Consider the following 72,089-nt stretch of genomic DNA (forward strand, 5'->3'; position numbering starts at 1 on the left):
TTTAACTATAGCAAAGGGTAAATAGTTCCTAAGACTGGGAGAAGGAATATTTGTACGAGAGCTGTTCACAAAGTAAGTTCCGATCGGTCTCGAAATTGATACCACTGCGAAAATAAAAAATGTTTAATTTCCAACCGTTAGCTACATTTTCCAACTTCTTCTGTACACAGTTGCCGCTCCGACTCAGACATTTGTCGTAGCACTATACCAGCTTCCAAATAGCCTCGTCAGAGAAGGCAACGGCCTGTGCTTTCAGCCAATACCTTGTTCTGGTATGCAGCACGTTGTCTGTGCCAACGTGACAGTGGATGAAAGTCAGATTGAACGACGCAAGGACTCTATGATGGATGGTCGAAGATTTCCCACCGAAAACGATGGTGCAGGGGCATCCTCACTCCAGCAGTGTGCTGCATAGAATTGCCATGAAGAAAAAATGCATGACAGGGAAGTTACGTGGAGTTGCAGGAAATCAGGAGAAACTTCGCAGCGGGAAACTATTGTTCTAGGCGTCTTTACGTGCTCACCGTGTACTCAGGTCTGAGAAGAGCGACATACCGCGATCGACAGGCTTACTGGAGACACTGTCCAAAGCATGAGTGCAAAACGTCATTGGATTTTCACAGTGGTTATTATTCTGCGCTCGATCGGACCTTACTATCGGAGTGGCCCTCATATTTAACGTCCCATTGGCAACGAGGTCATTACAGACGGAACACAAACTTGGTTTAGGGAAGAATGGGGAAGGAAAACGGCCTTGGATGTCTGAAAGGATCCATTAGGGCTCTTGCCTTTCCCGATTTAGGAAAATCACGTAAATATTGAATCTGGATGGCTTGAAAGTAATTCTGTCCATTGTCCAGTGTACTAGCCACTGTGCAACCTCGATCGGTCCTAAGGTTGGTACGAACACCATAGTGTTTACAAGGTAGGAGATGAGGTGGTGAAGGATGTAAAACTGTGAGGTAGGATTGTTAGTATGGCACGTAACAACAGAGTGGTAGTGCTGGGCTTTACAGGCATACATAATTACATTTCAATGAACAATGTTTCACGCTTTTATTGCACACAGTTATTTAAACCACCAATTAGCCTTCCAAGAGAATAGATAAAACAATTGTATCACCCGTGGTCTAGGGGTAACGTCTTTGATTCATAATCAAAACGTCTCCGGTCCCGGGTAAGATCCACGCTACTGTCTAAATTTTGACAAATAATCAGCTTTGGTGGCCGAAGACTTCCGGCATAAGAAGTCAGCCTCATTCTGCCAACGGCCTTGTCAAAGAGGGTGGAGGAGCGGATAGAGGTTCAGGGCGCTCTCTTGTCCTAGGGGTGGGAAATTGCCCCTAAAGGCGGAAGAATCAGCAATGATCAAGGACATGAGGATGCAGAAGGCAATGGAAACCACTGCATTAAAGACACGTAACCTGTATCCACAGGACATGCGGCCTGTAATTGAAGAAGTGTCGTGATGATCTCTCCATTGGAAAAAGATTCCGGAATAGTCCCCCATTCGGATCTCCGGGAGAGGACTGCCAAGGGGGAGGTTACCATGAGAAAACGATTGAATAATCTACGAAAGGATAACGTTCTACGAGTCAGGGCGTGGAATGTCAGAAGCTTGAACGTGGTAGGGAAACTAGAAAATCTGAAAAGGGAAACGCAAAAGCTCAACCTAGATATAGTAGGGGTCAGTGAAGTGAAGTGGAAGGAAGACAAGGATTTCTTGTGAGATGAGTATCGGGTAATATCAACAGCAGCAGAAAATGGTATAACAGGTGCAGGATTCGTTATGAATAGGAAGGTAGTGCAGAGGGTGTGTTACTGTGAACAGTTCAGTGACCGGGTTGTTCTAATTAGAATCGACAGCAGACCAACAACGACAACGATACTTCAGGTGTACATGCCGACGTCGCAAGCTGAAGATGAACAGATAGAGAAAGTGTGTGAGGATATTGAAAGGGTAATGCAGTATGTAAAGGGGGACGAAAATCTAATAGTCATGGGCGACTGGAATGCAGTTGTAGGGGAAGTAGTAGAAGAAAAGGTTACAGGAGAATATGGGCTTGGGACAAGGAATGAAAGAGGAGAAAGACTAATTGAGTTCTGTAACAAGTTTCAGCTAGTAATAGCGAATACCCTGTTCTAAAATCGCAAGAGGGGGAGGTATACTTGGAAAAGGCCGGGAGATACGGAAAGATTTCAATTAGATTACATCATGGTCAGACAGAGATTCCGAAATCAGATACTGGATTGTAAGGCGTACCCAGGAGCAAATATAGGCTCAGATCACAATATAGTAGTGATGAAGAGTAGGCTAAAGTTCAAGACATTAGTCAGGAAGAATCAATACGCATAGAAGTGGGATACGGAAGTACCAAGGAATGATGAGGTACGTTTGACGTTCTCTAACGCTATAGATACAGCAATAAGAAATAGCGCAGTAGGCAGTACAGTTAAAGAGGAATGGACATCTCTAAAAAGGGCCATCACAGAAGTTGGGAAGGAAAACATAGGTACAAAGAAGGTAGCTGCGAAGAAACCATGGGTAACAGAAGAAATACTTCAGTTGATTGATGAAAGGAGGAAGTACAAACATGTTCCCGGAAAATCAGGAATACAGAAATACATGTCGCTGAGGAATGAAACAAATAGGAAGTGCAGGGAAGCTAAGACGAAATGGCTGCAGGAAAAATGTGAAGACGCCGAAAAAGATATGATTGTCGGAAGGACGGGCTCAGCATACAGGAAAGTCAAAACAACCTTTGCTGACATCAAAAGCAACGGTGGTATCATTAAGAGTGCAACGGGAATTCCACTGTTAAATGCAGAGGAGAGAGCAGATAGGTGGAAAGAATACATTGAAGGCCTCAATGAGGGTGAAGATTTGTCTGATGTGATAGAAGAAGAAAGAGGAGTCGATTTAGAAGAGATAGGGGATCCAGTATTAGAATCGGAATTTAAAAGAGCTTTGGAGGACTTACGGTCAAATAAGGCAGAAGGGATAGATAACATTCCATCAGAATTTCTAAAATCATTGGGGGAAGTGGCAACAAAACGACTATTCATGTTGGTGTGTAGAATATATGAGTCTGGCGATATACCATCTGACTTTCGGAAAAGCATCATCCACACAATTCCGAAGACGGCAAAAGCTGACAAGTGCGAGAATTATCGCACAATCAGCTTAACAGCTCACGCATCGAAGCTGCTTACAAGAATAATATACAGAAGAATGGAAAAGAAAATTGAGAATGAGCTAGGTGACGATCAGTTTGGCTTTAGGAAAAGTAAAAGGATGAGAGAAGCAATTCTGACGTTACGGCTAATAATAGAAGCAAGGCTAAAGAAAAATCAAGACACTTTCATAGGATTTGTCGACCTGGAAAAAGCGTTCGACAATATAAATTGGTGCAAGCTGTTCGAGATTCTGAAAAAAGTAGGGGTAAGCTATAGGGAGAGACGGGTCATATACAATATGTACGAAAACCGAGAGGGAATAATAAGAGTGGACGATCAAGAACGAAGTGCTCGTATTAAGAAGGGTGTAAGACAAGGCTGTAGCCTTTCGCCCTTACTCATCAATCTGTACATCGAGGAAGCAATGATGGAAATAAAAGAAAGGTTCAGGAGTGGAATTAAAATACAAGGTGAAAGGATATCAATGATACGATTCGCTGATGACATTGCTATCCTGAGTGAAAGTGAAGAAGAATTAAATTATCTGCTGAACGGCATGAACAGTTTAATAAGTACACAGTATGGTTTGAGAGTAAATCGGAGAAAAACGAACTTAACATCAGGATTGATGGTCACGAAGTCAATGAAGTTAAGGAATTCTGCTACCTACGCAGTAAAATAACCAATGACGGACGGAGCAAGGAGGACATCAAAAGCAGACTCGCTATGGCAAAAAAGGCGTTTCTGGCCAAGAGAAGTCTACTAATATCAAATACCGGCCTTAATTTGAGGAAGAAATTTCTGAGGATGTGCGTGTGGAGTACAGCATTGTATGGTAGTGAAACATGGACTGTGGGAAAACCGGAACAGAACAGAATCGAAGCATTTGAGATGTGGTGCTACAGACGAATGTTGAAAATTAGGTGGACTGATAAGGTAAGGACATGGAGGTTCTACGCAGAATCGGAGAGGAAAGGAATATGTGGAAAACACTGATAAGGAGAAGAGACAGGATGATAGAACATCTGCTAAGACATGAGGGAATGACTTCCATGGTACTAGAGTGAGCTGAAGAGGGCAAAAACTGTAGAGGAAGACAGAGATTGGAATACGTCAATCAAATAATTGAGGACGTAGGTTGCAAGTGCTACTCTGAGATGAAGAGGTTAGCACAGGAAAGGAATTCGTGGCGGTCCACATCAAACCAGTCAGTAGACTGATGACCAAAAAAAAAAATAAATTTCCATTTTAGCTTTAGGAAACAACTAATATTAGTAAATAAGTTCTTGTGAAGACACGCACGAGCGTCCAAAATCATGTGGGCACAATAGAATAACCACGATCCGCCAACATCGCCTTTTTATTATGTAGCTCTTTAACGTCGTTCAGAGACCCCAGTTTGGAAAATGGCAATATGCAGTAGTTCTAGCTGATCCTTTGTGCAACTCTTCATGCCCACTCGATTCAACAACGGCTTGGGGCCTCCAATTGACACGAAGTGTAAACACAAAGAAGTTTCACCTACTGAATCCTTTCAGTGGACAGGCACAAAGAAATTTCAGTACATCTCTCTCTCTCTGTCTTTGTGTGTGAGTGTGAGTGTGTGTGTGTGTGTGTGTGTCTGACAGAGAGAGAGAGAGAGAGAAAGAGAGAGAGAGAGAGAGAGGGGGGTGGAGAGAGGGTGGAGAGGGGGGTGAAGAGGAAGAGAGAGAGAGAGTAGTTCCGTATCCAACGCCTTGGGTGCCGATTCTTCCTGACGACTCTCTTAAACTTCAGCCTGTTCTCCCTCATTACCAAATTGTGATCTGTGTCTATATCTGCTCTTGGGTACGTTTTAAAATCCAATATCTGATTTCGGAATCTCTGCCTGACTATAATGTAATCCAACCGAAATCTTCCTGTATCTCCCGGCCATTTCTAAGTATAGCTCCTCCGTTTGTGATTCTTGAACAGAGTATTCGCTATTACCATCTGATATTTTTTGAATAGCTCAGAGTCGTTTCTCTCATTCATACTACCAGTCCCACATTCTCCCGTAACGCTTTCTTCTACTCCATCCTACACTCCATTCCCGCAAGTCTATTGGATTTTCATCTAGTTTACATACTGAATCCTAATATTCGCTATTTCTTCATTTGCTGTTTGCGACGTCGGCATGTATACCTAAACTATTGTAGATGGAGTTGATTTGTGTTCGATTCTGATACGTAGCAACAGGGAAGTAGCCGGTCTTATTACGTTTTACGAATTCCTAAACAGGAGAGAATTATATAGGTTCATCTTTGTGCTTTGGAGGTTTTTCCATTTTTACATGTTAGTTTAATATTTACTAGACAAACTTCTCGCGTTTTCGTTTGTGTCGCAAAGTAACCGGTTTTGTGTCATTTTACATGTTCATAAGCAGGAACGCGGCCAAGAGAAGTCTACTACATCAAACATAGGCCTTAATTTGAGGAAACAATTTCTCAGAATGTTCGTTTGGAGCACGACATTAAATGGTAATTAAACATGGGAACAGAAGTGGATAAAAGCATATGAGGTGTGGTGCTACAGACGAGTGTTGAAAATTAGGTGGACTGGTGAGTTTCTGAGAAGAATGTGGAGGTTTTAAGCAGGCGACATCAGGGAATGACTCCTGTGATACTAGAGGGAGCTTTGGAGTGTAATAACTGTAGAGGAGGACAGACTCGAATATATCAAGTAAATAATTGAGGACATAGTACGTAAGTGCTACTCTGAGACGAAAAGGTTGACACAGGAGAGGATTTTGTGGCGGCTCGCATCAAACCAGTCATACTGATGACACAACAGAAAAAAAGGGAGCGAGTTATTTGGTCTCACCTGAGTGCTTTAATGGTTCAGCTTATGAATATCTGCGTATCTCAATCCTTGGGCTTCCTCCGTGTCTATGCTAGAGTTCCGTAGTACGTGTCGCTTGTCCTTTGTTTGTCTGTGTAGTTTTCCACCGTCTTTAGTATGAATAGGGACTCTGATGGCCGTATGCAGATGCGAAATGAGTTACTGACACTTCGCTATCGGCTCCAGGCGGGCAGGCTTCCGTTATGCACCTCGGGGCTGTAGTGGATGGGGATCATTGTTGTGGACCGGCTGTGGCGATCGTAGGACTTCCAGCACGACCCACGATTCCGCCAATCGGTCTGCACCAATGAACATCCCAGTTTCTGTTCGCACTGATGTTGACACCACACCTGTAGTCTAGTGGAAGGGCGCCTCGAGGCGAGCCAGGCTGCAAGAAAACTTACTGGCGGCCCAAATGTAAGGCCTCTCCAGTTAGTCTGACAAAAAGGTCGTGGTGCTATCTGTGGCTGACGTTATCTTTCAGATATTGCAGTTGCTTGTCCTGTTCAGCGGAAACCTCTCAGCCTGCAAGATTGGGCAATCGCAGAAGGTGGGATCATTGGCAGTTGTGAGCTCCATTGTTAGGCGTGTTATGGGGCCCCTTTGGGACATGGCTGCAGAGGAGGAGAAGAAAGCTCAATGTGCACTCAGGTTGGAGTCATTCCAGACGTGGAATGGGTTCTTCCAGATGCCAGTATATCACATGTTGCAGCCAACTGGAGGTGGTGGTTCATAAAACGTGAATGATTAGAGTCGCTTTATATCCGAAGAGATTATGTCTGGTTTCGAGTGTCTATCATAAGTGGTATCAGAAGTAGTAAAGGCTGCCAGTATTGCTTGCGTGATGAAAACAGCAGCATAGGCGACAGGACCGTTTACGGACATCTGGTACAGAGTCGAGTTGATGGACTCAATCAGAGGCTCAGATGGTTTTGTTACTGCATAGGTTGCAGATTCACTGACTTGCGCCATAAATTGCTGGGATTCCGGTTTCCGCTAATTTGTCAGGTGTCTGTAACACACGTAAGATGGCTACAAGAGTAGCAGGGGTGGTGTGGCGTAGACTGGGCTCTTTATTATTATTATTTTTTTAGTTATAGAGCCTCGGGGAAACACATGAAGTGCTTCAGTGTCCAAGGATTCAGGTCGAATACAGGAGGAACGTAGATCTGGGGACCAACGGTATAACAGTGGGAAACCGTCATAGCTGCGTTGGGAAAGTAACAGAGCTAAAAGATCTAATAGAAAGCACTCACCCTCAAATCGTAATAGCTGGTTAAAGCCAAATAAGTTCAATAGAAATTTTTTCAAAGAACCTTATTGTGTTCGGAAATGCAGTTGGTATGTGGCCTATTTGTTGCTGTTAGAAGTAGTTCATCTTGTAGCGAAAGTGAAGCAGCTAGTTCCTGTGAGCTAGTACGGGTAGAGGTCATTCTCGGCAGTCGTAATAAAGCAATTAATCGATCCATTTATCGAAATCTCAACTCCAGTGATAAAACTGATGCAAGTTTCATGGAAATCGTGAGCCTTATTTCAAACAAATACCCGACTCATTCAATCATGGTGCTCACTTCAATTTACTCTCGATATGTTGGCAAAAATACCTGTTTAAGGGGCTCCGGAAAGGCTCAAAATCATGAAAAGTTCAATTTTTACATTTTTGAGTTTTCTGAATCCGGAGACTATTACCTTTTAATAGATACATAATTTATTGAATTCCGAAGACTACAACTATTTTTAAATTTTTTTTTGAAATGTGTTCTACATGGGCGTGACCCACTGTGGCGCTGTTAAACTGCTGTCAAATGGTGTTATTATTAACGTCCGTGTTCATCAGGTACATTTTAGTGATGTGAGATAAAGTATGTGTTGTGGCTAACCTGTGATGGTTCAATATATATCGCTGGTGTGATTGTCGATTGTTTCGTGTTTATTTACTCTGTCGTTATCTCGAAAATATTCGTAATTAATTATGTTTCTTGAGTCTCTGTTTTGTTGAAGTATAATGATGTAAAAGTAAAGTTATTAGAAATCCTCTGAAGGCTTTTAAGAAAAGGAGAAATGTTGGAAAGCCAAAGGTATGTGTTATTACTGTAAACAATAAAGACGATAACCAAGTGAGTGAACCTAACCTCTCAAGTACACCTGCCCATAGCAGTCAAAGTGGGAAAGAAAATACTTCACAGAAGAAGCTTGGTTCAATCAGTGAAAACTATGAATGTTTTATGGGCGAATCGGATGTGAATGCAATATTTGATATGTCGGTTCTCAAAGGAATTTTTTCAAACTGTGTAAGATGTATTCATTGTAGTGAAGTTGGTCTGGAACTCTCCATAATAAAGCACGTAGGACTTGCTAGTGAAATACAACTGAAATGTGATAAGTGTTCATACATGACCACCTTTTGGAACAGTGTTGCAGTAACTGCAACTGAAGAAAATGGTAGCAAAATCTACGAACACAACAACGAGCGATGCTTGCTTTAGACAAGGAGCGCCTTCGGGCTGCAGACAGGGCTGTAAAGAGTCTAGAAATACAAGCAAGAGTAAACAGGAGGAGGAACAAGAGGAAGCTGGAGGAGGAGTTCGCAGAGGATGAAGATAATCCATCCTATGGACCTGGTATGCACTAAAAAGTTAATCAAATCTTTGTCGCTCAATTCCCAAAACTTTTATTTTCTCATACTAATTACATGTTTTCTAAGGATCTTCCAAACATATTTGTTTCAAACTTTCAGTAAATGTTACACAGTACCTTCTGCATAATTTAACACAGCCTTTTTCCAAAAAACTGTATATTTTTGAATATATAAATAAAAAATTGCAAAAAAATGTTGTGAATTTTCATTACAATTGAAAAAAAATCATCTTTAGTAACTGAACTAAAATTTTGTAAAATCCCTGTGTTAAGTTGTAGCCCATATTGCAATAAATAATCTGTAAAAAGTTCAACTTCCTACCTCAAATACTTTGTGAGGAAAGATGTAATTTATAAGCGTTATTTTAACATTGCAAGTATAGGGCGTTCCGGAGCCCCTTAAATCCGGAAGTATGCATCAAACATCATCCGAAATATGTGCTGAACGTCTTCTCTGAAATTTGTTTCGAGCCATGACTTCGTGAGCACACTGGAATAGTAAACGATTGTGAAAACACAATTGACCTCTTAGCAACACACAGTCCTGAGCCAACAACATCTACGGCAACTCACAAATCAACCAAAAATAATTTAAAGAATTTGTATATTTAAAAAAGCAGATAAAATCTCGCTTGACAGCTTCCTGAGAGACAATCTCCACTCCTTCGAAATTAACAACGTAGGTGTGGACGAGATGTGACTTTCATTCAAAGAAATATTTTCGACAGCAACGGAGAGACTTATAACCAATGAAATAATAAACGACGGAGCTGATCCCGTGGTACACAAAACAGGTCAGAACACTGACAAGCTGGTATATTGGGGCCTCATAAAATGCCCATCAAGGACTAAGTGGAAGGACTGGACCTTGGGAGAGGGAGAACTTCATTCACCTTTTATTGCACACCAAGTTTTATTCATGTAAACAGTTAATTCAAATAAAAATTATAATGAAAAATTTTGCCAAATGAGTGGTTACCATATATCTACACGATCACAAGTTTACCCTTGAGACAATAATTCTGATACAGACACAATCAGTAAAAGCAACAAACTAGGATTAAATAACAATCCCCTGAACAGCTTGTCGTTACTATGATTACTAGTTACACAGCAGACGGCAGCAGCCGGTTTGCGCTAATGCGACCTTCATGTGATTACTGTACCATGAATAACAGTAGAATGATAGAGATCAATTGTTACAGATCAAACGACAGAAGCCAATTTACGTTATTGCAAATTTCATGGTATTATAGTAATGCAATCACAATGAAATGCTTTCGATGTTAAGTATCTCGAGGACTAGACTGAAGACAAATAGAACAGTGACAAAATTGAGTTACGAACAATAAATGATACTCTTCGCAAATTCATTCATAACTGAATAAATGGAATAAGAAACTTTAAACATGCAAATCCATCATCTGAAGCACAACTGAACCTAACGGCCGAAAAGGGCAGGCAATAATTACGTGTAAAGAAATCCTTTTCAAATTTGTGAACCATGGACTGATCACGACATTTATTTTATGAATATACCTGAGCTCCAGGCGCCAACCGGGTATAGACATGAACGTCGTACACAACAGGCAGCGCTCGATCACCACTTGTCGGCGTGACCAATAGTGCAAATATACAAGTCTCAGGCCAACTTTGTCTTACACATATTCCCTGAAACAGTATTAACTTCAGAACGGGCAACTGTTACAGAGTGTACCTCGAACATGAACAGAACGTTAGAATCTACTAAATAAGAAAGACACGCAAGGGCGTAGGTCAAATCCACAATCCAGGCTTGGAGATACAACAAATCTTAAGAAATTATGATCCGATCAATCGCACGTCCCAATACGATAAGGAAAACGCTACAACTTAAAAGCCTTCAATAAATAATCATACCATAATGAACCCGAGGCAGTACACTTAAAACAACATTGGAATAAACATCAGATTTACACCAAAACACGTTAAACAAATTGGCACTGCCTCCCAGCACTAACCAAATCACACTCAAATCTCAGGTATTTAAAACAAGTAGTTCAAGTCACACTGACATAAGATTACCTCAAGGAAATGCATAAAACAACAAATTAACCTTACAAGGATTACACGTCCTTGATGGACGCAAACACTGAAGACTCTGCAGAAATACCTGGTGGAATGACCATACATTGGTGCATCAGTGTGTTCAATGTACACAGTGCTTTCTGAAACAGACTAAACACTAAGATTAAGACATAATACATAGTAATCTCGAACGTTTAAATGATAAATCACAATATCAACGCAATCGGACGCCATCACGAATTATTACCGTCAGAATGGCACAGCGCGAAACCACAAGATAAATTGTAGACAGAGTTTCGTGACTGGGAATCAACCCCGTAATTTGTCTCACCTTCGACACACTTGCAACACTGAGGCCTGAAAATGTGTCTTCAACGAATTACGAACATAGAGTAGCACCTTATTACGTCAAAAGTCTGAGTCCATCAGCATCGGAAAGATATATCACGAGTCAGCATCCCCAACATGTATCGGCTAACGATCACCAAACTTCTTTGCTACGCAGTCCATCCCAAAGAGCGCCCAATACCGCCGGCGCCCACCCGCATGGACATTTTCACTGCGACATTATTCGCCGCTAGGGTTGCCTTTCGTGCCCACTACGAACCACACGCTGTTACTAATTGCCCCTTACTCCGTATGTTCGCTCGATCGATCACCTCTCTCGTGCGCTCCACCTCGTGACCGCATCACGAGTGCTGAAAGGGTACGGTCTCTGGAAAAGAATCGATAGGACGCAGGCCGGCACGGCTCAAACTGTTGCAGAAGCAACGAAAAGAAGTATGTCAAATTGACAGAACACGAAACCTACAGAGCTGGTGACATTTTACAGAAGCTGGAAATTCAACGCGGACTTCAATGCGTGGTGCTTATGATAGATCCCACACCGAAACTTTATCTCGAAATTTGGTAGAACATACAAAGAGATTCTGGTCGTATGTAAAGTCTTCTTGCTGCAAAGCAAAATCAACGCCTTCACTTTGTGACAGTTATGGAAATACTATGGATGACAGAGCTGCTAAAGCAGAGTTACTAAACATAGCCTTCCGAAATTTCTTCACCAAAGAACAGAATTCGAGAATTCGAATCAAGAAATATCTGGCAACATAAGTAACTTAGAAGTAGACGTCCCCGGAGTAGTGAAGCACCTTAAATCACTTAATAAAAGCAAGTCCATATTGTTTATTTTATTTATTTATTTATTTATTGTTCCGTGGGACCACATTAAGGAGAAGTCTCCATGGTCATGGAACGAGTCAATACATGAAATTATAACACGATTGTAGAAACAGATAAAATGAAATATAAGAAACATATTCAGTTGTAGATTGTAGAAACAGATAAAATGAAATACAAGAAACATATTCAGGTGACACGTCGTTAGTTTAAATAAAGAAAATCAAGAATGTAGCACTGGAATTTGCTTAATTTTTTAGCTCTTCCAGGAGCTCCTCGACAGAATAGAAGGAGTGAGCCGTGGGAAAAGTCTTCAGATTAGACTTAAAAGCGTTTGGTCTACTGCTAAGATTTTTGAGTTCTTGTGGTAACTTATTGAAAATGGATGCAGCAGAATACTGCACTCCTTTCTGCACAAGAGTCAAGGAAGTGCATTCCACATACAGATTTGATTTCTGCCTAGTATTAACTGAGTGAAAGCTGCTAACTCTTGGGAATTAGCTAATATTGTTAACAACAAACGATATTAAAGAAAATATATACTGTGAGGGCAATGTCAAAATTCCCAGACTATTGAATAGGGGTCGACAAGAGGTTTTCGAACTTACACCACACATAGCTCGAACAGCCCGTTTTTGAGCCAAAAATACCCTCTTTGAATCAGAAGAATTACCCCAAAAACCAATACCATATGACATAAGCGTATGAAAATATGCGAAGTAGACTAATTTTCGTGTTGAAATGTCACTTATTTCAGATACTGTTCTGATGGTAAATAAAGCGGCATTTAGTTTCTGAACAAGATCCTGAACATGGGTTTTCCACAACAGCTTACTATCTATCCGTACGCCTAGGAACTTGAAATGTTCCGTCTCGCTTATAACATGCCCATTCTGTCTGATTAAAATATCAGTTCTTGTTGAATTGTGAGTTAGAAACTGTAAAAACTGAGTCTTACTGTGATTTAGCATCAAATTGTTTTCCACAAGTCACGAACTTATTTCATGAACTACATTATTTGATAATGTATCAATATTACACAGAAGATCCTTCACTACCAAGCTTGTATACCAGTTAATCTCCTTTCAGAGCATTCTGAAGCGGTAGCTCCATACTTAACAATCATTTGCAACAAAGAGACTGGAAAAATGCGCAAGAATATTCAAGAAAGGTGATAGGAATTATCCACTAAATTACTGTCCCATGTTATTAACGGCGATATGCAACAGGAATTTGGAACGTGTATTGTGTTGGAACATAATGAACTACCTCGAAGAGAACAGTCTATCGATACATAGTCAATGTACATTTAGAAAACATTTCTATTGTGAAACAAATCTATCTCCTTACTCACTCGAATTGTGGAGTGCTATAGACAAAGGATTTCACATTGTTTCCGTATTTCTAGATTTCCAGAAAACTTTCATCCCCGTATCTCACAAGCGGTCTGTAATCAATTCTGTGGTTATAGAATGTCGCCTCTGTTATGCGACAGGGTTGTGATTTCCTGTCAGAGAGGTCGCAGAGCGTTGTAAGTGACGGAAAGTCAAAAGTCATCGAGAAAATAGAAGTGATCTCTGGCGTTCTCCAGGATAGTGCTCCTTGTCTATATAAACGATCTGGGAGACATTGTGGGCCGTCGTCTCAGGCTTTTTTGCAGATGATGCTGTCATTTAACGTCTAGTAAAGTCATCAGAGAACGAAGACCAGTTGCAAAACAATTTAGGTAAGATACCTTAATGGTGCAAAAATTGGCAAATGACCCTAAATAATGAGAAGTGTGATGTCATCCACATGTGTGCTAAAATGAATCCGCTACATTTCGGTTACACGATAAATCAATCAGATATAAAGGCCGTAAATTCAAGTAAATACCAGGAAATACAATTACGAACAACAGAAATTTGGAAAGAACACGTAGAAAATTTTGTATGGAAGGCGAACCAATGACTGCGTTTTACCGGCAGAACAGTTAGAAGATGCAACGATTTACTAAACAGACTGCCTACACTACGCTTGTCCGTCCTCTTCTGTAGTAGTGCTGCGCAGTACGGGATCCTTACCAGATAGAATGGAGTACATCGAGAAAGTTCAGAGAAGAGCACCAGTGTTTGTATTACTGAGAAATAGGGGAGAGACTGTCATGGATATTATACAGGATTTGGGGTAGAAATCAGACATCATTAAAACAAAGGTGTTTCTCGTTGTGAAGGTATCTTCTCATGAAATTTCAATCACAAACTCTCCTCCAAACCCGAAAATATGTTGTTGACACCAACCTGCTTAGGGATAAGCGATCATCACAATAAAATAAGGGAAATCAGAGCTCACACGGAAAGATATAGGTGTTCGTTTTCCGCTCGCTGTTCGAGAGTGGAATAAAACAGAATTATTGTGAAGGTGGTTCGATGAACCTTGTACCAGGCACTTAAATGTGATTTGCTGAGTAGCCATATTGATATAGATGTAGATTTAGAACAAACCTGTCACTCAACTATTCACAGCAACTTACTCTCTGTCCTACTTCCTTTTCATAACGAATCCTAATTCGCATACACCATTTTCTGCAGCTATTGATATTACTTTATACTCGTCCGACCAGTAACCTTGCCTTCTTTCCAGTTCACTTCAGGGACCCCAGCTATATCGAGAATGAGCCTTAGTATATCTCTTTTCAGGTATTCTAGATTTCATGTTCAAACTTCTGACATTCTACGTCACGGCTCCTTGAACACTACCCTGTCGTTCGTTGTTCAGCCATTCTCTCACGGTCACCTCCATTTTGAGGACTCGTTTCGGACATCCGGATGGGGGACTACTCCGGAATATTTAGCCTATGGAGAGATCATCAGCATACTTTTGCAGTTACAGGTCACATGTTCTGTGGATACGCGTTACGTGTCTTTAATACAACGTTTTTCATGCTTTCAAATATTCTACGTAAAAACACTTAAAATTAAAAAAAAAACTAACGTTATTAATATTGTTGATTTTATTCTTCACATCTGTGTATTTGCAATCCTCTGACGCTAGACGAATCTATACTGTTACGTGTAACATGACGTTGTGTAACGAGGAACGGTATGTAGGGAACAACGTACTGTCAGTTTCTAACCATAGAACATTTCGTCCTCCCTTGGAGTACGCTCTACTTCACACTACGGTGCTAGACCACACACGACTGCCGCGACATCTGGAGTAATACGACGCCGCGGTTTCACTGTCATCGACCATCCTCTGCATAGTCCTTAACTCCGTCCCATTCAGTTTTCACTTGTTTCCAAAACCTATGGTACGGTTTCGAGAACTTCACATTGACAATGACGAATCTCTGCAAGCATATGAAGGGCTTATTTCAATAGTGGTACAAGTCCATTACCTCCACTTTTCTGCCTATAATGCTTCTGAAATTAATGATCCAAACTAACAGAACGAAAGGTTCATCTCTAGCAAGAAGCCATATGCTTGAATATTTCTGATTTAACTTTAGGATTCTGTATCTCAAAATGAACAAAAATGGACTTGTACCATTATCGAAATAAGCCCTTCATATGTGAGGTGAGGTTGTGGCTACGTGAACAAGTCAAACATTCTACGTTGACGCTATCAGAAAACTGGCGTCTCGTTGAGAGAGATGTGTACATCACCAGGGCGACTATGTTGACAAATAAATACGCAGACGTGTAGAATAAAGATATAGAACGTTATTAGCTTTGTTTTATTCACAAAGCCTTAACAGCTTTCACATAAAGAATTCGGATGCATTACGTTTCAGCCCACCCTTTTAGTTTTTGGTCTACACACCTGATTTTCAATATTCCTCTCTAGTGGCAAATTTCAAAGTTTCTGTTTTCTTATCTGAAATTCTTATCGTCGAAATGGCACTTCAGAAATGCTTCAGTTCATACAAATACCTTCAGTAAAAACTTCCTTCACCTTAAATTGGCCGCCCCGTTACCCGTGCGGTCTAATTAACGGTTTTCCGGATTGGGATGGAGCGCATGGACCCCTCACGAATCCGCTTGGGCAGACTTGTGTCAAGGTCCGGTGAGCCAGCCTGTCTGTGGATGGTTTTTAGGTGGTTTTCCATCTGCCTCTGCGGATGCGGGCTGGTTCCCCTTATTCCGCCTCAGCTACACTATGTCGGCGATTGCTGTGCAAACAAGTTCTGCAAGTGCTCAAACACCACCATTACTCTGTCAAGCAAATATAGGGGCTACAGTTGTGTGGTGTGAGACGTTCCCTGGGGGGTGGGGGGGGTGGGGGTTGGAGGGGTGGAGGAGGCGGGGGGGGGGGGGGCACCGGGAGCCGAACCGCAGAATAACACTGAAAGAGTGGTTCGGTGTGGGGCAGCGGAGGGGTGAAGTGGACTGAGGTAGTCGTGGGGTTGTGGACCACAGCGGCTGCAGTGGGGACGGAGCTCAAATGGTTCAAACGGCTCTGAGGACTATGGGACTTAACATCTGAGGTCATCAGTCCCCTATAACTTGGAACTACTTAAACCTAACTAACCTAAGGACAGCAAACACATCCATGCCCGAGGCAGGATTCGAACTAGCAACCATTGCAGCAGCGCGGTTCCGGACTGAAGCACCTAGAACCGCACGGCCACAACGGCCGCCAGAGACAGACCCCCTCCGTCGTTTCTAGGCCCCGGTTAACATACATTGCAATACAGTAACCTTAAATTTATAACAGGAATCCCTTTGTTGGTATAGCTAGTCTGTATTGTATACCATCCCTCCTTTTGCAGACGTATGGTATTTGGCTACCCAAATAGTAAAAGTCGTCTATTACTTTAAGTGCCTCATTCTCTAATCTAATTCCCCCAGCTTCACCTCATTTAATACGACTGCAATGCATTATCCTTGGCCGGCCGGAGTGGCAGTGCGGTTCTAGCTGAGCGACCGCTACGGTCGCAGGTTCGAATCCTGCTTTGGGCATGGATGTGTGTGATGTCATTAGGTTAGTTAGGTTTAATTAGTTCAACGTTCTAGGCGACTGATGAAGTCAGCAGTTAAGTTGCATAGTGCTCAGAGCCATTTGATTCATTATCCTTGTCTTACTTTTGTTGATAGTCCATTTACAAGATGTTTACAACATCCATTCCGTTCAACCGCTTTTGCAAATCCTTTTCCGTCTCTGACAGAATTACAGTGCTGTTGGAAGACCTCAAAGTATTTAATTCCTCTCGTTGAGCCTTAATTCCCTTTCCAAATTTCCCTTGGTTTCCTGATGTTGAAGTAAATGAAATTTCAGGGGTGAGAGAAAAAAAATTATTGCAAGACTGCTCCCAGACGGTTGTGTCCATTACGTTTACTGAGGAACCGAAGAGAAATGCTTGGAGAGCGTGCGTTCAGTGGGGCCTCACGCAGACCAGCCTGATATAATGGTTTCTGTAGGTAGGAACAAAACTCGGGAGCTTTCTTTGCCGCCTTTCGTATCCACCAAACGATCCTACCTGATCCCAGGGATCGCGGGAGCGGGGTGCCGTTCTGTCTGCGGCAGGGTGGAGGAGTTTCCGGGGGTGGCGGCTGCCTGGCCCGGTGCGCGCGCTCACAGGCGTCCCTCTGCAGCGACGCCGACGCCGGCGCTGGTGCCGACGCGACGCAAACACAGCGCCGCGCCGCGCTCTGGAGGCAGCTGCCACTTTGAACTTAATTGCTGCCAATTAGCAACTCTTTCAAAGGCGGCCGTTACGGGCGCTGTGTTGCCTTTGTGATTTAAATTAATACGCGCTCGGCAAGCATTAGCCGTCTGTTTATACCGATAACCAATTACCGTTTCTTTGAACGGAGGTCGTATCGGGCCGTGCGGCCGAGATGGCGCGGCGAGCAAGCGTGGCAGGGCGAACGTTCCTCCCACCCCCTTCCCTCTCCACCCCCACCCTTATTCCGACAAGCTTTGTGAGCAGGTTTTCGCCCGCTTACATATTAATTCCTTTGATCCGCAGCTGTAGACACCGCGTGAAATGCCGGTGAACCGAGGCCGACGATTTGGTCTCGCGCACCTGCCAAAGAGAACCGCGTCAAAAATTGCTATAGTTCGTTGTAGTCAAACGCAAACTCCTTTCCAAATAAGGCTAAGCGGATGCTTTTACTAAGCGCTCGGAAAGCGTATTGTTGTCTGCCGCTGGGAGCGCCGTAATAAAGACAGAAATTTAAATTACTGGTAAGCTTTTCTAAAGTGTACTTCAAAAGAACAAGATACTGTTGTAGATGGCTGAGTTAATCGAGGGAAGGGTCCCTTCGAGACGCCGAAAAATGGGAGAAATTTAAAATTTTGTTTTTGATACAGAGATTGATTTGTGATAAAATGGTGATTTTACCACTTTATTGAACATACATTCGTGCATGAAAAAAATATACTTATCTCGTAACAAATTAAAAATTACAGCTGCAGCCTTTGTCAAAGTATGCTCCTCGTGGCGTGTGCTGCTTCGCGAAAAGCTTCGTAAAGAATAGTGAGCATGTCTGAAACCCATTACAAAATTGAAAAGCTCTAGCTAAGACCCCATAAATCTAATTATTAATCAGTCGAGGCTCTAGAGCATATTGTGCACTGAAGAATGTTCTTTTGAGAAAAACGAGTTAAAAGTTTGTAGTAACAAAAGATACCTTGTTTCTAAACTTACAGTTAATCTGCGATCCCAAGACCATTGAGGCATCGTTCCTCCTCCGCACACATGCTCTGGGAATGAATTTGACGCTGTTTTTTCCAATCCGGTTACTGTTAACAAACTTGAGACATGCCTTCTTTTGGGGCGGCCATGCGTTTCCTGTGAGACAGATCCGCGAAGCTTTTGCTGTTCGTCACCGTTAAGATTCCTAACACGGTCTTCGCAATAGATGAATAACCTTTGATGAATACGCTTGCAACTATATATGCTGGTACGCCTAGAGCTTCTGCCCTACAGTGATATGTTTCGATACCAGTTTCTAAATGCACACGTCGAAGCTCTCATTGTCATTTTACGTGCTTGCACCGGTGCGCCTACAGCTGCCTATATTTAGGTCGTCCCACATTTCCATTCAGCACGATATAGCTTGCAAAATATTTTCACTATCGAAAATCACTTTGCAGGCGTAATCTGTATACCTCTTGATTGCAAATCATGTACAAAAACTCATTTTTTCATCGGTCTCGACTAGAAACTACTATTAATATTTTGGGTGCATGTTGCTTTACTGGTGATTGTTACTTTTCCGGCATATTTTAAGAATTACTTGGTTACAACTAACTGCAGCCAAAAAGGTGGTAGCTCGTAGTAACGTTGAAAAGAGTCATTGAAGTGACAAATGAGGATGAAGAGCCTCCCTTTAGAGGGAACTCCTGAAGGTACGAGATTTTGTGAAACTGAAATGCCTTGAAAGGAAGTTAAATCATCTGTGATGCGTCAGATACGTACAGCGGTAAATTACAAATAAACGGGCTGAAGGGAATAAGTTCCATAACACTGAAATTACCTGTGTGACAATTAAACCACCTGTCAGGATTCAGGTACGCAGACTGGTCAGTTGCAACATGCTACATCTCAGACTTTACGCCCCTATCTATATTCTGCAAAAAATCTTACAATCTGTGTAGGTAACACCTAGTACTACTGTCGCATCGCCTTCCTCCCTCCTTCACATGTTCCATTTGCAATTGGAGGGCTTGTGAAGAATGACTACATACACACTTCCGCGAAGGCTATAATACTCTGATTTCCATTTCGTGGTTAATTTTGAGATGTATGTGGCAGGAAGTAATATGTTGCCCGACTTCGTATCCATGCTCTGTAAATACTGATAATAACGCTTTCTGTGAAGCTGAAGGACTTTTTTGTAGCGTCTGGCAGTGGAGTTTCTTACGCATTTTCGTAATGTAAAAAAAAAGAATACCGATGGCATTGTTGGCTTTGATGTCCCACGGGGTGGGTTCAGCCGCCTGTGTTAAAGGTTGTACTTCCTCAGCGTACATTATTCCCTTTCATAGCGGATACGCCAGCGTCATTAGTATATGTATTTACGTGATTCAGAAATCAGATACTGGATTGTAAGGCGTACCCAGGAGCAGATATAGACTCAGATCACAATATAGTAGTGATGAAGAGTAGGCTGAAGTTCAAGACATTTGTCAGGAAGAATCAATACGCAAAGAAGTGGGATACAGAAGTACTAAGGAATGACGAGATACGTTTGAAGTTCTCTAACGCTATAGATACAGCAATAAGGAATAGCGCAGTAGGCAGTACAGTTGAAGAGGAATGGACATCTCCAAAAAGGGCCATCACAGAAGTTGGGAAGGAAAACATAGGTACAAAGGAGGTAGCTGTGAAGAAACCATGGGTAACAGAAGAAATACTTCAGTTGATTGATGAAAGGAGGAAGTACAAACATGTTCCCGGAAAATCAGGAAGACAGAAATACAAGTCGCTGAGGAATGAAATAAATAGGAAGTGCAGGGAAGCTAAGACGAAATGGCTGCACGAAAAATGTGAAGACATCGAAAAAGATATGATTGTTCTTCCGACAGACTCAGCATACAGGAAAGTCAAAACAATCTTTGGTAACATTAAAAGCAACGGTGGTAACATTAAGAGTGCAACGGGAATTCCACTGTTAAATGCAGAGGAGAGAGCAGATAGGTGGAAAGAATACATTGAAAGCCTCTATGAGGGTGAAGATTTGTCTGATGTGATAGAACAAGAAACAGGAGTCGATTTAGAAGAGATAGGGGATCCAGTATTAGAATGGAATTTAAAAGAGCTTTGGAGGACTTACGGTCAAATAAGGCAGAAGGGATAGATAACATTCCATCAGAATTTCTAAAATCATTGGGGGAAGTGGCAACAAAACGACTATTCACGTTGGTCTGTAGAATATATGAGTCTGGCGACATCATCTGACTTTCGGAAAAGCATCATCCACACAATTCCGAAGACGGCAAGAGCTGACAAGTGCGAGAATTATCGCACAATCAGCTTCACAGCTCATGCATCGAAGCTGCTTACAAGAATAATATACAGAAGAATGCAAAAGAAAATTGAGAATGCGCTAGGTGACGATCAGTTTGGCTTTAGGAAAAGTAAAGGGACGAGAGAGGCAATTCTGACGTTACGGCTAATAATGGAAGCAAGGCTAAAGAAAAATCAAGACACCTTCATAGGATTTGTCGACCTGGAAAAAGCGTTCGACAATATAAAATGGCGCAAGCTGTTCGAGATTCTGAAAAAAGTAGGAGTAAGCTATAGGGAGAGACGGGTCATATACAATATGTACGAAAACCGAGAGGGAATAATAAGAGTGGACGATCAAGAACGAAGTGCTCGTATTAAGAAGGGTGTAAGACAAGGCTGTAGCCTTTCGCCCTTACTCATCAATCTGTACATCGAGGAAGCAATGATGGAAATAAAAGAAAGGTTCAGGAGTGGAATTAAAATACAAGGTGAAAGGATATCAATGATAGGATTCGCTGATGAAATTGCTATCCTGAGTGAAAGTGAAGAAGAATTAAATTATCTGCTGAACGGTATGAACAGTCTAATAAGTACACACTATGGTTTGAGAGTAAATCGGAGAAAGACGAAGGTAATGAGAAGTAGTAGAAATGAGAACAGCGAGAAACTTAACATCAGGATTGATGGTCACGAAGTCAATGAAGTTAAGGAATTCTGCTACCTAGGCAGTAAAATAACCAATGACGGACGTAGCAAGGAGGACATCAAAAGCAGACTCGCTATGGCAAAAGAAGCATTTCTGGCCAAGAAAAGTCTACCAATATCAAATACCGGCCTTAATTTGAGGAAGAAATTTCTGAGCATGTACGTCTGGAGTACAGCATTGTATGGTAGTGAAACATGGACTGTGGGAAAACCGGAACAGAAGAGAATCGAAGCATTTGAGATGTGGTGCTATAGACGAATGTTGAAAATTAGGTGGACTGATAAGGTAAGGACATGGAGGTTCTACGCAGAATCGGAGAGGAAAGGGATATGTGGAAAACAGTGATAAGGAGAAGGGACAGGATGATAGGACATCTGCAAAGACATGAAGGAATGACTTCCATGGTACTAGAGGGAGCTGTAGAGGGCAAAAACTGTAGAGGAAGACAGAGATTGGAATACGTCAAGCAAATAATTGAGGACGTAGGTTGCAAGTGATACTCTGAGATGAAGAGGTTAGCACAGGAAATGAATTCGTGGCGGGCCGCATCAAACCAGTCAGTAGACTGATGACCAAAAAAAAAAAAAAGTTTCGTGTGTGTAGGGATGAGGGAAGGGAGAGGGTAGTGGAGCCATGTGTAGTGTACTGATATGTGTGTTATATCGCGATGATGAGAACAGGGAGAGGGTGAAACCAGGTGTCGGCGTACGGCCTACTTTTCTCGAATAGCATCAATTCGGCCACAGAGCTTAGCGACTCCATGCGGCGTATTGATTACCATTATCAGTGTGACATGTCCTTACATCATGAGACACTAACGAAAGGTTTGGCACATTGGCAGCTAGGAAATTCAAGCTACGACCTCTCCCCTCCCCAACCTCCCTTGCTGGAGAAATACTGGCAGTGTAAGTTTCATCCACGAACAGGGATCGAAGCGACTTACCTCCGACTCGAGTGCCACCGATCAAGTGTGCGTTAGCGACCTCGGCTAAGTAAGCGGGTTTCGTAATGACGTCGCGCGTGGTAAATGAGCGTTTCACGAAACGGGCCGCTCTTCGCTGGATCATCTGTAGTTCGACTATTAACTGTCCCAGACAAACGAGCGATACTCAACAATCAGCCGAATGAGTTTTTGCAAGACATTTCTATCGCGGAAAAAATTTGTGAGAAAGGTAGTGAACGTACTGAACAGTCGAACGAGCAAACAAAATGGTCCACGAATAAACCGAAGAAAGACGTGAGTAATGGAAAGTAGCAGAAATGAGGATAGTGGTAGATGAGAGGTTGGCACAAGAACTCAGTAACAGGACTTACTGTGTCGTTATCACACTACATCATATGTGTCACACGTATGCAGAACTTTTTTTCAGTTTACTTGTAAGTCTACTGACTGATTTGACGTGGCCCGCCACAGATCACAGATTCCTCTCTTCATCTCAGAATAGTACTTGCTCCTCTATGTCTTCAGTTATTTGTTGAATGTATCTCAGTCTGTCTTCCCATACTGATTGTACCCTGTGCGTCCCTTCTTCTTGTTAGTTTTTTTCGAATGTTACTTTCTTTGCCTATCCTTCGGAGACCTTCTTCACCCCTTAATTTATGAGTCTACCTTGTTTTCAACGTCTCAGAATTGCACCACATCTTAAACTCTTCAATTTTCTTTTCACGTATTCCCACAGTCATGTTTCACATCTACACAAGACTGTGCTCCAAACGTACATTCTCAGCAACATCTTTCCAAAATAAGGCCTATGTTTGATAATAGTAGGATTCTCTTGGACAAGAATGCCCTCTTTGAATGTCATAATCAGCTTCTTACGTCCTAGGCTTCGTCAGCCTTGTGCTACCACCATAATGCCTTAATTACACCTTCTTCGAAGTCGTCACTTTTGATGTTAATTTTGTCGCTAGCCTCATTTCTGCTTTTCCTCATTACTTAATTCTCTATTCAGTTTAATATCAATACATGTTTCGCACGCATTAAACTGTTCGATCCACTCAACACGTCCTGCAATTGTTTTTCACTTTCACTGATGACAATACTGTCGTCAGCGAATCTTGCCGCTAATCACCTTCCACCCTAAATGTTAGTCCCATTTTTGAAGTTTTCTTTACTTCAAACATTGTTTCATAAAATATGGTTTTAGTAGTAGCGATGAAAGACGGCATTTCTATCGTCCACCTGTTGTAATCCGAGCACTTAAAAGTTTTAGCCTTCTTATTGTTCTCTCTTTGTTCTTGCTCCTATTACGAATCACTCTGCCTTTTCTTCACAGAATTTCGAACTTATTGACCCATTTTATACAGACGAACACTGTTCGTAGATAGACAGAGCCTATGAACGTGCCTTCATATTGTCTAAGTCTTACCTCCATAAACAAGCACGTCTTAAGTCCTTCTCCGATGCCTTCGTCATTCCGATAACCAAATTCATCTTCAACTAACAGACCGTAATTTTTTTCCATTCCTCAGATTTTATCATCAGTGTTAGCTACTTATGTGCATGAACTATAAATATGACTGGGCGATAGTTCTCGCATACCTGACTTTCCTATCTTCGTGTTTGTGTGGATGACATTTCTTTCCAAAATCACCAGTCGCAATGGACTTTACACAGCAGCTTCGATAGCGTTTGGTTGCGCTTTCCACCAACGGTTTTAGAAATCCCGTAGAGGTATTATCTATAACCAACATCTCTCCAATAGCTGTGCGAATCTTCGACTCCGTATCCCCTAAGAATGCCATGTAGACTCCCATTTTTTATGTGTCACGTCATACGCTAGTTTCGACCTCTCGTAGAGGCACTGTTTTCACTACCTGCAACCTCATTTTCGTTCAACAGTGAACTCCCACTGCATTGTAATGTAGACGATCTTTCTCTAAATTTCATCGAAGGTTGTATTGGCTTCTATGTGTGCTAAATCCGTCCTTCCTATGACCATTTTTGTATTCTTCTGACTTTTTCCACAGCCATTTCGCGTTGGCTTTACTCCACTTCCTATTTACTTCATTTCTATGTAACTTCTACTACTTAATAGACTTAATTGCGGTACTTCTTTTGTTATCGAAAGTGTCTCAACAGATTCAATTTTTTTTTTTTTTTTAGTCATTGGGCTTCTGACTGGTTTGATGTCTTCTGACTGGTTTGATGCGACCCACCATGTTTCCTCTCCTGTGCCATTCGCCATCCTTCTCTCCAGTGCCATCCTCCATCTTCTTTATCTCACAGTGGTATCTATAACCTACCATAGCATTCGCAATCTATATCCTTATTTGTTTACAGAACGTGTTCCAATCTACGTATTCCTCTACAGTTTTTGTACTCTACACCTCCCTCTAGTACCGACCAGACTATTCAGTCTTAACGGATGTCCTACCACCCTGTCCTCCTTCCTGTCAGAGTTTTCCCTAAATCCCTTTCCTTGCCGATTCTGAAGAGAACCTCTTCATTGCTTATCATTCCACGTACCTTCTTCCCGTTAAGGCCTTTGTTTTACGAGCAGACTTCTCTTGGCCAGTAAAGCCCTGTTTTCCAGTGCTAGCCTGCCGCTTACGTCCTCCTTGCTCCGTCCGTCATCGGTTACTTTGCTGACTAGCTAGCCGAATTTCTTTGCGTCGTCTACTTCGTGATCATCAGTTCTGATGTTAAGTTTCTCGCTGTCCTCATTTCTGCTACTTGTCATTACTTTCGTCTTCTTCGATTTATTCTCAATCCATATTGTGTACTCATCAGAATGTTCATTCCATTCAGCAGATCCTGCAGTTCTCCTTCATTTTACTCAGGATAGGATTGTCATCAGAAAATCTTATCATTCATACCCTCTTACTTTGAATTTTATTTCCACTCTTGAGTCTTTCTTTTATATCTGTCTTTGTTATTTCGAGGCACAGATTTATCAATAGGAGCGAAAAGTTACATCCCTGTTCTGCGCTCGTAGGTTGAACACAGCGCCCTGTACACGCCCACCGAGGTGCTCGGCGGTCACAGAACCAAGTTACGACTCCTGAAGATGGGCTTATAGGAGCCCGAAACCGGTCGTATGATAATAAAAGAACTTTACAACTGTAGCGGTATTTTCAGCCTGTGGTATAATGTTCAGTTACGGATGTTCCACCAGCAGGATTGTTTGTGTTTTCATTCTCAGCTTGCAACGTCGCCATATATACTTGAACTGTCGCTGTCGGTGCTGGTTTGCTTTCGAGACTGATGAGAACTGTCACTGAACTGTTAGCAGTAAGTCACCATCTGACCTACCTTCCTATTCATAATGAATCCCACTCCCGTTACACCATTTTCTACTGTTGTTGATACTACTCTATATTCATCCGACCAGAAATCCTTTTCTTCTCTCCATTGCACTTCACTGACAACAACTATATCTAGTTTGAGTGTTAGCTTTTACCTTCTGAGATTTTATAGCTTCCCTACCACGTTCAAACGTTAAATATTTCACGCACCGACTCGTAGAACTTTATTCTTTCGTTGATTATTGAATCCTTTCCTCAAGGTCACTTGCCCTCTTGGCAGTCCCCTACCGGAGAACCTAATGGGGTACTATTCGTCAATCTTCTGCCAATGAAGAGAGCATCTTGACATATTATATGTCTTTAATTAATGTTTTCCATTGCCTTCTGCATCTTTATGGCGGTTGTCATTAGTTATTCTTCCGTTAATGGGGGCAGTTTTCAACCCCAAGGGTAAGAGGGTGCTCTGAATAGGTTGCCCTGAATCTCTCTCCTTGTGCCTATACTACGTGATCAAAAGTATCCGGACACCCCCAAAAACATACCTTTTTCATATTAGGTGCATTGTGCTGCAACCTACTGCCAGGTTCTCCAAATGAGCGACGTCAGTAGTCATTGATACATCGTGAGAGAGCAGAATGGGGCGCTCCGTAGAACTCACGGACTTCGAACGTGATCAGGTGATTGGGTCTCACTTGTCTCATACGTCTGTACGCGAGATTTCCACACTCCTAAGCATCCCTAGGTCCACTGTTTCCGATGTGATAGTGAAGTAGAAACGTGAAGGGACACGTACAGCCCAAAAGCGTACAGGTTGATCTCCTCTGTTGACTGACAGAGACCGCTGACTGTTGAAGAGGGTCGTAACGTGTTATAGGCACACATCTATCCAGACCATCACACAGAAATTCCAAAGTGCATCACTGAATCCACCGGTGTATGCTGAAGTACAGGATTATAGGAGAGTTGGATCAAATATTTATAATAGAAACCAGGCAAATCCTTTACGTAAGTTACAAGATGGTGTGCATCGTTGAAGAAAACAGATGTTTAGTTCAAACTGTGAATAACAAGTGCAATACTCAACACTCAATAACTTTTCAAACTATCATAAAAACTATAACAACGAGAAAGTGAACAATGATGAACTACTTCCAAAGCCGCATAGCTTTATGTCACTGCTTTATTCGCAGCTGCTGGTTTCCCGTCAGATTTGACATGTCTTCAGCTTTATCTATCAAGAATACAAATCACTGTGTGAAGTTTTTGAAATGGTAGAAATACAGAACATTATTGTTGGCATTCAACAAACACCAATGAACTTACTTACAATGATTATATTTCAATAATGTAGATGGACAATTACGGAGTCCCAGCGTTCGAGAAGTTCTCCAAACTACCGGAATGGTTGGTTCTCATAATGACATTGAATACACGCAAAGATGTTTGTCAGAATCTACAAAGCATGATATCTGAGTGAGCCAGGCCTAGAAAAAAGCGGGAGAAAAACTAATAATGAAGGGGACGCTACTGTGAATGGTTATAAGCTGCCTAAAAATTAAGTAACTTCTAGTGAAAGTACTATAATGTTTTATAAGAAATGAATATCATGAACACATTTAATTAAGCCCCAGTACCAGCGCTGAATAGTTATATTGGACTGAGGGACTAGGATACCGTAACGAAAACTGATTATCTGAATTGTCGCCAGTGGATAATGGGACGATTTTCACGTTAATTTAGCAACTGTATAATACACACATACTAATTATTTGCTAATTTTATAATACCTGAAGTACTGTTGTAAAGCAGGTTATGTTTTATTTTCCATTTTATATCTACAATGCCAGCGGTCTTGCCGCAGTGGCAACATCGGTCCCTTTCCATATCCACATCCAGTGACGCCTGTGGACTGAGGATGACACGGCGGCCTGTCGGTACCGTTAGGCCTTCATGGCCTGTTCGGGTGGGGCTTAGGTTTTTCTTTATTTACAATAAACTATGGATTTCTTAAAGGTAAGTAATTTGGCTCCCAGCCTTCGGTTATTTTCCTACTTATGATTTCGTCCTTGCAGCTGCTCGTGTGTTTCTTGTTAGCACCGTGGCCTTCCGCCTTCCAGTGTACTGTTAGCCACCACAGAGTGATACCACATCGACCTTTTAGCAATTCGGGGGAAGTACGTGCATTATGGGATTTCAAGTTTTACTTCATTCTTTAAAAACGGCTGGTGTCTACCGGTCATATATTCTATGTGGTTTTATCCAGTGCGCTAATTTTCAAAAATGTTTCAAATGGCTCTAAGCACTTTGGGACTTAACATCTGAGGTCATCAGTCCCCTAGACTTATAACTACTTAAACCTAACTAAGCTAAAGACATCACACACATCCATGTCCGAGGCAGGATTCGAACCTGCGATGTAGCAGCCGCGTGGTTACGAAATGAAGCGCCTAAAGCCGCTCGACCACAGCGGCCGGCGCTAATTTTCAGATTTCTTTCTTTGGTTCCATACAAGAGCATTATACAATGGATCATATTTCCCATGTACTTATGATATTTTTCCTAGAAGTTAGAGGCATTTTATCCCTTTCACTCTAGCGTCCGTTAATTATTATTGTTTCCCGCTTTCCTTTAACCCTAGCTCATTCAGTACCTAGTTATGCTTTGTACATTTGGACAAGAATCTTTTAGGTGTATTCAATATCAGTATGACAACACACCATTGTGGTTTAAATCTTAAGGTGGATATTCCCCCCAAAGCTGGTACTCCGTAATTGTCCTTTCACATTATGGAAGTATGACCGTTGTGAGTACTCGTCATTGTTGATTGTTGAATGGCAACGCTATTGTTCTGTATTTCATTCACTTCAAAAATTTCACACTGTGATTTCTACTCTTGATAGTTAAAGCTGAAAATGTGTGAAACCGGTAGTTGCAAATAAATAACCTTCATACAGCAATTCCGCTTTTGGTAGCAACTCATCATACTTGAGTTTTCAATTGTTATGATTTTTATGATAATTTGAATGGTTATTGAGTGTCGAATTGTGCTACTGTTATTCATAATATCTCTGAGCCATGGTTGCCCTCACCAAAAAATTGGTCTTTTGTACAAATTGACTTCGCGGCGATGCTCTCGTGGAGGGACAATTTTTCACACAGTATCAGTATGATACCACTTCAGATTGACCAACCTAATAGCCCAAGGGTCGTCCACACCCCGAGATAAAAAAAGCAGTTGTAGGGATCAGCACTGCCTCCTCAGTAGGATTATGCTTTAGTTTACGTTGATGGCCTTGGTTTTCTATTGGAGACACGTGGCCACGATTTTGCATAGTTTCGGAGACACTAAATTTTTAAATTACTTGTTGTGATTGTGGAAGGCTACGTTTGTCCCAAAAAATCTGTTCGCTGGTGAATACGTCGCCTGAATCTAACTTCGCAAACTTCTTTCTCACTTTTTAATAGAAAGTAGCTAGACGTCGGTTTTATTCAAACGGCAGAAGCTATACGGAGACGTGTTTATCGATTCTCAAATTATGCGGAAAAGGAGATTACTTAAATATTCAGGGCAACCGGTTGCGCCTGGGAGAGGCGCCTTAATTAAAGCCGGTCGAGGCCGCGGGAGACAGCGGCGGAAGGGGCGTGGTCGGCCGGCCAAGGCGCGCCCAATTTAGAATTACAAATGAGCCGGCCGAATAGCAATAAGGCGGCGAGGCGCGGCGCTTGTTTCCAGGCACCCGGCGCGCGTAGCGCGGCGCATCTCAATCCTGCCGCAGGTGAGGCGTCGCTGCACTTAGACCAGAGGAAGTCATACGTAATACTGAAGTCAACAAAGAGTATTGAGTCAACAGCGGAAATTAACTGTCCCAGTTTGCAGCGCCAGGAAAATACGGCTAGGGATACCTCTCTTAGCACTTAGAATATTGTAACTCTTCAGGCTTTCCTGGTGAGACCTTGACATGTGGAATAATCTTGTCTACTCCCGGATGTTTGTGTCGCTCTGGCACTATATTTCGCCTGGTGCTGCGCGGACCGCGAACGGAACGCACGACACAGGACGAGCGTCAGACAGCTGCCACAGATGGCGACCAAGTCGGGCGCGGACGTCCGAGGGAGCACCGGGGAAGAGACAACACCTTACAAGCAGCGCCAGGCGGGCGCGGACAGCAGAAAGAGCACCCAGCGCCCTCTGGCCATAAATACTGGACAAGATCCTTCAATACGGCAGTCTCAGGTCGCACCTGTCCGAAATATTGTGCCAGAGCGATACAAACATCCGGCAGTAGACCCGATTATTCCACACTTAGACTATTATTTTGGGCACAGTTTTCTCTGTAGTGTAATGTTTCCTTCTGCATTTAATATAGTCAGAGGCTCCGGTGAGATGTTTGAAGATTCTCCGGCAATCGGTACTTTGAAGTCATTACTAGCTAGAGCAGCCAGAGCGAAGATTGTTGGAACAAGAAGACAGAATACGACACTATATATGTCCATCTTCACAGAGATGGATGCGGGACTGTTAGATCTAATAGTTAGCACATGATGGTTGAAGTGATTGTTGGATCAGACAGAAGTCTACAGACACCAGTATTTGAAAGCTGGCCCTTATTTTGACCGGAAGCGAGGTTGGAATCTTCCTACATATCGGTCAGGGGGCGCGAAGGTGATGTAGTAAATAGCCGAAACTGGCAGCTAAATAAAACAACAGATCGAAAATTATACGGCTGAAAGGTGTATGATTTGACATCCTGAATACGACACTTGTTGACGTTGAAAATTTTTATGAAGAAGTTGTCTGACATCGAAGCAACAGCGAAATAAGAGGTTGTAAGTAGGCTGTTTAGGTTTTTATGTTGGTAACGCCACGTAGGGCTCTGTATGAAAATCACTGACTGTGCTGGTTGGACTCACTGTTGGAATATTCGCTTGTGTAGTGTTGGGCAGTCGGATGTGAACAGCGCGTAGCGTTGGGCAGTTGGAGATGAGACGCCAGCAGTGGTGGATGTGAAGAGAGAGAGATGCCAGAGATTTGAGAGTTTGCTATAAGCTGACGATATGGACGAGTGGCCGACAGAAAAAGGAAATTTATAAAGATGGATGTCATGAATTGATAGATATATATATGATGACTTTTGAACACTATTACGGTAGATCCATTGTTCTCTATCAAAATCTTTCATTTGCTAACTATGCCCATCCGTAGTTAGTGCCTTCAGTAGTTAGAATATTTTATTTAGCTGGCAGTATTGGTGCTCTCTGTATTGCAGTAGTTCGAGTAACGAAGATGTTTGTGAGGTACGTGATTCATGAACGGTATAGGTTAATGTTGGTCAAGGCCGTTCCTTTGTAGGGATTAATGAAAGTCAGATTGCGTTGTGCTAAAAAATAGTGTGTGTCAGTTTAGTGATGATCAGAATAAGTAAAAAGAGAACTGTTTGAGTACGTTCAGTTTTACTCAGCTGTCTTCGTATCAAATAACGTAGAAGTTTACTAGCACAGTCATTCATAATTTTTCTAAGAGGACGTTTCAAGGTAAACCCTGATTTCTTTTAGTTTAGGTGATGATTTTGAAAGGATATTCTTCCCTAGTATATGTTTTCCAAGATAGCATCACTTAGTAGAGATGTAGAGATTTCAGTGTCATTACTGGTTAAACGAAATAACTTTAGGAGCTTACATAACAAAATGTTGGGGCACAACTGTTAGCTGTAGGTTATATACAGGCGTCACAAATATAAGACACAAAGCTGTCCACGGTGCTTTCGTTTTCAGCAGTAAAAAAACACGAGAGGTAGTTAATACTTCGACGACAGACTCTCTGGACTAGACGGGACATTTGTGCAGCAACCAGTAAGCGAGACTTGCCAAGAAGGCAATGGGGAAAGCCGTCTGGGTGGTTGGAAGGACAAATCGTTGTCGCCCGATATTTTGGTCTTTAAGTATCCGAGTGGACTTGCTTGTCTGACTTCAGTGTCCAAATTCAGTGAAGCGCCAAAGAAACTAATACAGACAAGCGTATTCAAATACAGAGATATGTAAACAGGCAGAAAATGGCGTTGCGGTCGGCAACACCTATTTAATACAATTTTCTGACGCAGTTGTTAGGTCGGTTACTGCTGCTAAAAATGGCAGGTTATCGAGATTTAACTGGTTTTGAACGCGGTGTTATAGTCGGCGCTCGAGAGATGGGACACAGCATCTCCCAGGTAGCGATGAAGTGGGGATTTTTCTGTACGGCCTTTTCAGGAGTCTAGCGCGAATATGCGGAATCCGGTAAAACATCAAATCTCCGACATCGCTGCGGCCGGAAAAGATCCTACAAGGATGGGACCAACGACGACTGAAGAGAATCGTTCAGCGTGACAGAATTACAGCTCTTTGGCATCTTGTTGCAGATTTCAGTGATGAGCCATCAACAAGTGTAAGCGTGCGAACCATTCAATGAAACATCATCGATATGGGCTTTCGGATCCGAAGGTCCAATTCTGTACCCTTGATGATTGCACGAGAGAAAGCTTTTTACCTCGCCTGGGACCGTCAGCACCGACATTGGACTATTGATGACTGGAAACATGTTCCCTTGTCGGACGAGTTTCGTTTCAAATTTTATCGAGCGGATGGACGTGTACGGGTATGGAGAGAGCCTCATGAATCCGTGGATCCTGCATGATAACAGAGGACTATTCAAGCTGATGGAGGCTCTAACATGGTGTGGGGCGTGTGCAGTTGGAGTGATATGAGACCCTAGATACGACTCTGACTGGTCACCCGTACGTAAGCATCCTGCCTCACCACATGCATCCATTCATGTCCATTGTGCATTCCAACGGACTTGTGCAATTTCAGCGGGACAATACAACATCCCACACCTCCAGAATTGCTACAGAATGGCCCCAGGAACACTCTTCTGAGTTTAAACATTTACGCTGATCACCAAATTCCCCATACATGAACGTTATTGAGCATATCTGGGATGTTTACTATCAAAAACAGTCTCTATCACAATTTACCCCCCCATGAACCATGGACCTTACCGTTGGTGGGGAGGCTTGCGTGCCTCAGCGATACAGATAGCCGTACCGTAGGTGCAACCACAACGGAGGGGTATCTGTTGAGAGGCCAGACAAACGTGTGGTTCCTGAAGAGGGGCAGCAGCCTATTCAGTAGTTGCAAGGGCAACAGTCTGGATGATTGACTGATCTGGCCTTGTAACAATAACCAAAACGGCCTTGCTGTGCTGGTACTGCGAACGGCTGAAAGCAAGGGGAAACTACAGCCGTAATTTTTCCCGAGGGCATGCAGCTTTACTGTATGATTACATGATGATGGCGTCCTCTTGGGTAAAATATTCCGGAGGTAAAATAGTCCCCCATTCGGATCTCCGGGCGGGGACTACTCAAGAGGATGTCGTTATCAGGAGAAAGAAAACTGGCGTTCTATGGATCGGAGCGTGGAATGTCAGATCCCTTAATCGGGCAGGTATGTTAGAAAATTTAAAAAGGGAAATGGACAGGTTGAAGTTAGATATAGTGGGAATTAGTGAAGTTCGGTGGCAGGAGGAACAAGACTTCTGGTCAGGTGACTACAGGGTTATAAACACAAAATCAAATAGGGGTAATGCAGGAGTAGGTTTAATAATGAATAGGAAAATAGGAATGCGAGTAAGCTACTACAAACAGCATAGTGAACGCATTATTGTGGCCAAGATAGATACGAAGCCCACACCTGCTACAGTAGTAGCTCTGCAGATGACGAAGAAATTGAAGAAATGTATGATAAAAGAAATTATTCAGATTGTGAAGGGAGACGAAAATTTAATAGTCATGGGAGACTGGAATTCGAGTGTAGGAAAAGGGAGAGAAGGAAACATAGTAGGTGAATACGGATTGGGGGACAGAAATGAAAGAGGAAGCCGCCTGGTAGAATTTTGCACAGAGCACAACATAATCATAACTAACACTTGGTTTAAGAATCATGAAAGAAGGTTGTATACATGGAAGAACCCTGGAAATACTAAAAGGTATCAGATAGATTATATAATGGTAAGACAGAGATTTAGGAACCAGGTTTTAAATTGTAAGACATTTCCAGGGGCAGATGTGGACTCTGACCACAATCTATTGGTTATGACCTGCAGATTGAAACTGAAGAAACTGCAAAAAGGTGGGAATTTAAGGAGATGGGACCTGGATAAACTAAAAGAACCAGAGGCTGTACAGAGATTCAAGGAGAGCATAAGGGAGCAATTGACAGGAATGGGGGAAATAAATACAGTAGAAGAAGAAAGGGTAGCTTTGAGGGATGAAGTAGTGAAGGCAGCAGAGGACCAAGTAGGTAAAAAGACGAGGGCTAGTAGAAATCCTTGGGTAACAGAAGAAATATTGAATTTAATTGATGAAAGGAGAAAATATAAAAATGCAGTAAGTGAAACAGGCAAAAAGGAATACAAACGTCTCAAAAATGAGATCGACAGGAAGTGCAAAATGGCTAAGCAGGGATGGCTAGAGGACAAATGTAAGGATGTAGAGCCCTATCTCACTAGAGTTAAGATAGATACCGCCTACAGGAAAATTAAAGAGACCTTTGGAAATAAGAGGACGACTTGTATGAATATCAAGAGCTCAGATGGAAACCCAGTTCTAAGCAAAGAAGGGAAAGCAGAAAGGTGGAAGGAGTATATAGAGGGTCTATACAAGGGCGATGTACTTGAGGACAATATTATGGAAATGGAAGAGGATGTAGATGAAGATGAAATGGGAGATATGATACTGCGTGAAGAGTTTGACAAAGCACTGAAAGACCTGAGTCGAAACAAGGCCCCCGGAGTAGACAATATTCTATTGGAACTACTGACGGCCGTGGGAGAGCCAGTCCTGACAAAACTCTACCATCTGATGAGCGAGATGTATGAGACAGGCGAAATACCCTCAGACTTCAAGAAGAATATAATAATTCCAATCCCAAAGAAAGCAGGTGTTGACAGATGTGAAAATTACCGAACTATCAGTTTAATAAGTCACAGCTGCAAAATACTAACACGAATTCTTTACAGACGAATGGAAAAACTAGTAGAAGCCAACCTCCGGGAAGATCAGTTTGGATTCCGTAGAAACACTGGAACACGTGAGCCAATACTGACCTTACGACTTATCTTAGAAGAAAGATCAAGGAAAGGCAAAACTACGTTTCTAGCATTTGTAGACTTAGAGAAAGCTTTTGACAATGTTGACTGGAATACTTTCTTTCAAATTCTAAAGGTGGCAGGGGTAAAATACAGGGAGCGAAAGGCAATTTACAATTTGTGCAGAAACCAGATGGCAGTTATAAGAGTCGATGGACATGAAAGGGAAGCAGTGGTTGGGAAGGGAGTAAAACAGGGTTGTAGCCTCTCCCCGATGTTGTTCAATCTGTATATTGAGCAAGCAGTAAAGGAAACAACAGAAAAATTCGGAGTAGGTATTAAAATTCATGGAGAAGAAATAAAAACTTTGAGGTTCGCCGATGACATTGTAATTCTGTCAGAGACAGCAAAGAACTTGGAAGAGCAGTTGAATGGAATGGACAGTGTCTTGAAAGGAGGATATAAGATGAACACCAACAAAAGCAAAACAAGGATAATGGAATGTAGTCTAATTAAGTCGGGTGATGCTGAGGGAATTAGATTAGGAAATGAGGCACTTAAAGTAGTAAAGGAGTTTTGCTATTTGGGGAGCAAAATAACTGATGATGGTCGAGGTAGAGAGGATATAAAATGTAGGCTGGCAATGGGAAGGAAAGCGTTTCTGAAGAAGAGAAATTTGTTAACATCCAGTATTGATTTAAGTGTCAGGAAGTCGTTTCTGAAAGTATTTGTATGGAGTGTAGCCATGTATGGAAGTGAAACATGGACGATAAATAGTTTGGACATGAAGAGAATAGAAGCTTTCGAAATGTGGTGCTACAGAAGAATGCTGAAGATTAGATGGGTAGATCACATAACTAATGAGGAAGTATTGAATAGGATTGGGGAGAAGAGAAGTTTGTGGCACAATTTGACCAGAAGAAGGGATCGGTTGGTAGGACATGTTCTGAGGCATCAAGGTATCACCAACTTAGTATTGGAGTGCAGCGTGGAGGGTAAAAATCGTAGAGGGAGACCAAGAGATGAATACACTAAGAAGATTCAGAAGGATGTAGGTTGCAGTAGGTACTGGGAGATGAAAAAGCTTGCACAGGATAGAGCAGCATAGAGAGCTGAATCAAACCAGTCTCAGGACTGAAGACCACAACAACAACAACAACATCACAATTTATTTATTACGGTGACCGGTTTCGACCACTACTGTGGTCCTCTTCAGACCAATGAGTAAGAACCTCCTTCTGGTGGTAAATCACTAAATCACCACCAGTAGGAGGTTCTTATTCATTGGTCTGAAGATGACCACAGTAATGGTCGAAACCGGTCACCGTAATAAATAAATTAAGATCAAGACTGTTTTTGGTAGTAAATATTTGTAGCACATTGATCCCTGTTCACTCCCACAATGTATTCTAAAGTAATATCTGGGATGCCTTGCAATGAGCTGTTCAGAAGTGATCTCCCCCCTCTCGTACTCTACGGATTTATACATAGCGCTGCAGGATCATGGGGTCATATCCCTCCAGCTCTACGTCAGACTTCAGTCGAGTCCATGCCACGTCGAGTTGCAACACTTCCGCGTGCTCGCGGAGGCCCTACACGATATTAGGCAGGTGTTCCAAATTCTTAGGCTCTTTTGTGAGACAGTTACCGTGAACAATGGCCGCTGGGAGCACACAGACACAGTAACACCGCCTCGGCAGCCGTTGGCCACCTCATGGGCATTATGTCTCAAATGCAGTACAGTGGCGGTTAGCCATATATGTCGCTATCTCCACACCCACGAAACGTGGAAGAGGAAAGCTGCTGGCTATCAGACCGCTCCCACACCACTACGAGATGTTCCATGCATCGTGGTAGTCTCGCAGCGAATACACATGCCATCATGAAAAAATACCCCCTTTGTGGTAATATTTCACTTCCGCTTGTAATAGGACTATTCAACAGCTTATCTATAGTACTTCTAGACACAGCTAAGGACATGGACTATTCGGTACACCACACAAATTCACTATACTACACAAACTAGTTACAAATCGTAATTCCATATTTTGTGCATTTAATGACATGAGTAAAATAGTTTTGTACACTTATAGACAAGATATGTATTCAAACCATTGATCTGATGTACATGATATTACTATAAATATTATTCAAAAGACTTATTTATTTCTTACGGTTCCATACAGCAATCGATAAAAACCCTTATGATATCACTTTTTTGTCCGCCGCCTCTCTGTCTGACTGTTAAAAACCCTTTTCCTGAGAAATGTATCAAGTTGACATTTGTATCATATTCCAATTGCTACGATCCCTTGCCAGCCGGAGTGTCCGAGCGGTTCTAGGCCTACAGTCTGGAACCGCGCGACCGCTACGGTCGCAGGTTCGAATCCTGCCTCGGGCATGGATGTGTGCGATGTCCTTAGGTTAGTTAGGTTTAGTTAGTTCTAAGTTCTAGGGGACTGATGACCTCAGATGTTAAGTCCCATAGTGCTCAGAGCCATATGATCCCTTGGCGGTATAATAAACATTACCATCTAAGTCAATGCAACCAAGTGACACGGCAGTTTACGTCACATATTTTAATACCCGGAAACCCACCCGTCAAACCCCATAGGGTACTTCCCGTTGACCTAGAACCACGAAGTTTGGCAAGAAGCTAAGTTTTAGAGTACAAGTAAAGGAAACAATCAGAAATTATTAATCTGTAACCATATGACTCGAGAGAAATATTTATTCTGCCATTTGTTACCCGACTTCAAATTAAAACATTCTGGAAACTCTATATATAGCCGGTATCAATGTTCATAACAGGTAAAAATCGTCAAGATTCTCAATTCCCAGCATGGATGAACTGCCTATATACACTATGAATCCAAACATTATGACCACTGCCCACTGCGACGTTGGATACCGCCTGGTGACGTTGCGGGGCACGTGACGCGCTAACAGAAGTATGTAAGCGGAGCGGACACGGACAGGGGATCACCATAGCGAGGATATGGACTGCAAACGTCGAAATCCAATGAGATAAATACCTTTGACATAGAGCAGATTATTATTGTGCCGAGCCTGTGAATGAGTATCTCGAAAACGGGGAAGTTGGTCTAGTGTTCGCGTGCTACTGTCATGAGCATCTACAGAGACGGGTTGTTGTTGTTGTGGTCTTCAATCCTGAGACTGGTTTGATGCAGCTCCCCATCCTACTCTATCCTGTGCAAGCTACTTCATCTCTCAGTACCTACTACAACCTACATCCTTCTGAATCTGCTTAGTGTCTTCATCTCTTGGTCTCCCTCTACGATTTTTACCCTCCACACTGCCCTCCAGTGCTAAAGGTGTGATCCCCTGATACCTCAGAACATATCCTACCAACCGGTCCCTTCTTCTAGTCAAGTTGTGCCAAAAACTCCTCTTCTCTCCAATTCTATTCAATACCTCCTCATTAGTTACGTGATCTACCCACCTTATCTTCAGCATTCTTCTGTAGCACCACATTTCGAAAGCTTCTATTCTCTTCTTGTCCAAACTAGTTATCGTCCATGTTTCACTTCCATACATGGCTACACTCCATACAAATACTTTCAGAAACGACTTCCTGACACTTAAATCTATACTCGATGTTAACAAATTTTTCTTCTTCAGAAACGATTTCCTTGCCATTGCCAGTCTACATTTTATATCCTCTCTACTTCGACCATCATCAGTTATTTTACACCCTAAATAGCAAAACTCCTTTACAACTTTAAGTGTCTCATTTCCTAATCTAATTCCCTCAGCATCACCCGATTTAATTTGACTACATTCCATTATCCTCGTTTTGCCTTTGGTGCTGTTCATCTTATATCCTCCTTTCAAGACACTGTCCATTCCGTTCAACAGCTCTTCCAAGTCCTTTGCTGTCTCTGACAGAATTACAATGTCATCAGCGAACCTCAAAGTTTTTACTTCTTCTCCATGAATTTTAATACCTACTCCGAATTTTTCATTTGTTTCCTTTACTGCTTGCTCAATATACAGACTGAATAACATCGGGGAGAGGCTACAACCCTGTCTCACTTATTTCCCAACCACTGCTTCCCTTTTATGCCCCTCGACTCTTACAACTGCCATCTGGTTTCTGTACAAATTGTAAATTGCCTTTCGCTCCCTGTATTTTACCCCTGCCACCTTCAGAATTTGAAAGAGAGTATTCCAGTTAACATTGTCAAAAGCTTTCTCTAAGCCTACAAATGCTAGAAACGTAGGTTTGCCTTTTCTTAATCTTTCTTCTAAGATAAGTCGTAAGGCTAGTATTGCCTCACGTGTTCCAACATTTCTACGGAATCCAAACTGATCTTCCCCGAGGTCCGCTTCTACCAGTTTTTCCATTCGTCTGTAAAGAATTCGCGTTAGTATTTTGCAGCTGTGACATATTAAACTGATAGTTCGGTAATTTTCACATCTGTCAACACCTGCTTTCTTTGGGATTGGAATTATTATATTCTTCTTGAAGTCTGAGGGTATTTCGCCTGTCTCATACATCTTGCTCACCAGATGGTAGAGTTTTGACATGACTGGCTCTCCCAAGGCCATCAGTAGTTCTAATGGAATGTTGACTACTCCCGGGGCCTTGTTTCGACTCAGGTCGCTACTATTCACGCGAATTACATAAACTGTGCGTAGACATCTAACGACACATAGCTGCAAAACCCTACTAAGAAACGGCCTGAATCCCGTTACGCAGAATCGGTGATGTATTTCGTCCCGAAGACGGTCAAACACGGTGTGAAGGAGATGGTCACAATGTTTTGGCTCACCGGTGCATATAATTAAGCTTATACGAAACAGCCAAGGCACGATTCTTACTCGCACCTGGCTAATTTTTTGTATATTGGATATCATTCGAAATATGGTAACGCAGTTTTATTTCCACTTCTAGCCATCAACATTGAAATTGTTAATTGGTTCAAATGGCTCTGAGCACTATGGGACTTAACGCCTGAGGCCATCAGTCCCTTGAACTTAGAACTACTTAAACCTAACTAACCTAAGGACATCACACACCTCCATGCCCGAGGCAGGATTCGAACCTGCGACCGTAGCGGTCACGCAGTTCCAGACTGCAGTGCCTATAACCGCTCGGCCACACCGGCCGGCGAAATTGTTAATTGTAAACTTTTTATTAACTTCAGAGAAAGTACAATCGTTAAATAGCTCATTTGTCGCGTAAAGCAAATTCTTTGACACATGTATAATCTTCGTTCTTCTTGGTTAGTAATAAGTCATCGTATGTTGGTGGAAAGGACATGTGGTTTTAAGCACTTATTACCATGTTCAGAAGTAGTAACTTCACGATTTTATTCTTGGAAGTCGATTCTGGGGGTAACTGCACATTATTGCATTGTTTTACTTACACAAATCTTTTTTCGGATAGAAGGTGGGACCACTATGCGGGCATGTAGACAGGAAGCGATTGGGGCAGCCGTACATCAGACGAAGGAATCCGCTGGTCGCTGGTTGCTGCCACTTGAGACAGTCCCTGTTCTAGAAGAACTAAATTTGATGACCATGCTTCAGAATGTTACCTTTAGCTGTGCACTCATGCTGCGGATCTGACATTAACATACAGTTGCATCTGTTCTGCTGCTATTTACTGGACCCTACTCCCGACTCAGTTGCAGTACGTCTTCGTACTTGATGCCAACAGACCTGGAAAGAGTGTATTACTCTCTCTTTCTTGTTAAATGGTTTCCACCTGTTAATTTTTTCTTGTTACCACAGTTCGGAAGTAAATGTTCTTTGTCTTAAAATTCACATTGCTCGGTTATTGGTTTGGGTACGAGGGTGGATGGGGACAACAAATGTGAGAGGCTCAGCAGGTCTGACCTCGCTCTGTGACTGCGACAGGTTGTACGATTTTTTTTTATGAATTTTTTGGTAGTTCAGCTTGGTTGATGCTATATCTTTGAATAGTTCTATATGACAAGCCTTCCTAGATTAGCTGTGTTTCCTGAATGTTTGAACCTAGTTGTAGTGCATCAGATGCATTCTCAATTGTGAATAAGGACTACCATCGGCTGTAGAGTGACGGCAATGAAAATTTGTGTCGGACTCGAACTCAGGTTTCCCGTTTATCGCAAGAGGTCGCCTTACCATTTGGCTGTCCATGCATGAGTCACAGTCAGATCCAATCTTCCATATGTCGTCAACCATTCGTCTACGATCTGTAGTCGCACATCTATTAAGTGTATTCAGTGTATTCCCGTACAGATCAGATGTTGTGCTTCTAAGTTCAAAAATGTTCAAATGTGTGTGAAATCTTATGGAACTTAACTGCTAAGGTCATCAGTTCCTAAGCTTACACACTATCTGAGGTGTGGGGATGATCTATTATTCTGTTATTCTGCGCAACGGATTAATCTGAGATGCACCCTTTACCCTGTGGCTCCTGCAAGATGCAATTTCCACCCCCACACTACTACAGAAGTCCGACAGAAGCTCCTAACGTTCTAAAGAGAAGTGCCTGAAAAACTTTAAGCAATAAATATCTTCTGGAGTCATCCGCAGTAAGGAAATGACAAAAAAATTCACAAAATTTCTTACATAATTAGTGGGATACTTGGGTACTGGATTAGTGCTATTTAGTGTAAGAAAAAACATGAAACTAACGAAAGTTATTATTTATTTTTCAAAATTCTGAGAAAACACAATTGCACTTTTACTTATGAATTGAACAAGTTATATCCTGGTTCTTTTCGGAATGTGAAGCTACCTCTCAAGGATAGGATTCACTAATGAAATTTCTATACAAAGTCTAAGATGGTTGTTGACTTGGCAGATTGGCTGAGAGTCGCGCCTACTTAACTTCAATAATCATCCTTTAGAATGTTGCTAGGTACGGTCGAGGATGTCGCGTATGAAATGTAGTGAAGTGTACTGTTGTGGAGGAAATATGGGGCTCGCAATAGCTGTAGCGCACAATACCGTATGCTGCGATGACTGCTGTCTGCGCCGCTCGCTGCTTACAAATAACATAACTCTCGTTCTATCTGGATTGACCTTTGCCAATCAAACTCTCCCTATGCCTTGATGAAGTCAAGGATTCCTATTCATTCCTAGTCTAACTATTGGTGTGGTACACTGGTCAGATAACCAGTCCACCGCGATGCCACTAAAAAATTCACTCGCAGGCGTTTAACTACAACTCTGTCCATTCACACCGCACAATAAGTGTGGCGGCCAACGCAGTGAGCAACGCTTAATCGCAAGGACTCAATATAGAGTAGCACTCTGATTCACTGTCGACAGAAGTGCTCTCCCAGTGAAGTACTGAGGAGAGACTTGTTCCTCGCTCCAAGAGCGACAACGGATCGGCGCCTCTCCACGCCAGAAGTGAAGGTGTATATCTTTCAGCCTCTTCCATTATTACTTCAGCTCAAGGCGTCAGATATATCGTCTGCCAAGCGGCATTGCTCTTCTAAAATGGGAGAATGACGTTTCATTTCAGGCGACCAATCCAGAAACCTGTAGCATTGGTGTTTGGCGTTTGCTGTCTCCCTGTGAAAATCTCTGAGACTGTGTGCTATGTGTAAAGAATGCATAGGCTGGCCGCTCCCACACAATGTAGCGGAATTTGCTTTTAAGTCATACACGGGGTTGTTCCCCCCTTTCACCGGGCCCATGCTGTCCGCTACATGGGCAGTCACTGGCCGACATAGGCTGGGTCATCCTCTGAAGGGACCAGCGTCCAGTTGTGCGGTTTCTCTCCTGTACTAAAAGCTTCTGTGACCGTCCTGTCTGGGAAGTATGTCTGTACGCCAGCCTCGAGTATTTCACCCATGGTGCGCTTACTTGTTAATTGCATATCGTTTACATGAATTCATACAACATTGACTTTATCTTATCGAGTTTGGGTTCGAATGAAGTGTTTTGATGTGCGGAATATGATTGTGAGGGCGGAATATGTAAGCAATGAAGGTCAGGAGACCACGACGTCTTACAACTGCTTACGCTAAATTATCCTAAGGACAAACACACACACACCCATGCCTGAGGGAGGACTCGAACCTCCGCTGCGACCAGCCACACAGTCCATAATTGCAGCGCCCTAGAGTGCTCGGCTAATCCCGCGCTTCTAAGTCGCATGCCCGGTATCAGCAGATAAATACGATACTGCAATGCCGGTGTTATTCTGATGAAGATGCACAGCAGCGACCACAGCCGTTACAAAACACACCAGATGAATTCGAAATTGCTAATAATGACCACCGTCACCTGTAGAATGGAATAACGGCAATGAAAATTCGTGCAGGACCAGGACTCGAAGCCGTATTTCCCGCTTATTGCGAGCGGTCGCCTTACCATTAATGGTAACTGAGGTCATATGGAACTTTCGGTCTGGCTGTGAGTCGTGCACGGATAGCCAAATGGTATACAGTCGGCTTTCGTCCATGGTCGCGTGTGCACAGGCTCCGCGCTCCGGACAGTTTACTTCCGCATCGCGGTATTTCGTGTTGCGTAGCGTCCATTACTACTGCACCTCAAGGCGCACTGTTACCGCCGAGCGACACTTAAAGTGACATTCCAAGCCGAACTTGCACGACCACGCACTTATGAAACTGAACACTTCATTCGCAAAGAGCTACATCTGAACCCCCAGGAAGTGATAGGTGTTCACTTCTATCACTGGCAGTATCGTCTATATTACAGAGGAAGCATCAGCTGAGGTAGTTCGACAACATGCACAAGGACTCAAGTTCAAGCATTCTGACGGGCATATTGGAAATGTAACGGCAGATCACGTTGGTTTTTCCGACTTGGTACAATTCGTGTCTTTGGGCTCCCTTTCGAAATGCCACAAGTGTCGGTCGTCGAAGCTTTCCGACCCTACGGCAATGCTGTGGGGTACATCGCGGAAAAGTCAAACTTCCACGACTTACCAAGTGTTGAATGGTGCCCGCCAAATCAAAATCGAACTCTACAAACATGTACCACCCTATCGGCTGATAGGTGGCGTGCGAGCCGTCGTTATGTATGATAGCCAGCCGCAGACGTGTGCTGGTTAAGGACGAGAGGGCCATGTTCTGTCAGTCTGTCTCCGCCGATGTTTGCTCCAGGTCCCGACCAATAAATCAGCTCCAAAAGCGACGGTCACTTCTTTACCAGACAGCTACGCCACAGCCATACGCTGCCCGATGCGTCATTTCAGGAAGTGCCTTTTCTCCCCCGGCACTCCCCACCGCAAATGACGGTGCTACCACGGCCTCATCTGCACCATCTCGCCGGCCGCGGTGGTCTAGCGGTTCTAGGCGCTTCAGTCCGCAACCGTGCGACTGCTACGGTCGCAGGTTCGAATCCTGCCTCGGGCATGGATGTGTGTGATGTCCTTAGGTTAGTTAGGTTTAAGTAGTTCTAAGTTCTAGGGGACTGATGACCACAGTAGTTAAGTCCCATAGTGCTCAGAGCCATTTGAACCATTTTTTTGCACCATCTCCTCCAACGGCTACGAGACAACACCTCTCCAGAACTCGATGACCAGCCTGTCAGCTACAATGGACATCGATACACCTTCGCAGGTCATTTGGACTCAGTTCGAAGCAGGACTCATCGCTGAAGACAATTCTACTCCAGTCAGTGGGATTCCAAACCGAGGACCGGTCTGAAGACGCCGCGGACAACTGTGGGATTCCGATCTGAATGTCGCCCAGCATACCGCCTGGCAAACAGATGTGATTCTCTGGGGTGCCATTTCCTCTCATGGTTGTCATCCGAGGTATCCTTACAGCACAGCGCTACATCCACGGTATTTTGCGCCAGGTGTTTTGGCCTTCATGGCAAGGCATCCTGGGCTTGCATTTCAGCGAGTTAATGCCCGTCCGTAGACGACGAGTGTTTCTACCGCTTGTGTTATAGTGCTCCCCAAATCCTCCCTGAGCCAGCAAGGTTACCGTATCTCTTCCCAACTGAGAACGTTCGGAGCAATATGTGTGTACAATGGCTCTGAGCACTATGGGACTTAACATCTATGGGCATCAGTCCCCTAGAACTTAGAACTACTTAAACCTAACTAACCTAAGGACAGCACACAACACCCAGCCATCACGAGGCAGAGAAAATCCCTGACCCCGCCGGGAATCGAACCCGGGAACCCGGGCGTGGGAAGCGAGAACGCTACCGCACGACCACGAGATGCGGGCAATATGTGTGTAGGACCCTCTAATAGCTCGGGATATTGACAATGTAACCTTGGAATGCGAAAGAATTAGACTCCATACTCCTCAGGAGGACATCTAACAAGTGTATTAATCAATGCTAAGCCGAATAACTACTTGCAAAAGGACCAGAGGTAGACCAGCACTGTTTCTTTATTTTTTTAGTGGTGGGGCATGCAGTGTGTAATTTGGGGAGGGCTACCCCTTATTCAGGTGCAGATTGGCCCTCCCCAAATTACACACTGCATGGCCACGTAAAAAAAAAAATAAATAAATAAATAAAAATAAAAATAAAAAAAATCATAAAGCGTCGTTGGTCTATCTCTGGTACTTATGCAAGTAGTTATTCGACTGGGCATTGATTGAGACAGTTGTCAGATGTCCTTCTGAAGGATATCGAGCCTAATTCTGTTCAATTAGCGGGTTATATCGTCAAAATCCCGAGGTGGTTACAGGGCCCTACACATACTGCTCCACACGTTCTCAGTTGGGAAGAGATCCGGCGACTTTGCAGGCTCAGGTAGGAAGCTGATTAGCCATCTTCTGGCACTTGTTATTGTATTGTAATCTTATGGTCTATTCTCTATTTTGTTGTCCATGTGAACAATGGTTCAAATGGCTCTGAGCACTACGGGACTTAACATCTGTGGTCATCAGTCCCCTAGAACGTAGAACTACTTAAACCAATCTAACCTAAGGACATCACACACATCCACGCCCGAGGCAGGATTCGAAGCTGCGACCGTAGCGGTCTCGCGGTTCCGGACTGAAGCGCCTAAAACCGCACGGCCACTGTCAACAATGGTGGTCTATTTTAATCGAACTGTTGTTTTGGTAGTAATGCTTATTTCACGGCATTCCCATACTACACCCGAAGCACCTTGCTCGCTTACCTTTTCACCTGCAGTCTATTTCCACACTCTGAAGTGACTCGGTGTTTACGTTCTGATGCCTGTGTTACAATTCGCAATTTACAATAGTGGTATATTTGTGGGTGTATAGGGCCTACAAAATAACAGTTAATGACCACATGAGTTTGTGAATTGCATGACGTAGACCTAAATTTTTCCTTTAATTCCATTTCAGTTCGTTGAATTTTTAAAATATTTTTGTGGTAGTGAAGTAAAATAAATGTAGCGGGGCGTAACTGTTGTCTATTTTCTTGATAGCACAAGGTCTCATCTGCGAAACAGGCACCAGAGCAGATACAGTTAGCTACCAAAACACGTTTTACTCAGCGTGTTCACTCCTTGTCACGGGCTAACTAAGGCTGATTTAAAATTACTCGTGCACCGCTCACTCCGCGCTCAGAGAGAAGAGGAAGCTCCAGCAGTTGCCCGGCCTTCATTGCGACTCCCTAACTATTTATGGACCCGCTGAAGTAAAACGAAACGCAACAGTTTAATTTACATGTAATTTGAGAGACTCGAAACTCTTTTTTGCCAGCCATTTCTGCCTGCCACCCTGCTAGCGCGAAACTCATCCCTCCTTTTTTTTTTCCTCGCCCCCTCGTTTCCTTTTTGTAGCAAATTAGCTCCCTCGCTGCGGTTGCCGGCCCACAGTTTGTTTGGTATTACTTTCGGCCCGGTGGGCTCACTTTCCCTTAACAGTGCTGCGCGGCCGGTGGCGCGCTGCTGCTCGCAGCTGGAAACAGTCAAGTGCGGCGTGCCGGCTGAGCAGCCTGCAAACAGCAGGTGTTTGCTGCCGCCAGTGGGCCGCTTGCGGCTTACACCGGCTGGCGGGACCGTCGCCCGATGGACACACTGGTGACCGGTGAACTTTCTTCCTGTCAGGAAGGTCGCAGTTTGTAGTAAAACTGAAGTGATATCAGGTGTTCCCCAGGGAAGCGTCCTGGGGCCTCTGCTGTTCCTGATCTATATAAATGATCTGGGTGACAATCTGAGCAGTTCTCTTAGGTTGTTCGCAGATGATGCTGTAATTTACGGTCTAGTAAGGTCATCCGGAGACCAGTATCAGTTGCAAAGCGATTTAGATAAGATTGCTGTATGGTGTGGCAGGTGGCAGTTGGCGCTAAATTGCGGAAAGTGTGAGGTGATCCGCATGAGTTCCAAAAGAAATCCGTTGGAATTCGATTACTCGATAAATTGTACAGTTCTCAAGGCTGTCAAATCAACTAAGTACCTGGGTGTTAAAATTACGAACAACTTCAGTTGGAATGACCACATAGGTAATATTGTGCGGAAGTCGAGCCAAAGGTTGCGATTCATTGGCAGAACACTTAGAAGATGCAACAAGCCCACTAAAGAGACAGCTTACACTACACTCGTTCGTCCTCTGTTAGAATATTGTGAAACGTCCCCTTTCAACAATTTTACATGACTGTGCTTAACCTGATACACAATATTTTGTTAGCGCAACGCAATCTGACTTTCAAAATTCCCTACAAAAGATTGGCCCTGACTAACATTAAACTGTACCTTTCACAAATCACTTACCTCACAAAAATCTTCGCTGCTCAAGCTACTGCAATACAGCGAGCGCCACTACTGCCAGCTAAATAAAAGATTCAAACTACTGAAGGCACTAACTACTGATAGGGGTAGTTAGCAAATGAAAGATATTAATAGAGAGCAAACAATGTATTTACCTTAATATCATCACAAGTCATAATATATATATCAGTTCATGACAAATTACAAACCTCCGCCATCTCTCTCCCCACATCCACCACTGCTGGCGGCTCACCTCCAACTGCGCAACGCTACGCGCTGTTCACAGCCAGCTGCCGCTGCCCAACACTACAATGGCAGACAACAATGCAAACTAGCCACAGACTGCACACAGCACAGCCAGTGATTTTCATATTGAGCGCTACGTAACGTTGCCAATAAGAAAACATAAACAGCCTACTTACATAGAGAAAACATAAACAGCCTACTTACATAGAGAAAACATAAACAGCCTACTTACATAGCCCCCATGCTCCCCACAAAAATTTTACAAAATATTTTTTGGGCAGTGGCCAATAATGATTTGATAAAATTTTTCATAATTACAATAACAAACATGTCAAATGCACACACTTATTGATACAATGTTGGTCAAAAGCTAAAATTTTCTCACAGTCCATAAAGACAGTCCTAATCGTACATAACAGTAGAATAGCAGTGTTTTTTCTCAAAGTCTGAGCAGTAAAAGAAAATGCACACGGAAGTAGTGGATTTCCATGCAGTCTTGAAGAAGTAGTGTTGTTCTTCCAATGGAAAGACAGTGCTGACTCTTGATATGCATACAGGTAATGGGCCACAACAGAGCAAACCCACAGCAGAGTCAGTCGAAATTTTGAAGAGTATTGGTAGGTAGGTCATCACAGAGCAGACCCACTGTAGTCCTGGTAGAGATTACGGTATTGGTGGGCCACCAGAGGTGTAGACCCACTGCAGTCCTTGTAGAAATAATGGTATTGGTGGATAATCAAAGATGTAGACCCACTGTAGTCCTTGAAGAGATGGCCAGCAGCCATCTGTTGTGACTGTGCAGGTGCACAATCACCATTGAAGAGTCTTGCGGATAATATAGCAAGTCCATAAACCACCACTTGTGCACTCACAAAGTTTTTGAAATTGTCCTTAGAACCAGTAATGCTGTTATCCAGTCCCTTGCTGAGTTATTAACACACGTGCAAACACTAACAGTCCCTACTTCTCACATATTGTCCACATACTATGACCAACAGAAACGTGTGCAGTGAAATGTAACTAACAAGTTAATAATGTCATGAACTGGTGACAATTACAATTTTATAACATAAGAATACAATTACAAAGGTACAAAATACATCATTAAAAACATAACAATACAGATAACATTTGTAGTAAAACAGGCGTTACAAAAGAATAGAAATAAACATATACATCAGTGTTACAAAAATAGTGACATAAGTACATACATAAAATAATGAGAATAGTTTTCGAAACATTAATTTCACACATGAACATTGAAACCGAACAGAATTGTAAACAACTTTACAAAGAAAATAACATATTATTAATGCAACTTATATTTGAGGATAACAGTATTCCTCCTCATAGTGAATATAGCTTAGTATTAGAAGAGAAAAAAAATTCTATGAAACAGTACACAGAGACAGGAAGAAAACAAATACTCAAGGGTACACAAACACATAGTGGGATAACACCAATAGGAAAGGACAGGGTTCGTTTTCAGTGTAACATTTGGTACTGCAGTCCAACCCAAAACTTCATATATCTTTCCTCTTATTTCATCCTCTGTTTCCACCAAAAAAAATTCTATCTAAGCATGCTTTCTGTATTTATATGTTCACACATTTCTTACCTCAACATTTATTTCCAAGAAAATCCTACCTAAACCTGTTTTCTCAATGCATTTCTTCCAATTCATCGCAACTCATTCTCTTATATAGTCTACCCCCTCTTAAGCTAACTTAAATCTACTGAGCTCAGATGCTAAACTAAGGGACGAGGCAATGCAGCATCACATAACAAATCAACACAAACAGCAATGCAAAAAAATGCAAATTGGCAAAGCTAGCAGCATAAATGAGCAAAAGTCAAATTCAATAACACTATGCCTGGCAAACAGCAGCAACTTATACCTAAACATGACATAGCGCAAGCAGAAAAGATATTACACTAAAATGGTCATGTCTAATACCTATGTCACATCTTAACATTAGAGTGATGCATCACAATTTATGCTACAAAAGAAATTACCAAGTACTTGAAAAGAAAATTATGTGTTACTGTTATTAGTTCCTTCTTATTGTTCTTTCCTTTCCAAGTGCTCCTTTTTTTTAAAGAATGTGGATCATAAAATAATTATTTAATAGATCTGTTGACAGAAAGTGTTCACATTAGCAAATGCATTTCATTTTATAAAAGCAATGCTGCAACACAGCTGAAAAACAGGTATCAAATGAAATAAGCAGTTACGCAAACCAAAGCATAAAAACATCATTCAATAGCTATGTGGCATTTCGTAAGTCAGTAGCTCTCAATTCTCGTAGAAAGACACTTGTCATTATCAGGTTTGCAGATTAAGAATATTTCCAAGGATAATGGCCTCCCCTTTTTTTTTGTGCTACCTGAGCCGCTGAAAAGGGCTCGCAATAATGGCTTTTTCTCCAGGCGTCTGACACAGCTGGGTGCCCGCGACGCATTACGTGCAGGTGGTCACTTAACTTTCGTACGGAAATATTTACGACAGGAGATTCTGCTACCGTGGTAGTCTCATATAAAAATATTTCACAGGTCAAGAATTAGCGTTGCAACTCTGTAGAAACAAAACCCTATAAATATAACAGTGTCGAAAAAAATTTTCAGTGGCATTGTGATACATTCATGCATATACACACACATTTCATAACTCTTAAAGTACGATTCTTGGTTTCCAACAACCTTTTCATAAATCAGAGTCCCTAACCCCTACTCCTTATTCCTTACCTTATTACACATATACATATTCATATTCATCAACACGTCTTCAATATTTCATCATAATAGCTACATAGCATAATCAGATTCCTCATATAGCATCAGCTTATTTATCATAAACATACCTCAACAGCATAGTACACATCGTCGTCGTAATAATAACATCATAACACTTCAGTCAAATCTTAAAATCGTCGTAACTTCCTCCAATAATTTCAAAACGTAAAAAAAATTCTCCGCTCATTTCAATAGTGTCATCTACCTCAAACGTACTTTAAAATCATGATCCCATACCAAATATCTCAAAGCTCTCATAGTATCACAATGAATCCGAAAAAATATGAACATTTCACAAAGTACAGACAAAATACAGTTTCATAAGTGTGAAGTTATCCAACTGTAATTGCGTAAACATCTGTCACTGACGTAGTAAAAAGAATGTTTGTTTCTCTGTCAAATAATCAGATAGCTGTGTAATTCTGTGTTAGAGAAATATGGTACCGACGTGTAAAGTTGTATGAGCAAATACCATATTAGCTAGGGTTCCTTGTGGTTGCCACACACGATAAATGTAATTATGCCCTCAGGTGTTACAAATTACAGCAATGGAATGAAATGTATCACGGAAAACTTTCTTTCTAATTAAAAAATCTTTAAAAATAAATGTTTCAAGTACAAAATTAATCACTGAAATGCGTGTCCTGTAGCGCTAAATGTGCGTCTTGTTGCAACATAATCTCTGTGGAAGTGTCGTAGTCATCGTCCTCCGAAAGCTAAGTTCTGCAGAAGTCAATGTACTTACCTCATAATACACAGAAGTGAAATGCTTTGCGTATAAATGTCTTAGTTATTACGCTTATTGCCGTGATGAAGAAAGTACTGTACTGTAACGTATTGTTGTGCTACGGAAAAGGCAGTCTCATTGTAGCTATACTACAAAAGTTACTACTAAAACCTGTTTTACTTTCCAGAATAAAACAGAAAACTGTGCAGATATAAAACAGAAACACTGCAAAAGCAACATTGTAAATTTTCACTCATTAGTAGCGTCGTGATAAAACCGTGTAGTTGTCACATAAACTAACCTCTGTGTCATCTGGTATCTCTCAGAAAGCACTTTAAATTCAGAATGTATTTTCAAATAAACCAAAATGTTGCATTAAAATCTCATTAGCAGTACTGGTAAATGTTCTAAGTATGTGAGCCTTATAGTCGTTACGTAATCGTGCAACAAACAAGCAAGAATGTACACACACAATAACACTGTGAAGTCTGTTTTCATAGTACTCAGAGTTTGAACTTGAATGCAATTGTCACGCGGTATACGTCGGTAAAGAATACTGGAATTTTTCTCAAAGTTAGCGTCTATGTTATTTTTCGCCGAGCCAGCCGGCGCACGCGGATGCCTGCGGTGCGAGTCATTGTCTGTTCCTTTGTTGGCGCGCGTCGTTATTGGGATTAGGAGACCTAACTTCTACAAATTCGCCTTGCCGAGAGGGCCCTGCTCTGTTTGAATCCCGCCAGTTCTGATGCAATTGACGTCTGTCGTTATGATCACATCGTCTGTCGTCATGTCGATAGCTCCTGTAGTTTCTTTCTTGTCGGTTAAGTGGTGGAGAATTTCTCCCTGAATCGTAACTGCGCGCTGGACCGTTGCGTCTAAAGTTATTCTGTCTCCCTTGATAATAATTGTTTTGGTTCCCATATTGTCTGTTTCTCTGATTGTCTCTGTGATAGTCATTACCACGGAGAGGTGATCTTTCCCTGTAATTATTACTACTCTGCCAACGGTTGTCATACGGGTGGTGTCTGTTTTGGTCACGATATGTGTTGTGAGAATAGCCTTGTCGCGTCCAGTTATTATTTCTTTCATCGCGGAATTGCGACGGATGTGACCTGTAATTGCTGTGTTCCTCGTTTCGCGTTCCGCGATTGTCAGTGTCAATTTCTAATTCTTGTAAGAGTCCCTGAAATGCTTCAATGTCGTCTTTGCAACGTCCTGCCAAAATAATATGTCGTAAATGTTCAGGCAGTTTGATTAAGCAAATGCGGATGAGTTCTGAGGGGCTGTATGGGTTAGACAGGTATTGATTCTTGTGCAACATGTCTTCAAAATATTTCACAAGACTGGAAAATTCAGATTGTTCGAAGTGTTTCATCATTATGATGTTATGTTTTACACGGTCTTGTGTAGCTTGAGACCAATACGCTGAGAGGAAGGCATGATAAAAATCTCCTTCACTGTGACAATCGTGAATGACCGATCGCATTCTTACACCTGGTTCATTCTCTAAGTAGCCACACATAAATTCTAACCTGTGCTCCAATGACCAGTTGGGAGGGAAACAATGAGAGAATTGATGGAGCCACGCTTGTGGATGAATGTCGTTGGCAGAATTCTTAAACGTTTTGAATTTACGTGTAGTAATGAACAGCTTATAGTCAAAATCATCATGTCGGCAAGTCGCATGTCGGTCATTGTTACTTCGTTTCGGCGGTTCCATCTCGAAATTCGGTGCACATTGCCAGTTTCTTTCATAACTTCCGAAATGCCCTGTGTTATTATTTTGCATCTTTTCCGTATTTCTAAGTCCCTCTTCCCGTGTTGGGGCGCGAGTGTCCTCTGAAATACGTAATTCTTGTATTACCTGTGTCAGCTGATCTTGTACTTCCCGGATTTCTCTTTGGTGTTGCGTATTAATTTGATTCTGATTTTGTTTGAATTTCTTGATTTGTTCATACACTTCTGTGTCAGTGAAGGCTACAGGTGTTGTGTCATTCAGATCATCATCTACCTTTGTAGATAAATTAGTGAACTGATCTGAAAGTTCGGCTACTTTATCCGATAGTGTACTTATTTCCTCAGTGTGTTTTTCTGAACCAAGTTTCAGAGTATCTACTGTGTCCTTTAAGTTTTCCTGAGTTTTTGCAAGTTGCGTAACCGAATTGGTAGATGCAACTGAGTCAAATTTAGCTTGCAAGGTCTCATGATTTTCATGAACAATAGTTTGCAGTTCTTTTATGGCTGCTTCGTGCTTCTGTAATACATTTTCATGACGCGAAAAAATAGGTTGGAAATGCTCACAAATTTGTGTTTTTACGTCATTACAGACTTTTTGACATTTCGATTCAATGTGATGTAACTCAGTAGTTAAATCTTCACGCGTTTGTTCAAGAGTTTGTTCCAATGAGTCTAACTTTTGAAGCTGTTGCTGTGTTTGTCTCTGATTTTGTTCCATTGTGTCTAACTTTTCAAGCTTTTGCTGTGTTTGTCTCTGATTTTGTTCCATTGTGTCTAACTTTTCAAGCTTTTGCTGTGTTTGTCTCTGATTTTGTTCCATTTGTTGCATTAATTGCAATAATAATGTATTAGTGTCTGGAATCTGTTTCTCTACGCTTTTCGGCAGTGCATTTGCACCGGCAACATTCACATTTTGACAAGCAGAAAATGTGTCTTGACTTATTTGAGAAAACGGTGATGACCCAAAACCTGAATCTACAGTATTTACGAAATTGTGTCCTGTCATTTCGGATTCCTGAGGCGAGCTGTTGCCGACCGATCGATCGATAATGCTTCCCTCTTCACTAATTGTTTCACTGTCCATGCCATTGTTTGCCGCCCGCTCCATTTCCCTATTCACAATTACCAAATTACTACTTTGAACATCAGTTAATTCACTACTCGGTGGCGCTAACACACTGCTTTCGTCTTCACTGTCATTTCTCAGTTTACTTTGGAGCCTAGTATTACGTTTTTCACACGCCATTATTGTCACAATATTTCACACGACAACACAGAAAAACACAATTTGAAGATCAAAAATAAGAGAACACATTAACATAGCACTGAAAATAATATCTAGTTAATTGCAGCTGCGAAATACTTGGTGCAAATCTACATGCATGCCACAACTGTTTTACTGTACAACAATGAAAGACTGCAACTACAAAGGAGATTTTCTCTACAATTACGCGTTAGCAATAAACAAAATCTACACTAATTACACAAACTACAAGAAAAAAATCAGAAGATTCCAGTGAGGTATCCTAGGCTAAGGGTCGACATATGAAACGTCCCCTTTCAACAATTTTACATGACTGTGCTTAACCTGATACACAATATTTTGTTAGCGCAACGCAATCTGACTTTCAAAATTCCCTACAAAAGATTGGCCCTGACTAACATTAAACTATACCTTTCACAAATCACTTACCTCACAAAAATCTTCGCTGCTCAAGCTACTGCAATACAGCGAGCGCCACTACTGCCAGCTAAATAAAAGATTCAAACTACTGAAGGCACTAACTACTGATAGGGGTAGTTAGCAAATGAAAGATATTAATAGAGAGCAAACAATGTATTTACCTTAATATCATCACAAGTCATAATATATATATCAGTTCATGACAAATTACAAACCTCCGCCATCTCTCTCCCCACATCCACCACTGCTGGCGGCTCACCTCCAACTGCGCAACGCTACGCGCTGTTCACAGCCAGCTGCCGCTGCCCAACACTACAATGGCAGACAACAATGCAAACTAGCCACAGACTGCACACAGCACAGCCAGTGATTTTCATATTGAGCGCTACGTAACGTTGCCAATAAGAAAACATAAACAGCCTACTTACATAGAGAAAACATAAACAGCCTACTTACAATTGCTGCGTGGTGTGGGATCCTTACCAGGTGGGATTGACGGAGGACATCGTAATAGGGGAGAGAGTGTGGCAGATATGATACGCGAGTTGGGATGGAAGTCATTAAAGCAAAGACGTTTTTCGTCGCGGCGAGATCTATTTACGAAATTTCAGTCACCAACTTTCTCTTCCGAATGCGAAAATATTTTGTTGAGCCCAACCTACACAGGTAGGAATGATCATCAAAATAAAATAAGAGAAATCAGAGCTCGAACAGAAAGGTTTAGGTGTTCGTTTTTCCTGCGCGCTGTACGGGAGTTGAATGGTAGAGAGAGAGTATGATTGTGGTTCGATGAACCCTCTGCCAAGCACTTAAATGTGAATTGCGGAGTAATCATGTAGATGTAGAAGGGAACTCGCCGGATTATACAGAGTGTTCCAAAAGTACTTTATAACTTTGAAAATTCATATAAATTAATTCATAGTACCTACAGAGGTGACTTAGTATCAGTTTGTAAGGAAATACACCAACTTCTGTCTCTCTTAGTTCGCTAATGCAGAATTGCACCGTAAGGAGCCCTAACGGCATTTGCGTTAGACATGGCTGCCTTCTCTGGACCGCCGGCTGGAGTGGCCGGGCGGTTCTAGGCGCTACAGTCTGGAAACGAGCGACCGCTATGGTAGCAGGTTCGAATTCTGCCTCGGGCATGGATGTGTGTGACGTCCTTAGGTTGGTTAGGTTTAATTAGTTCTAAGTTCTAGGCGACACATGACCTCAGAAGTTAAGTCGCATAGTGCTCAGAGCTGTTTGAACCTTCACTGGACCCGAGCGTGCTAGTTGTGTGTTTTGGTTTTAAGAATCGAACTCGGCGACAACAGTTCAGTATTTCCGTACCAAGTACGCTAGAGATACTCCTAGTAGGCCTACAGTTTATAAGTGGCATAAAATGGTTCAAATGGCTCTGAGCACAATGCGACTTAACGTCTGAGGTCATTCGTCCCCTAGAACTTAGATCTACTTAAACCTAACTAACCTAAGGACATCACACACATCCATACCCGCGGCAGGATTCGAACCTGCGACCGTAGCGGTCGCGCGGTTCCAGACTGTAGCGCCTAGAACCGCTCGGCCACCACGGCCGGCTTAAGTGGCATAAATGTTTTGCAGAAACAGGACACTCGGTAAGACATGGGAAATTATCAGATGATCCAAGCGTATCTGACGATGTCATTGAGCGAGTGAGACACCGTTTTGCCAACAGCCCTACGAAACCGACTCGGCATGCATCTCACGATATGAAAATCCCACATGCGACTATTTTGGGCGTTTTGAGAAACCGTTTGCATTTGAAACCGTTCAGAGTGACGACAGTACAAGCAATAACAGACACTGATAAAATTGCTCGCAAGAACTTCTGTGCGCATATGTTAAATCGATTATATGAGGACGAACGTTTCTCGGAACAAATCATCTTTTCTGACGAGTCGACTCTTCACTTAAGTGTAAAGGTTAACACACATAACTGTGGGATTTGGAACAGTGAAAATCCACATCAGACATTGCAGCATGCTTATGATGACCCTACACTGAATGTTTCTTCTGCGTTGAGCAAGAACAAAGTGTACGGCCCCTTTTTTGCCGTGAGAGAACCATCAACGGAATATTGTACCAGGATATGTTACAACAATTTTTGATACCAAAAATCGATGAGGATGACCAAGAACAAAATGTTTAGTTCATCCAAGATGGTGTGCCACGCCACTACCTGGCTGATGTCCGGGAATTTCTCAGTGACTACTTTCCAGGTCAATGGATTGGCCGTGATGCGCCTATTGCATGGCCCCACGTTCCCCAGACCTGACACCACTCGATTTTTTATGGGGCTACATCAAGGATATCGTGTTTGTACCTCCTGTGCCGGCTTTTCTACCTCAACTTGGAGCAAGACTTTACGCCGCCACTGAGCAAGTTACACCTGCAGTGCTACAGCAAGTTTGGGAAGAAATTGACTTCCGATGGGAGGTGTGCAGGACAACTAACGGAAGCCACATACATCTTTAGTTTAAGGTAAAAGACTTGATGCATTTGTTCGCTACAAAATAATACTAAACCCAGCTTTGTATCTTCTTTCAACAAATTTGTAAAAATGTTTAATGTTTTGAAGTGGACACGAATAGCCTTCACAATGTTTCCAACATCAATGCGTTGTTTCTTTAAATAATGTGTAGGACATAAAGTAATATCGTATTACAGGACTTACGGAATCAGTCTACTGAACACGGAATATAGACTGAGAGTAAGCCAAGCCAGAATGAATGTACTGAGAAGTAACGAAAATGAGATTAGCAGCAAACGTAACAGCAGTATTGGGGAACACGCAGTACACCTCGAAAGCCAAATTAGGCTTGATGTATGAAGCAAGAACGACATATGAAGGATACTAGCGCATATAGAGAAAGCACTCTTCGGTAAAAAAAGAAAAAAAAATTAAGAAAAAGGATCTTTTAATGTGAAATATTATGGGGAATTTTCAGAGAACGTACTTTTCGAGTAGAGCAGGGGTGTCCAATCCGTGCAAAGCAAGTATCAGTGCGGCCCAAGACGTGAGCAACTATCACACGATCGGGAAGCACCGATTTAAGATTTGTGGCATGGTTGGGAACTGAGCCCTAGTCCCCTTCTTACTAGGCAGTACCACTGCGTGTCACTTTAGCACAGTGGTTATCACAGGTGCATGTGCTATCCCAGTGCAACGCCCTCCTAACACAAACTTCTGCCTATTTTCCTCTTCTTAAACCGTCAGTGTTGCCAAGACTCTCCGACACGAATAGCACCCAGATTTTTACATAAAGGGGAACTCCTGCCTGTGCCTCAGGCATAGGTGATCTGTTGACATGGTCAAATTACGTTTTCCTGGAGACATATGAGTCTCAACTTAGTGTTCGATTAATATATAAACTGAAGCAATGAATTTAAATTCGTGCCACAGTATGGACATGAAGTTAGGTCTCCTACTTACTAGACACATGCGCTAACCACTATATGCCGTAAAACTGTGACTACCACAGTTGCATCAACTCATATCTCTCCAGGAGAACGTAATGTTAAAAAAGTACTTAAAATTCCGTTTATGTAAAGTTATGATAAACTGAATATCTTCAGTCTGATACTTCCACCTCATTCTTTCACTGGTCGTTCCCCCTGACTCATTGGTTTCTAGTGTTAATATTATGAGCAGTTAAAAACATTCGTCTTCTTCCAATGCGTCCCAGGTAAACTAACAGGTTGTACATCCTGGAGGAGAGCACCGCACGCAACTGAACCACGGATAGTAGGATAACTAGAATAGAAGAGTATTAATGTGTTCCAGATGTGGAGTAACAGTATGATGCTGCAAATTAAGTCGACTGACAACACAGTTAATTGGCAGTTTCCTCACAGAATCCATGAACACAGGAATGTGTAGAAAACACTAGAGAAAGGGAAGAAATTTTAGGAGACATCTTTAAGGCGTCATGGAATAATTTCATTGGAACTACTATCAAAAAGGGTATCAAAAAAACAGGCTAATTTCTGGAAGATATATCCGAGAACGTATGTATCAACAAGAACATTGCCAGACAGTTAACCAAGGTCGTGAGGAAACGGAAGAGAATCGAAGTGTTTGAGATGTGGTGTCACAGAGGGCTGCTTTACAGTAACTCAATTACTAAGGTAACACGTTAAACTCTAATGCTCCTTCTTTTCTTTAGTTTCTCCACAGAATGGCAGGGAAAATGGATATGTGCAAAACTGTGACTGAACAAGGAATATGGAGATGCCTGTATTGAGACATCAGGATCTAACGTCTATGGAACTTTGTAGATGGCAGTGACTGTAAGTGTGTGCGTAATTTGCAACAGAAGTAATGGAGCAGGAAAGTTCTACTGCGACTAGAAGAGGTTAACACTGGAGAGGAAGTCAGGACGGCAGCATCAAACTAGTCAGAAGACTGATGTTCGAGAAAAAGGACACTGTCTTGTTCTACAAGTGCTTATTTGTATTGTTTTGGTGGCTTTCATGGTTGTCATCAACTTAAGTAAAATCTATGTGGTGATAAGGCAGTATCAGTTTTCTCTTATAGACAGTTCATAGTTCTTTGTTTCGATTCATCGTTAATCGTCTGATTTAGACTGGATTAGATTGTGTATACTTTGTCTGTGGAGTTTTAATAAGGAGATACCAAAAGAGGAATACATGTCATCCAATGAAAATAGATAATTCACAGTTCCTTGTTCCGATTCATCGGTAGTCGTCTGATTTAGACTGGATTAGATTGTGTATACTTGTCTGTGGAGTTTTAATAAGGAGATCCTAAAAGAAGAAAACATGTCATCCAATGAAAATACATAAGAAACAATTAAACAAAAAAGTGATGTTAACATCATTTCCACAGATAATTATTAAATTGATACGAATATATGTGAAATAAGTAAAATAATCTTATAACTGTTGTCATTATTTTATAAGATATACAACATTTAAATTCACAGTACAATGCTATTCATATGATGTATCTGTGGCTAATGCTACTACATATTATCAAACAAAATCATGACATTTATTTACATTCATCTCATTATTAAAATGAAGATGTGCAGAGGTCTAAATCTTAGAAACACACAGTTTGTATGATACTTGTACTAATATATGAATAAATCGGTAACAATAAGGACTCATCAATGGGGTGTAGGGAGTGACCCCCATAAATCCATTAGGTTCCTTTCAAAAACTGAATGTTATTAATAGTTAAGTGTTGTGACTACTGACAAATTGCTGAGATTCCATGTTTCTACAAGATGGAAAATATTCTGAAGCAGAGAAATTGATGTGAAATATTTATGAAGAACATTGTTATTCCTAGCATTGATTCCCGGAATTATCTGTTGGTTTCAAAACATGTTTCAATATTCATTATAAATTTCATAAACAAATAAATATGTTAGCCCACACCACATAACCCTTTTGTGTGTGGAGAAATCTTGATTGGCTTCATGAGTTACAGGATAAAATAATCCTGTATGATATTATGAAAAGAAAGTAAGCTAAGTACTCTAACTTTTTAGTTTTTATATCTGCTATACCTGATAACATTCATACTGCAAATTAATATTTGTGTAGACACTTCAGCTGTTCAGTGGGGTGCTCCTGTCAATTGAATCTATTCCCCAGTTTTAATCCAAAAATTTAACACTGTCAGCCTAATGGATCTGCTTGACATCATATTTTTGAAGTGTACATGCAGGAAACACAATACAAATTCTGAAGTGTGTACGTTCTGCCTTTTCAAAGTGATGAAGGATTGGCCACTTATGGCAATGCTTGTAACATCTGCACAACACAAATTTAGCATGAGGTCAGGTTACTGGTGATAATTAACACACACGAGAAGAAGTAAGAGCAATAAGGCGGAACATCATGGGACATCATATGTAATTAGCTCACATTTAGATGATGAATGATTTCTTGATACAGGACTCCTTTCGTTTGATATCCTTTGTTTCCATCTAACGAGATATGATCTGATTCGTACTGTGCATTTCCTGATGTACAATAATAAAGGGCATAGCCATTTATACAGTTAAACACATTCTACAAATCACAAAATATCCCAATAGTCTGTAATTTATCATCTACAGAATTATTTACATTTTCACTGTATACATAAAAGACCTTCTCAATATTGTTACACTTAACTCATCTGAACTGTGATTATGATAATATAATATTTGTGGTCGGATGGTCAAGAAGCAACTTACACATTATCTTTCAAAAATTTTCGATAATGTTGACAAAAATGAAATTATGCGGACATTTTGTAGTAAGTCTTTGTCTTCTTTCTTGTGCAGTGGATTAGCTGTTGCATATTTCAGTCATTCGAGAAAAATTCCAAGGATACACAACTAGTTACACAAAAATTTTCTATTAAACTCAGTACAATATTTAGTAATTAATCTTTTGGTATTTTATCTAAGCACTAAAGTCTTTTAATTCTATTTTATTGTGAATTTGAAATTACCTCTTCTGCTATAGTGATCTCGTCTTTTTAGCAACAAATATGAAAAGCTGACTAAAATTTTTTCAGCATTGTATTCATCTGTTACCAGTGTACCATTTAAGCTTAATGCTACATATTTCTCCTCATCTCTGTTTCCGCCAGTCTCTTCTTTCGCCATAAACTATTACTGTTATAACTAACTAATTTTGTTACCAGATATGACATACACAGTATGCAGTAAGGTGAGTTGTAATGAGCTGCAAGCACGAACATCCGTGCTGTTTCCTCATCACATGATTTTATTCCATACATAATCCATGTAGCTTTGTAGAGCTAAAACTAATCGTGGTTAGTTGAGGGAGAAAACAATTTTGAAGTAAAGTAAAAGCATCTGTTGCGTTTTCCATTCATGTGATTGAGCAATTTCCTAAACTACTCCATTTTAGCTTACTGATTGTTCTTTTGAACTAAGTTTTAGTAATTTTATGTGTCCTCTTCAGTGCTAAAAATTAACAGAAGGAGGTACGTTTTATTGACTGGGAGATCATGTAATGTTTAAAAATGTGGCAGTTCCTGATAATAAGTGAGCAACACAGAACTCCATCAACGTGTCAACAAATAAAATCTTGTTGTAATGATCTTTTTACGAAGAAGAGCCGATAATAATCTGCAGTGTAAGGCATACAGCAAGCCTACCAACACAAGAAAGTTTGTAGACCCCACTTCACACGACCATCCATCTCAGAGTAAGTGGCTTTAGCCTCGCGACCTTGAGGTATTTTCTCCATTAGTGATAGCAACACCTTGAAATCAGACTGGGGCCAATGAACGTAAACACTGGTGGCTGTTGGCTAAAATCGTTTTTTCATGGATAAGCCGTCCAGACGATTAAGAGTGTAAGAACCAAAGGACAGAGTGCATTCTTCTCCAAGGGTGTTGTGTGGTTAGTTTTTAGTATTGTAAGAGACTACAGAGGCAAAATTCTTCAAAGTCACGATACCAAACATACACTTTCCAACAAATGCAAAAGATCTTGAATATTAATAAACTGCTCCACTGTATTTATTCTTGTATTTTTAAATCCTCACCGGTTTCGTGACTCCAAAAGCCACATCTTAAACTGAACAAAAGTAACAATAAATCCAGAAGGAATAACACGCCTGAGACATCCACTTATATGGTATTTTATAAAAATTTTATGAAACTATTAATAACTTTTACATAAGAATATTAAAACATTTGAACTAACATAACTGAAACATTAAAGCTAAAAAACTCAGAACTTTTTACCCAAAATTCGTTGTCCATCAGAACTAAACACCGCTAAAAGGCGGGATGTTAGGCAATAAAACAGCCAAATTCTAATCCAATATGGTGGGTACGTCCGAAACAAATTACACCATAGTGGCCCATTTGTAAGGTGAAAATAAATGACAATTATGAAGTTCTAATTTGCAGGTAACATGAAAAATATAGCATACATCGCTAACTCTTGGTTCAAGAATCATAAAAGGAGGTTGTATACCTGGAAGAATCCTGGAGATACTAAAAGGAATCAGATAGATTATTAAATGGTAAGACAGAGATTTAGGAATCAGGTTTTAAATTGTAAGACATTTCCAGGGGCAGATGTGGATTCTGACCACAATCTATTGGTTATGAACTGCAGATTGAAACTGAAGAAACTGCAAAAAGGTGGGAATTTAAGGAGATGGGACCTGGATAAACTGAAAGAACCAGAGGTTGTACAGAGTTTCATGGAGAGCATAAGGGAACAATTGACAGGAATGGGGAAAAGAAATACAGTAGAAGAAGAATGGGTAGCTCTGAGGGATGAAGTAGTGAAGGCAGCAGAGGATCAAGTAGGTAAAAAGACGAGGGCTAATAGAAATCCCTGGGTAACAGAAGAAATATTGAATTTAATTGATGAAAGGAGAAAATATAAAAATGCAGTAAATGAAGCAGGCAAAAAGGAATACAAAAGTCTCAAAAATGAGATCGACAGGGAGTGCAAAATGGCTAAGCAGGAATGGCTAGAGGACAAATGTGAGGATGTAGAGGCTTGTCTCACTAGGGTTAAGATAGATACTGCCTGTTGTGTTGTTGTTGTTGTGGTCTTCAGTCCTGAGACTGGTTTGATGCAGCTCTCCATGCTACTCTATCCTGTGCAAGCTTCTTCATCTCCCAGTACCTACTGCAACCTACATCCTTCTGAATCTGCTTAGTGTATTGATCTCTTGGTCTCCCTCTACGATTTTTACCCTCCACACTGCCCTCCAATGCTAAATTTGTGATCCCTTGATGCCTCAAAACATGTCCTACCAACCGATCCCTTCTTCTATTGCCTACAGGAAAATTAAAGAGACCTTTGGAGAGAAGAGAACCACTTGTCTGAATATCAAGAGCTCAGATGGCAACCCAGTTCTAAGCAAAGAAGGGAAGGCAGAAAGGTGGAAGGAGTATACAGAGAGTTTATACAAGGGCTATGTACTTGAGGACAATATTATGGAAATGGAAGAGGATGTAGATGAAGATGAAATGGGAGATAAGATACTGCGTGAAGAGTTTGACAGAGGACTGAAAGACCAGAGTCGAAACAAGGCCCCGGGAGTAGACAACATTCCATTAGAACTACTGATGGCCTTGGGAGAGCCAGTCATCTCTGTTTCTACCATCTGGTGAGCAAGATGTATGAGAGAAGCTAAATAACCACAGACTTCAAGAAGAATATAATAATTCCAATCGCAAAGAAAGCAGGTGTTGACAGATGTGAAAATTACCGAACTATCAGTTTAATATGTCACAGGTGCAAAATACTAACGCCAATTCTTTACAGACGAATGGAAAAACTGGTAGAAGCGGACCTCGGGGAAGATCAGTTTGGATTCCGTAGAAATGTTGGAACACGTGAGGCAATACTAACCTTACGACTTATCTTAGAAGAAAGATTAAGAAAAGGCAAACCTACGTTTCTAGCATTTGTAGACTTAGAGAAAGCTTTTGACAACGTTAACTGGAATACTCTCTTTCAAATTCTGAAGGTGGCGGGGGTAAAATACAAGGAGCGAAGGCTATTTACAATTTGTCCAGAAACCAGATGGCAGTTATAAGAGTCGAGGGACATGAAAGGGAAGCAGTGGTTGGGAAAGGAGTGAGACAGGGTTGTAGCCTCTCCCCAATGTTATTCAATCTGTATATTGAGCAAGCAGTAAAGGAAACAAAAGAAAAATTCGGAGTAGGTATTAAAATTCTTGGAGAAGAAGTAAAAACTTTGAGGTTCGCCGATGACATTGTAATTCTGTCAGAGACAGCAAAGGACTTGGAACAGCAGTTGAACGGAATGGACAGTGTCTTGAAAGGAGGATGTAAGATGAACATCAACAAAAGCAAAACGGGGATAATGGAATGTAGTCAAATTAAATCGGGTGATGCTGAGGGGATTAGATTAGGAAATGAGACACTTAAAGTAGTAAAGGAGTTTTGCTATTTAGGGAGTAAAATAGCTGATGATGGTCGAAGTAGAGAGGATATAAAATGTAGACTGGCAATGGCAAGGAAATTGTTTCTGAAGAAGCCAAATTTGTTAACATCTAGTATAGATTTAAGTGTCAGGAAGTAGTTTCTGAAAGTATTTGTATGGAGTGTAGCCATGTATGGAAGTGAAACATGGACGATAACCAGATTGGACAAGAAGAGAATAGAAGCTTTCGAAATGTGGTGCTACAGAAGAATGCTGAAGATTAGATGGGTAGATCACATAACTAATGAGGAAGTACTGAATATGATTGGGGAGAAGAGGAGTTTGTGGTATAACTTGACTAGAAGAAGGGATCGGTTGGTAGGACATGTTCTGAGGTATCAGGGGATCACACCTTTAGCACTGGAGGGCAGTGTGGAGGGTAAAAATCGTAGAGGGAGACCAAGAGATGAATACACTAAGCAGATTCACAAGGATGTAGGTTGCAGTAGGTACTGGGAGATGAAGAAGCTTGCACAGGATAGAGTAGCATGGAGAGCTGCATCAAACCAGTCTCAGGACTGAAGACCACAACAACAACAACATGAAAAATCAAGACGTGGTTGCAACAAAATGCAGGACTGTTTTACGTTTATCAAGACAGTCAATTTAATAGCTACTGACTTAAAAGCAGAACCTGAAAACCGCACTTACCGCTTCTCTGGTTGTGATGCCACAGCTAATAACGAGATATAATTTTTTATCTTTTATTCTACTTCCTTGTACCCCACAGATGTATTTCTGATGATGTAAAATATTTTTCATTTGGTAATATAGTGTCCAGTCAGATCACCGAAGTTAAGCGCTGTCGGGCTGGGATAGCACTTTGATGGGTGACCATGCGGTCTGCCGAGCGCTGTTGGCAAGCGGGGTGCCCTCATCCCTTTTGAGGGAAACTGAGGAGCTACTTAATTGAGAAGGAGCGGCTCCGGTCTCGGAAACTGACATGCGGCCGGGAGTACGGTGTGCTTACCACATATCCCTCCATATCTGCATCCAGTGACGCCAGTGGGCTGAGAATGACACGGCGGCCGGTCGGTACCGTTGAGTGTTCATGACCTGTTCGGGAGGAATTTAGTTGTATATAGAGTAGAACGTGAAGTGTTTGTGACTGTTTACTGTGCTATTTTCTATACAAGTTCTTTATGTAAAGACTTGGATTTTTTCTGATGGTCTTTCAGATAGTTTTATTAAATGAATTGTGTGAAACAGAATGTAATAGGCAGCAGTGTTGTAAGATCTGTGTAGCAAGAGAGGTATCGATAGTTGTCGCATCGAACAGTCAGGCAGACAGTCGCAGATGGCGCGTGAGCAAGTACTGTGTGTAGTAATTGGGTGAGTTGAACGCAATATTAATAACAGACTTTCATGTGTTAGACTGGATATTATAAACGGACGTTGTATTACGCAAACGCTGTTGGTTTTTGCAGAATGATGTTTATCGTAGTGACAATGCACTCATGAATAGACAGTATTGTCGTCGGCCTAGAATTGAGATAGTTGACCCAACCACAAACATTAGTTATTGTCATCATTTATTTGTTTTTGCTTTTCAGTGTATTTGTACTAGTCGTTGCAAGCGTTGTATGTGCATTTTGGAACTGAGTGCTTCGATGTGTATATACAGTAGTTTAGACAGGAGCATTTATGTGTTGTAATGCGAAACGTGGCCAGACGTCTAATTTGAGGCATCTGCCATTGTAGTTACTTACACCGACCATGTTCAAAGAAGTAGCTTATTTGTCATTGGTTCAAGTTAGCATATTAGCGAGATCTGTTTACATGCCACTTAACGTTATATTTCCATTCATTAATGTTTACATGCAAATTTTTGTGTCATCATTCATCAAATTAGCTTCAGATTGGTTTCTACTATCAAAGAATTTTATAATCAGAATTTTAATCGGATTGGGAAACGTCTCATATAGAGCTTTGCTTTTGAAGTTTCTGGAACTAAAATGGGTGTTGGGGTTTATACAATATGAATTTACTTCATGGAGTTATTCTGTAAACATCTCCTGATTATAAATTCACGGCCATAGAAGATCTCCAGCAACCGTTTTCTTCACACATGTCGACTCTGTAGTGACAAGATACTATTAAATGGGTGCTGCCTGTTCGAATCCGCAGAATTCAGATCGAAGTTTCGAAATTTTGCCAATAGAGAATATTTGTTTGGTGGTGTAGTTTGTACAGGAAATACAAAAAGATGACTATCAAAGAGGATGAACAGGTAGCCAGTTTTAAGGTGAGGGGTGATGAGCGATGGGGAAAAGATAGAAAAGGAACCTGTTATGGAAAAGGTGGAAAAAGATGTAGTAATTAAGACAGAACCAGGTGTTGAGAGAGAATTGGGGAAGAAATTACACATGGAAAGTATGTTCGCTATACTCTTAGCAGAAATGAAAGATGTAAAAGAAAGGTTGAGTAGAAAGATGGAAGCTGTTAATAGGGAGGTAGAAGAAGTTAATAAATCTCAAAAGGATATGCCAGAAGAACTGAGGAATTTAGATATGCAAGTTGAACAAAGGTTTAAGGATTTTAAAAGGGAACTAGATGGTAGGATTAAAAAAAAGATTTCTGACAGAAAGTCAGACGTACGCAAAGATTTTAACAAATTTAGAGATGATGTTAAGGAGTTGGTGGAAAAGCAAAATAGATTCAGGGAGGAGGTAAATGGAAGGGTGGAATGCTTGGCTAAAAATATTGTTGCACAAGCTGAAATATGTGATAAGAGAAAGACAGAAGTGAAAGAATATTGTGATAGAATGTTGCAGCAACATAGCAAGGAAGCTCAAGCAGAAGTAGAAGAAATCAAAGGGTCCACTTCCGTGATTGAGAAAAGAGTAGTGACTTTGGGAAGATACGTAGTGGATAAGAATTGCAAAGCTCCATCTGTGGTAGTACACTTGAGAGATCCAGTGGCCTTTATTAATACCTTAAGAAGTAGTTTACTGTAGAGTGGATTGAGAAAGATAAATTAAGGAGGATCAGTGTTTGTCTGAAAGGAAAGACTTTAGATTGGGGGGGGGGGGACAGATGAACCGAATAAATATGGAAGTTAAGAGGATTTTTTGTTAGCTTTCCTAGCAGGATGCTGGTCTAAGGAGATACAGAGTGATGTCATAGAGGCTTTTAAGAAAGAACTGTGGTATGATAACTGAAATAGGAAGATTATAAGAGGATACAGTTGGAGACGGATCAATAGGTTGACACGTTTGGATAGTAGTTGGAGTGATCGAGATACAATTGTGTTATTGACAGGGAAGTTGCCTACTAATAGGAGATGTGGATTTATTGGGCATAACAATAACCGAAAGACTTCCTGAAAAGGGTGAAAGATGTAGATAGAGGCCAGACAAATTGTTCATTTAATGAAAATAGAGATTCTTGGAGGTACCAAAAGAATAGCGAACAGACCAACCGAGCAAATAAAGTACTTTTATGTGTAATAATAGAGGTTGTGACAGGAGAGGAAGTTTTAATACAGGAAACAGTATGAGGCAACAATGAGGGCCCTTGCTGGAGTGGGTCAAGTGTCTTGCCCTACCAGTGTGGCCAGTTGCCACAATAGTGTTAGATGTTTTATAATGAGCAGCAATAGCAATGCTAGTCATGGTCATTGTGGTTGTGAAAGTGAGAGCTAAGTGATTGAAGAGACAGGACCCAAAATTAACAATGAGAATAATGCAGAATCAGGGGGTTCATGTATGGAGGCGTTTTCCCACATGTATGATGATGTTAAAGAATATGAAAGAGAGCAAGTAGACAAAGAGAATGAGAATAAAGTGATGCAATTGGAAAGTAGTGGAAGTGGGGAGGAAGAAACAAGCAGTGAGAATGGTGATAGTGAGAAAGGAGCAGATGAGGTACAGGTGGATACTTTTTTTGCAAAGTAATTTGCATAAGAGTCACAAGGGAGAGAAAGGGTAAACTTCTGAAATTATTGAGGGAGAGTCTTCTACCAATTCCTTGAACCATGGTATACAGACTAATGAGGAGGATAAAGTTAATGTGTTTATTACTGGCAAGGATAAGGGTGTGACAACTTGTACCTAAGAGGAAGAGTTAAGGGAAGTCTTGCAGGTAAGTAGAGAGGTAATCAGAAAGGAGTCGAAAGAAGAAGACAGCTCAGAGAAAGGTTATGGACAGTGGGAATATGACAATATTGAAAGAGATTTGTTACATGAAGGTGAAGATGTGGGAGATATTAAATCAGGACAATGTTTTGTAAAAAGAAAAACCTATAGGAGGGAGCAAAAGACTCTTTTGGACACAGGGTGTGAAATAATTTCCAGAGCTGAGGAATTCTATAAAGGAAGGTAATGGACATAACTGTGTTGGGGTTGGTCTAAGGCACTGCAGTCATGAACTGTGCGGCTGGTCCCAGCAGAGGTTCGAGTCCTCCCTCGGGCATGGGTGTGTGTGTTTGTCCTTAGGATAATGTAGGTTAAGTAGTGTGTAAGTTTAGGGACAGATGACCTTAGCAGCTAAGTCCCATAAGATTTCACACACATTTGAACATTTTTTTTGTGTGTGTTGGGGTTGAAAATAATGGATACTGTGGGAAAAATGAGGAAACCCGTAAAGTGACAGACAATTTTAGAATTTGAACTTGGTGGCATAAGCTTAGTACATAATTTTTTGTGGTTCCTGGGATCAGTGTGGAAATTATCCTGGACATGGACTGGTTGATAGAGTGTAAAGCAGAAGCAAATTGTGGGGACAGTTTCATCAATTTTCGTAGGATCAGAAACAAGTGTGAATTTTGATGGGATGATAGTGGATAGCAATGATTTGATTGGTCAGTTAAAAATGAGAGTGATGACAGTGGGAGTCGATATGGGAGATTTCGGATTGAACTTGGATTATGAGGCTAGCAGGAGAGGAAAGAGAGATACTAGAGGAACTGAAGAACCAGATGGTGAAGATAGAAAGGTTAAGTAAGCACCAAAAGGAAGAATTAAGTGAAGTCTTGCAGGTAAATAGAGAGGTAATTTCGGACAGACCTGGTAAAGTTAAGAACATTAAATGTAAACTAGGAGCAAAACCACATGAGCCTTTTGCAAAGAAACCTTTTTCAATACCATTTGCTTTGAGGGAAGCCGTATGCAAAGAAATTGAGGGTATATGTTATGAAACATAATTTTAAAATTTAAATTGATGTAATCAAATAGCATAACTAGTTTTGGTAGATGGCACTCATAAGTGTCACGGATATTTTATCTTGAGAACTTCACAGATGGTATCGAATTTTGTTTATATTTCACGTTAAGCTATTACACAGATGTTTCTTAATTACTGATTTTAATAATTATATTGGATTACATTATTTTATAACAAGCGCATGTGACATTGTGAAACCGGTTGAGAATTTTTGAAAAGACTTTTATATTGAAAGGTAATTGGAATTAACATCAGAGCGAACGCTATAACTGCAGAACACCTGAAAGCGCTATTTTGACACGTTTCATATTATACGAAACAGAATTGATTTATGTCGTGCAGTGGAAAGAGTTCAACTCTGCAGCTCTCACCCAAGAAGGGGTTTGGGCGACTTTGGGTTTACTGCTGTCCTTTATCGCTCCTAACAGCGCCAATCAGCTGAAAGCCTTAACGGTAAGTGGGGCGGCACGCATTAAATGTCAGGGGCTGGGTGGTCTGGCGTAGGGCGGCGCAAATGGCAGTAGCGATTTAATAGCGGGTCAGCGAGTGGGCCTTTGTCGCCCGGCGGGCAAGCGCTACCCTCTGTGAGCAGCTACTGAACTCCGCACACGAGACCACAGATCGCATGCACAAACAAGAGTAACTATAATACAACATACACTGGGCAATAGAAATAGTGTAACACATTGGCCACAAGATTGTGGTTGAGAGTTCGGTATCATCCTTCGTGTTTCGTGTTATTAGTTATCAGGCCGAAGCGTAAGGGATGCTTTTGTGCCCGGTGTCTCATCTCCTAGTACCGGAGATATCCTCAGAGGCTATGAAAATGTCATTAGTTCATTTTAGAAGTTGAGTAAGTTAGTATAAGAAAGGATAGGAACGCTTCAGTCAGTCGCATATACCACTCATTAATTATTATTCTTGTATATCCATATATCTTAACCAACTTCGGTGCTAAAATACTACGAAATTACAGAATCAGAACTGATTTACAGAAAACCGTAAGTAAAACACAATTTTGCCCAACAGATAATTCATTTTAGCCAATGCACCATATGACGAATTACAGTCCAACAAAGTTCCAGCAGTACATGCCACCGTTTGACTTTATTAGGGCATATGGAAACTGAAGTTGTGGTCTACAAGAAACACGGTACACTTAGTTGGCATCATGTAGTGTAAGTAACGCCCTCTATACTCCGAAAACTAAGTAACACAGCTCCTTTCCGAAATAGTAGTTTAAAAAACCACTTGTTATTAAATAATATCAGCAGTGTATTTGCGTATAACCTTTAAAGTACATCAAGCAATGCCGATTGACAATGCGTTTATTCATATGTTTCTTTTGAACCACTGCACCAAATAGTATGCAAAAGATCATCAAATGGTTCATACAGATGCCTGCTACAGACTATGGTTACATCACATTCGAAATAAAACTAAAAATGTTTTTGATGATCCTCTTGATAAGATATATTTACAGACCAACTGAAATTCGGCAAAAGCTAAAATCTAGCACAGTCGCTAGTGTCGTATTGGTTAAGTGATATACCAAATAATCAATTCAAAAGAAACTTAAAAGTCCATACTAATTTTTTTTTTTTTTGGAGATCTATTTACATAGTATACGAGGGTTTCCCAGAAAGCAATGCACCGCATTTTTTTCTTCAACAGTTCTTTATTGAACATAATGAGAATCACACACAGGAAAGAATGATTTTTATCTACACACCCTATTTTTCCACGTAATCCCCACTCCGTTCTATGCGAGATGCTTATAACAGTTTCCACAACGAAACTTTGTCACGAAACCTGGCAGAAAATCCAAAGCGATTCTGGTCACATGTGAAATATGTTAGCGGCAAGAAACAATCAATGCCTTCTCTGTACGACAACAATTCAAATACCGTCGAAGACAGTGCTGCCAAAGCAGAGTTACTAAACACAGCCCTCTGAGATGCTTTCACAAAAGAAGACGAAGTACATATTCCAGAATTCGAATCGAGAACAGCTACCAACATGAGTTGAAGTAAATATCCTCTGAGTAGTGAAGCAACTTAAATCACTAATAAAAGCAATTCTTCTGGTCCAAACTGTATACCAATTAGGTTCCTTTCGGAGTATGCTGATGCATTAGCTCCATACTTAACAATCATATACAACAGTTCG

The sequence above is a fragment of the Schistocerca piceifrons genome, chromosome 1, assembly GCF_021461385.2.
Source record: "Schistocerca piceifrons isolate TAMUIC-IGC-003096 chromosome 1, iqSchPice1.1, whole genome shotgun sequence".
NCBI classification, from domain to species: Eukaryota; Metazoa; Arthropoda; class Insecta; order Orthoptera; family Acrididae; genus Schistocerca; species Schistocerca piceifrons.